Source organism: Amaranthus tricolor, chromosome 8, assembly GCF_026212465.1.
Source record: "Amaranthus tricolor cultivar Red isolate AtriRed21 chromosome 8, ASM2621246v1, whole genome shotgun sequence".
Lineage (NCBI taxonomy): Eukaryota > Viridiplantae > Streptophyta > Magnoliopsida > Caryophyllales > Amaranthaceae > Amaranthus > Amaranthus tricolor.
Genome location: NC_080054.1, coordinates 21,838,058 through 21,899,005, shown reverse-complemented (window position 1 = coordinate 21,899,005; position 60,948 = coordinate 21,838,058). Strand labels below are relative to the sequence as shown.

At 32.4% G+C, this 60,948-nt stretch overlaps 4 protein-coding genes across 4 annotated transcripts; 1 reads left to right on the top strand and 3 right to left on the bottom strand.

Annotated features, from left to right (window-relative positions):
• Positions 1 to 3,925: 3,925 nt before the first annotated feature.
• Positions 3,926 to 5,991, bottom strand: LOC130820172 (uncharacterized). The gene is made up of 4 exons (XM_057685438.1): positions 4,919 to 5,991; positions 4,782 to 4,835; positions 4,493 to 4,677; positions 3,926 to 4,328 (listed from the first exon to the last, which is right to left on the bottom strand). Exons 1-4 carry the CDS (start codon positions 5,658 to 5,660, stop codon positions 4,275 to 4,277), a joined length of 1,035 nt encoding a protein of 344 aa, XP_057541421.1. The 5' UTR covers positions 5,661 to 5,991; the 3' UTR covers positions 3,926 to 4,274.
• Positions 5,992 to 14,040: 8,049 nt separating this feature from the next.
• On the top strand, positions 14,041 to 20,470 carry LOC130820171 (acyl-coenzyme A oxidase 2, peroxisomal). The gene is made up of 7 exons (XM_057685437.1): positions 14,041 to 14,851; positions 14,950 to 15,065; positions 16,435 to 17,315; positions 18,497 to 18,676; positions 18,762 to 18,928; positions 19,023 to 19,146; positions 20,062 to 20,470. Exons 1-7 carry the CDS (start codon positions 14,388 to 14,390, stop codon positions 20,215 to 20,217), a joined length of 2,088 nt encoding a protein of 695 aa, XP_057541420.1. The 5' UTR covers positions 14,041 to 14,387; the 3' UTR covers positions 20,218 to 20,470.
• Positions 20,471 to 29,752: 9,282 nt separating this feature from the next.
• LOC130820170 (pollen-specific protein C13-like) lies at positions 29,753 to 31,718 on the bottom strand. Its single transcript, XM_057685436.1, has 2 exons — positions 31,118 to 31,718; positions 29,753 to 30,335 (listed from the first exon to the last, which is right to left on the bottom strand). The coding sequence occupies exons 1-2, from the start codon at positions 31,275 to 31,277 to the stop codon at positions 30,007 to 30,009; spliced, it is 489 nt and encodes a 162-aa protein (XP_057541419.1). The 5' UTR covers positions 31,278 to 31,718; the 3' UTR covers positions 29,753 to 30,006.
• A 4,087-nt stretch (positions 31,719 to 35,805) lies between these two features.
• On the bottom strand, positions 35,806 to 43,347 carry LOC130820169 (protein LIKE COV 2-like). The gene is made up of 7 exons (XM_057685435.1): positions 43,105 to 43,347; positions 40,753 to 40,805; positions 40,559 to 40,668; positions 39,773 to 39,940; positions 39,282 to 39,379; positions 36,762 to 36,888; positions 35,806 to 36,293 (listed from the first exon to the last, which is right to left on the bottom strand). The coding sequence occupies exons 1-7, from the start codon at positions 43,204 to 43,206 to the stop codon at positions 36,187 to 36,189; spliced, it is 765 nt and encodes a 254-aa protein (XP_057541418.1). The 5' UTR covers positions 43,207 to 43,347; the 3' UTR covers positions 35,806 to 36,186.
• Positions 43,348 to 60,948: the final 17,601 nt, after the last annotated feature.

Sequence of the window (60,948 nt, the reverse complement as noted above, 5' to 3'; positions counted from 1 at the left end):
TTCCACGTGGACGGAATTGTGGGAAATACTTTCCCACATAATGCAAAGTGGGAATTATTTTTTTTTAGCCATAATATGGGAAAAGATTCTTATTTGTATGTAAAATATAAGCCCACATTTTATAAGGGCTAAATCCACTAAAAAGGTCCATTAAGTTAAATCTAGATCATACTATACAAAAAATTTGAATCATTTAAGCAAAACAAAATAAAAAATTCTTAAAATAGATATGGGGTAAACTTATTTTTCAAAATAAGCACGAATTTCTCAGAGCTGAGGTTTGGAGTTGTTTGCTATTACTAACACGGAATAAAGAATGCTAGTCAAAAAAAGTCAAGTTCTTTATTGGTTGTTAGTAATAGCGAACAAAATAAATTGGTTAAATAAAAGTCAATTTCAAATAAAGGTGAAAAAATAAAACAAAAATAAAAAAATATAAGTTATTTCGCTGTTTTAAAGAGCGAACTAGTGTGTTCAACATTTTATCAACACTGGTTCACCTTTGTAAATATTAGGCATGTACGAAATATTAGTGCAATTATCTCCATGAATACTATGGTTCATCATTCATTGACTCATGTTGTGATTTAGAATATATAATAGTTATCGCAAATAATAAATTAATTAAATCCAATAAGTTAATTAAATAAATAATTAATTGGAATATCCCTAAATTTCTAAGTTACTAAAATTGTGAAAAGTGTTTTTCACAGATCGCGAAAAAGGCTCACGAGACGCGAGTTTTCGAAGCAAAGTTTTTGTTTTGGAAAAAACACAATTCGCAGGTCGCGAATTTTTTCGCAAGTCACGAGTTCACTGGTTGCGAAGTTTTTCACTAGTCGCGACTTTCGCGCTGGTTTTTGCAATGTTCGTTTTATTAGGTTTTATTAGTTATGCTATAACTACCTACGGTTAATATGATTATATTAACTGAATATATTGGATGAATTGATTTATGATCGACATTGATTCGTGAATCGATGTTGCAGTTTATGAAGTGACATATTACTTCATGAATGGTTGTATACTCTTCTATAAGTATAGAAGGCATGTGTAAGTTATTTCTTACATGAGATATACATGGAATATACATGCATTTTCTGAATTCTTCTCCTCTTTAGCACTTAACATAGAGAACTTGCAATCCTCGATTGTAAATTTTTATTTCTTCTTCCATTTAAGTTTTCTTATGTCATTTTAACTTTCTTGTGCTAGGAATTTAATAAAATTTTTTGTATCTCAAAACTTATTTCCGGTATATATTCCCGTGCACCGTAGTAGGGAGGAGATGATATTTTAGGAAGAGGGTTTTACCTAGAATTTATATCAAGTAACATACTTCTAGTTACTATGCTCGAAAAATGGTGATTGTTGATGATGAAGTTCACATTTGTTGTATATTAAATAAAGATTTGAACTTATCATATGTTTTTGTAATCTATTAAATTTGTCATCACCGTGAGGATTCATCATGAATATCATCTCCCATCATTGTCATCACCTTCAGCATTCATCATCACTATCGTCTCCTGATCTCCTCTCCTTTATTATGATCATCATCGTCACCATCATTTCCACGTACCATTTTCATCATTATACCATCTCTCGATCATCATCATCAAAATTCGTCACCATCGTCCCTCTATCATTAATCATCATCATTCATGATGATGATTAATTAAGAGATGTTATTAATTAAAATGGTGCAGAGATGGTGGTGATAATGAACGATGATTATGATATGTTCTTAAGTGGAAAAAACAAGGCAACAAGTGAGTTTACCAGCAGGAACCATAGTATTCATGCAATGGTCATTTATGATGAGTTCCCTTGAGTGAAATAAGGTGATCAAAACTTAGCTAGTAAACTTAGTATTCAATATATTAGACATTTTTTCTCGATCTGCTACTTCTTTTCATGGTAAAATACCACCTCTAATAGATGTGTGGTCATAATAAATCATATAAAGAGGGTCATTTACGGTTATGGGCGATAATGATAATGAACGAGAGAACGATCTATGGTGATGAACGGAGGTTTTCCCCTCTTGATCACTTTTAGCTTGATGATCAAAATATTGTAACGTTGAAATAAGTGTGGAGATGATGATGACGATGCACGATGTTGATAATGAAGGAGAAGAGAAGATACAGATTTAGAATGCTCACTCATGGTGATGACGACAATGATGTAAGTAATTAGCATTAAAGTGATGTTAACAAAGATGGAAGAAAAACTAAAAGGGGTTAGTTCAACCTAATTATATTTTTATTTTTTTTATTCTTTTACTAGTATTTGAAATTCACTTTTATTTGATCAATTTTATTTTATTCGCTGTTATTAACGTCGAATAAAGAATTTAACTTTTTTTACTAGTCTTTTTTGTTCGTTGTTATTAATAGCAAACAACCCCAAACTTCAGCTCTGTAAAATTCGTGCTTATTTTGAAAAATAAGTTTATTCCATACATATTTTAAGAATTTTTTATTTTGTTTTACTTAAATGATTCAAATTTTCTACTATATATACAGCCTCTTAATGGTAAGTAAAAAGATTGTCCTAAAAGATTATTCCATACCCAAGGCTAAATCATATAATTTATATATGGGTATTAGCTTGCGCATTAGAGGCACCGCCTTCGGGAGCCACCTCTAGGATACTTGGCATTATTATGTAGGAATTCCATGATTTTCGGCCTACCAACATACAACCACTGCAACCATTTCAAAGGTACCCTTTTTCTATGATTGTTTCATATTTTTATAGGAACAGTTTGTTTAGGAGGGAAGGGTTAAATGAGAGTTTGTTTAAGAGGGAAGGCAAAATAAGAAAAAGAAGAGAATATCATTGTGTTTCCGAATATTTCCACTTTTGTAGATATAGTTATTAACAAGAATGAGGAATTAATCCCTTCAACATTCAGACAATGAAAACTAATGTTCAAACACATGTATCAAATTCAAACATCTTCCACTTTTTGATCTAAATAAAAGTAATTTGAACACCAAAAAATACACCACAAATAAGATAGTGTTGTCATTTAGATCGTATAATGATTATCGAAAAAAATAATTAATTAAATCAAATAAATAAATTAATTAATTAATTAATTAAGTTAATTATCCCAATATTGCAAAATTGTTGTTTTGTTCAATAGTATTTTTGCTGATCGCGAGATTTCAAGACAAAGTTTCTGTTTTGGAAATTACTCAGGTCACGGCCCGCGACTTTCGCACTGGTTTTTGCAATGTTCTTTTTATTCGATTTTGTTAGTCATGCTATAACTACCTACAGTTAATATGGTTATATTAACTGAATATATTGGGATGGATTGATTTATAATCGACATTGATTCCTGAATCGAAGTTGCGGTTCATGAAGTGACATATTACTTCATGAATGGTTGTATACTCTTCTATAAATATAGAAGGCATGTATAAGTTATTTCTAACATGAGATTAACATAGAATATTCATGTGATTTCTGAATTTCTTATCCTCTCTAACACTTTATATAGAAAACTTGCAATCCTCGATTGTAAATTTTCATTTCTTCTTCCATTTTAGTTTTCTCATGTCGTTCTAATTTCCTTGTGCTAGGAATTTAGTGAAAATCTTTGTATCTCAAAACATATTTCCAGTATACCATCCCAAGCAACGTAGTAGAGAGGAAATAATGTTTTAGGAAGAGAGTCTCGCCTAGAATTTATATCAAGTCACGTACAAAATCTTCCTGTTACTATGTTCGATATATGGTGATTCCCGATGATGAAGTTTACATTTTGTGTATGTTAAGCAAAGGTTTAAACTTGTCATGTTTTGTAACCTACTAAGTTTATGTTATTTTATTTTATAAGTTAAATAATAAATTTAAAGTCACAAAATACAACAGATAGAAGTATATTGTTAAATATGGAGAAAAAAACCCCAATTCATAACACATCCAAAACATTGAGAACCTTAACAGCTGAGCATGTGGGTAACAAGATGGTTCATGAAAAATCACATTGCATCGCATTGAACTCCCCAAAACAACTTTTGCAAATGGTCACTCGCAAAAGTCTCTTTGTATAATTACATTGATACAGATACTACTGATATATTGATGATAATAGCACAAGGATGTGATTTAAGCTGTAAAACAGTCCTAAACTGAGATTTGGAGAAGGGAAAGGCCACACCTGCACAGATCAAACTTCCTAGCTTGTGATCTGATCATAATTCAGAAGCATCAGAGGAACATTGTACCACATCAAATGGCATTCCATTCAGCTCTTAATTCATCTTGTAGTCACCTCTTATTTCCTTCAAAGCAAGGAAATTGTTTTGCTGCAATAGAAAGTACCGCAAATTTTAAAACCATTTCTGTAGCAAATTTCATACAATTATAGTTGATGTAAGAAAGATTCAATTGGAACAAGCAAATGTTCGAAAGAGGAAAGTATTCTACAGCACAATTCAAGACGCAAATGTGAAAGATCGGTTGAACTTACTAGTTGGCTGCCTTCAGTTCTATATGTATCAACCATGTGAAGAAAAAGGGAACTCCACTTATGGCTGAGATCAATTTCCAACTGTGCAGCAGTACTGAAGTTCCCTGAGGAATGTCCTCCCTTTACATTTTCCACGGCATACTCCTGAGACAGATTGCTCGCTTCCTTTTGGCTCTTTGTCAATGCTGCGGACGATCACATTATCGATATCAGATATAACAATACCAAAAGCCGAAGCATAATCAGTTCAAACAATCAAATATCATGGATAAAGGACCATTGAATATACCTGCAACCCGGCCTTTCACATCCTGATAATGCAGATCAGACCAAATAAATGCAGCTGTTCCAAAAGACAAATCAACATCACAAATTTCTCACAAGTCACAACAATCTAAAGCACAAATTTTTAGTTTGCACATATACCTTTAGAACAAAACGAGCATGAACAATCTTTAATTGGGTTTGAATCGATACATTCAACATCCCTTTTCAACAACTTGCATCTCTCTAATCCGAACCCTTGCATCTCCTGAGACTCGACCAATTTCGAATTCAAATTCAAATTCATATCACATTTACTATTAGCCAAGCAATCAACACTTTGATTCCCAACACTGTCGCTCACAATTTGAGTACCCAACACATCATAACTACCCTCATTTTCAGCAACATCAGAAACTACAACTGCTTCTTCACCATCAACACATACCATTTCGATACATTTCAGCCTCTCACCGATTTTCACCCCCGAAACACCACTTTCTTTCAATTTTTCACCACCCTCATTACCAACACACAAATTTATTCTATCCAGCACAGAATTAGAATTTTCCTTCATATCTTTCCTGGCATTGTGTAAATCTTTTCGAGAATCAATTGAAGGGTTAAGTAAATGATACTTTTCACCCCCTTTTGATGGAGATAACTTAATTTCATTACTTAATTTAGGGAATTTTTGAATTTTATTTTCTTTTTCAAAAATTTCAACCGCTATAGCAACTTGCTTCAGAAAATTAGTGTCATATTCTATATCAGTACCGAGAGTAATGTTAATACTACTCTTAGAAATTGATTGAAATTTTCTTTTCCCAATTTGATTTGTCATATCTCCAAGTGCTTTACGAGTTTCCTTCTTATATAATATCCCAGAATTATTTTCACCCATTATTGGTATCTAATAAATGACTACTACTCGGTTCTGAAAATTGATTTGATTTTGAAACCCTAACTAGAAATCAATGATACAACAAATAAGATAACTGAATCAGAGTACTGACCTTTGATTTGAAAAAATGAATTTATGCCGAAAATTAGAGAAAATATGTTATGACGTATTTATATTTGCAACATGTTAAATCGATTCGAATTTTTAAGAGGGTTGAACACAGATGAAATATGGTATCTTTAGGGTTTGAAAGAGTACAGAGAAAACACCGGGACTGGGAAAAATAGGGGGAGAAATACAAAAGTTTTAAATTTGTTGGGGCGGGAAAAATTTAGGTGGGTTTCCAATTTTTGAGTTGTTCCTAAACTTGTCAAGATTTGACCTGATCTAAAAACATCGGAAAAATTTAGTTAACCCGACTTATAATCGGAATATTATCTTTTTGATTTATTATCAATTATACGTTATCATTTTTAGTGAAGATTTATTATCTTTATAAATAATTTTTATATTTTGAATTAATATTTATTTATTGTAATCTTAAGATAGGTATATTGATCATTTTAAGGTCGTAAATTGATCATTTTTTAACTTATTAGTTATCAAGTTAAAATTGTTCGCTCTAATGTTATAATTGGTAGCTTTATACTTCTATAATTGATTACTTTAAGGTCTAAAATGATCATTTTAACGTCTGTTTCGGTAATGAAACGAGGAAGTGCAAAAGACACTTAAAATACCTGGAGATAGGTGTAATCGGGTACAACCATCAATATGCAGAAAGTGTTTATGATCCTTCCGCTGATGAGACCTCAAATCCTGCAATACAACGTTAGCCTTGTCCGAGGGGTGATTTCCCGGAAAACCCCTCCGACGCTCCAGTCAGATCGGGAGACAGAAAGTAATGAATATATGATAATGAATGAATACAAGATTAACGGATTGTAGGATGAGTTCAGATCAATTGAAGGAATATTTGGTTCAGTATAGATTGTACGTAGGAGGGTGAATATTTATTGTGGTGTAACGATAGCAATATAAAAGCTTAGTCCCGTGCAAATGATGTACGCGATATGTATTTATCATGGTAGAATGGAGGTTAAATGGTGAATAAATGTGGGAATCATGGGGATGATGGGTGAGTGGTAGATTATGGTGAGTAATGGGTAGTTATTTTAAGAAGTTATTGGACCGAGTTGGGTGGTTAGGGTTTGACTAAATAAATTACGGGTTTATTTATTTGACCCCACAACATTAGCCCCACGCATGAAGAGTGATAGATGAGGGAATTTAATGTAGCGAGGGTATCAGTCTTTATGCGGAAAAAAATCATACCTGTGATGCAGATCAAATAAATATTCGGAAGAAACCATGCAATAAGGTCCGAATAAGGTAAACTTCGAATTCTTGCCTCGATGGGCCCATGATGGTGGAAGCCCCATGAATTATAAATATTTGGCCTTTGGGCCACTTTTGATGATTCGACTTTTAGAGCATGATATGATGATTCGGCATTTGAGCCTGATATGATGATTCGACATTTGAGCTTGATATGATGATATGGCCTGGCAGTCAAACACCTGTGACTTAGATAAGGAATCATATTAGATGAATCCTTCGAAAGCATTGATGAATATTCGGATCAGACATAAGTCTGCATTTAAGGAATATTTGGATCGGACGTAGGTCCGCATTGCCCAGCCGTCAATCACCCGGGACTTAGATAAGGAATCATACTAGGTGAATCCTTCGAAAACATTGATGAATATACTGATCGGACATAGGTCCGCTGAATAAGTGATCGAGTTATCAAGCTAGGTGATACTCGCTATGAATACATTGACAAATAACGCCCAAAATCACTCGTTTTGGGGCTTAATAAGAGTCCGAGTTACCAAGCTAGGTGACACTCGCAATGATTTCACTTTCAAACTAGGTGAAAGTTTGATAATTAAGATAAATACTTTGAAAATATTGCCCAAAATCAATCATTTTGGGACTTCAATAATAATATGGCTTTCAAACTAGGTGAAAGCTTAGATGATTCCATAATATGACGAATAATGCCCACATGTTGGGACTTTAATAATAATATGACTTCAAACTAGTTGAAAGCTCAGATGATTCCATAATGTGACAAATAACGCCCACGTGTTGGAACTTCAATAATAATATGACTTTCAAACTAGGTGAAAACTCAGATGACTTTATACACTCATCATTGAAAACCACATATAAGTAAGACCCAATATATTAAGAATAATAATGGTGAAGTATTGAATTCCCATGCAGAAATAATATAATATTCTTCCAATGTGTCAATATCATACTTCATCACTTTTCATGTTGACCCATGAATATAACAAATATAAAACACCCGATATATGTTGATAAATAAAAGCAAGAGTAACTGTATGATCATCATCAGATTAATATAATATATTCTTCACTTGGCAATACTAATCAAAGATTTGCATCCTTTATGTAGCATTTCATTAGAAGGCGAGGATGATGATTTTTCTCCATGCATCGAGTCACCTCAGATTGAACCACCGTCGGATCATATTCGGATTCAGCCAATACATTGAATTGGGCAATATTTGGAGTAATTTTTCAGATTGAAATCACGTAGCTGAAGCTAGTTCGGAAACATTCTACGGGTCATCTAATCCTTTAGATAGTGCATCAAACCGAACTTCAACAATGAGACTGAATTTTTTTGGTCAGTTGAAGTTGGTTTGGAAACGTTCTATGGATCTAATAACCCTTTAGAAGGTGCATCAAACCAAATTTGGGTCCGACTTTATGATAATACGTCATGACAATTACTCAACCGGGTCTTCGATGATTCGGATGTAGCATAACTCGGCTACTTTCAATACTTAGACAATTTTGCGAAATTATTGGAGGCCCTTGGGGGGGGGTCCGAGTTTTTAATATTTCGGACAAATTGATGATACGGCAAAAGACAAAACTTGTATAATAACCTTAGACAAGAGAATCCGGCTATTCGATGGTACAGAATGACTCATCGCATTCGAATCGCTTATGATATATAGCTTATTAATTAGACGGTCACGTAGCTGGAGTTGACAAAAAATGGTGAAATTAAAGAGCTGGATATAATATATCACATAATTAGACGGTCACACACGAGTGGGAACCTTCTTTTCCTCATAGCAAAATGATCTTCAAATCAAATCTTCATCATTAACAAATAATTTCCGAATCCCCAAAAATAATGGGTGCCGAGAAAAATTCAGGAAATATTCACATACGGCACAGTAAAGATAAGATGATGGTCCTTTAGACCGAAACCACTTAGTTTAAGCTAGTTTGGAAACGTTCTATGGGTCATCTAATCCTTTAGAATGTGCTTCAAACCGAACTTCAACATTAGGACTGAAATTTTTAGTCGATTGAAGTTGGTTTGGAAACTATCTACGGATCTAATAACCCTTTAGAAGGTGCATCAAACTGAATTCAACATTGAAACGGTATACATTGATGAATAAGATCAATAAGATCCAACTTTATATCCTTGAATAATGACAAACACTTGAAATTATTTGGCCCAAATATTCTCGATCAAGTTTTTCTCCCAAAAGTGAAGAGTTAATAGTATCTAAAAACAGAGAAAAAAAAATGTTTTCTTTTTTTTTGCTTGTTACATTCCTCATCATAAAATAAAAACCGTGCGAAAAAACGGTTATTAAAGCAGGACCGGACCGGGTTTCTAGAAGACCGGACCGGGTCCGTATGTTGAGAGTTTCCAGAAAGCAGAAATTGCAGGACCCGACCGGGTTTAGGCAAGACCGGACCGGGTCCGTAAGCTGAAAGGAAATCTGATGATTTGGTTTGTTGAGTGGTAATAGCCGAATGAATTTGGTGATATACAAAATATAATCATGATTGGAAAGTACATGTTAATGGGAATTAATTACTGATAGGAATTAATAATTGCATCCAATTCTCAGTATAAAAGAAGTTGGATTAAGCTTCTTCTCTATTGGATTGTTAACTTAATTGATTGAGTTGAATATGAATCCTGATCTTGCAATGAAAAATCTAATAACTTTCAGCCCTAATAATGTTATTATGAATATAAAGAATAATAGCTGAACTTTAATAAAGTTTTAATGTATATTAAAAATGTAATAATACCCCAAGACGGTTATTTCACTTCGTTAGCTTGTGATGCAAGAAGATTTCAAAGGACGATCCAAATATTAACTTGGACGTTTTTTTTTTATAAATCCAACCAGTAAAAGATATAGCAAATACTCCCAAACATTACTCCATTACAGTTCCTGACTTATACCCACCGAAGAAAAAATGATGAGATAGTTATACGCCATAAAATTCGGTATTTGCAGAGTTGTTCGGAAAAGGCGGCAGTGAGGTTTCGTGCTAGCATGTCCAGAACATGGCGAGTCACGGCTTGATTGTTAGCGTGACCCGCTGAAGTGTCTGTATCTGTGCTATGCACGGTAGCGGTTTGTGTTGGATTTCTTTAGGAAGCCATGACTTTTCGTTCAGCCCCCACAGACGGCGCCAAACTGTTTCGGTAATGAAACGAGGAAGTGCAAAAGACACTTAAAATACCTGGAGATAGGTGTAATCGGGTACAACCATCAATATGCAGAAAGTGTTTATGATCCTTCCGCTGATGAGACCTCAAATCCTGCAATACAACGTTAGCCTTGTCCGAGGGGTGATTTCCCGGAAAACCCCTCCGACGCTCCAGTCAGATCGGGAGACAGAAAGTAATGAATATATGATAATGAATGAATACAAGATTAACGGATTGTAGGATGAGTTCAGATCAATTGAAGGAATATTTGGTTCAGTATAGATTGTACGTAGGAGGGTGAATATTTATTGTGGTGTAACGATAGCAATATAAAAGCTTAGTCCCGTGCAAATGATGTACGCGATATGTATTTATCATGGTAGAATGGAGGTTAAATGGTGAATAAATGTGGGAATCATGGGGATGATGGGTGAGTGGTAGATTATGGTGAGTAATGGGTAGTTATTTTAAGAAGTTATTGGACCGAGTTGGGTGGTTAGGGTTTGACTAAATAAATTACGAGTTTATTTATTTGACCCCATAACAACGTCGAAATTGAAGACAATGATCTTTTAGTCTGACTTTATAACTTGTCGGTTCGACCTGCTTATATATATATAATAATGCCATATGAAAAACAAAAAAAAGGTGAGAATATTTTATAGCAGTCAAGTCCAATAATCTTGGTTGTAGATGACTTTTAAGTGATTGGGCAAACCTAGATTGGTATAGAGTTGTTATGTGTATAATGTGGGAATGATAGAGTAGAATCTTGTTTAAACTACATTCTTAGGAGGAGATGTAATAAGTTATATATTAGTATAGTTGCATCGAACACACGCTAGTGACGTTATGTTATTGTCATGCTTCAGGATACGATTATGCCGATGAGCCCGTCTAGTAAAATGTGGTGAACCGGTCTTGACTCCGTGAAGCGTCTTTTGGTGAGTAGTAGTAGTCCCTTAAAGGGATTGTCCAAACTATAGTTTTGAAAATTGTTTTACTAAAATTATTGTAAAATTTATATTGTTTAGACAAATTTGTTATTAATGATTATGTTGATATTGATATGATTAATGGATCAGGCATACGAGCTGGTCATTAATGGAATAGAGCAGCATTGTTTCCCTACTCCTAATTTTTGAAGCGAGTTGTCATTCAAATATCGACTAGCTTCACCCGAGAGTGACATACCCTTAGAGTTATAGGTGTTCCTCTCAACTAGGCTCCTAATGCACACAAAGATCTATGACTAATGTTACTTTAAATCCTTTATTTTGATTTATCATGTTTGTTTTAATTTGTATTGCTTCTGTTCATTCAGTTATTTGACTCCATTTTATTTTCTATCTTTTAGATTGCTCATTGATCAATATTAGTCGGGAACAATAGGATAGCAAAGGTGATTAAAGTATCCCTAGAAGATATTTGAATTTGTGTATGTATTCAAGTTGTAGTGTCCGTGTTGAGCTTTAGTAAGTGTGTAATAGATTTGGTTATGTTGACTATTTTGGACTTTTATGGTTAGTTGTATGATTATTTGGACTCTGGTTTAGATCTTTGGATTTAGATTAGTTGATACTTGATACGGTTATGTTTTAGATCTTGTGACCCCTTTTCACGAGTTTTTGTTTGAGCTTTGAGTCCTTTGGGTAAGCAAATCCTGTGATGATCTGTCTTACGTAGTCAATCAGTAATATGGGTTGTTAAAGTATACAATATGAAATATTTAATTTATTCTCATCATGGGTATATAAAGTTTTCGGCTAAGTCTTATAATTTCCAAAATTTTATTGATAGTTGCAACTTTAAATTTTACCTCCAAAGTTTACGTTAATTGTTACGATTCATAATTACGTTACGAATTAACAAGTTTCTAATCATCGTAGAAAATTTTCAAATACTACCATCACTGATTAAACTATATTAGTAATGAACAAATATAAAAAAAAAAATTAGGCGCATAAAAACATCTAATGAAATCTCATGAATAATGCGACTGTTTTATTTTTGGTCTATTACAGTTGCAATTTATTCTCTTGGGCTGTGAATTATACGAAATTAAATTGATTATTGGCATTCTTTAATGCAATAATCCTATTTCAAAACTAGTGCACACTATTTCAACTCTAGTAGCTAAGATGATAATTAAAAGAGAATGAAATGAATACAAGAACAATCAAAGTAACAATCCAACAACAATCAAGAGATAGATCGAAAATAGAGAATTACCTCAGTAAGAACAAATATATGAGTAGATATTAAAAATGAAGTTAACTACATAAGCAAATAAAAACCAAATTACTACTAAGTTGAAACCCTAAAAACTTGAATTTCATTCAAATTTTGCTTATTGAAGTTCGAAAACTACATAGCATGGAAGAATTTAAACAATTAGACCTAAAATGGAAAAAAAACTTTAAGGAGAATGGAGGAGATTTGAGAGAGAACAAAAACTAAAAAAAAGAAAGAACAAAAATGGCCCCACAAAATGGTTGTACAATCTCATACTATGAGATCGTCTCATCATGAGACAAGCTTATACACTCATTTTATTTTTTAATTAATGATTACTTTAAGATTATAATGATTATTTTAAAATTGTAAGTAATTATTCTAAACTTTAAAGTTATTAATCAACTATTTAAATTTATAAGTGATAACTTGAAAAGTTATAAATATAATTCATTACTTTCAGATTGTAACTAATTATTAAAAGTATAAGTGATAACTTTAAAGTTAAGGTGATTATTTAAAAACTGTATACAAAATACTTAGGGGTGAAAGTTGTTCGAATAAAACCGCAAACCAAATCAATCCAAATCTAATAATAAATTTGGTTTGGACTTTTTATAAATTGGTTTGGTTTTGAATTGGAATTTTCAAAACCAAAATATTTTGATTTAGATTAGGTTTAAGCATGCTACAAAATCGAAAACTAGAATTATAAACCGAATCAAAATAGAAGCTCACTTTTTACATTGAGCTAAACTACTTGTTGAGTGAATCTTATACAACTTAACGTGCAAATAGAAGATTTTAATCGGCGATACTAACTAAAAGTTGGAAGTGATCTTATAACATAGTAAATCTTGATTCAATAATTAAAATTTTATTTTGTCATTTCCATTTTTGCAACTATGATTTTAAATATTTTTGCTTTACAATTTTAGCAGTCTTTCTCAAGTTGAGGGACTTTTAGATCGCGCTCTCCTATATGGATATAAGTTGCCGTCTTTCTTCCCCCACAGACGCTGCTAATAGTTTTCTACGGGTGGGATACATTGGGTATAATGATGACAAATTTTAGTAGGCTAATTTGATTTGCAGTTTAGATTTGGTTTTAGTTAAAAATTTGGTTTGGCTTGGTCTAAGTCTAAACCGAAAAAATTTAGTTTGGTACACAGTTTGGATTGCCGCTCAATTTAGTTTGGTTTGAATTGAAAAATTATAAACGGAAATAAATTTGGTTTGATATAATTTTAAGAAAAAATCAAACCTCAAACCGAACTTTCACCTCGAACCATATTAGTTTTACTTCCTCCGTTCCACTATACTTAATACATTTGACTTTTTACGCAATCTAATATGTTATTTTGATCATTTATATATTGAATTATACACATCTACAATTATAAAAATTAATATTATAAATGTATGCGATTAGACGATTTAAAAAAAAATCCATCTGACTATATTTTTTTTTATAATATATAAGATAAGCTTAGAGGATAAATACAGTCATTATCTAGCGAGAGTTTTTGGGAACGGAGGAAGACAGAATTACTTGAGAACAAGTGATCTTGGATATTTAGATAACGGTCAACCAATATTTCCAAATTCCAAATCGCCATCCATACTCGTGTCATCAATCAAATCCCTCATTTTACTTCTTTGAGCATCCAAAAACTTACATTGAATGGCGTGCCTTAAAATAACACCTTGTTTAGAAAGAAAATTTAATGGAATAAACAAAGACATTACACCCGACCCGCCATTAACAATATCCAATAATTTATCTCCACGCCATTACCGCAACCTTTTAATAATCAAAAGTCAAGTTCATTCATTCAATTAATCTTATCCAATCTAATCGAACCCCTCTTATAGAAACCCATCTAACATTCAAATTTATTCTTGATCTCACAATCAACATGCAAGAAAAATCCCAGATGATGAATCAAATTTCAGAGAAAGATCAAACAATCAACAGAAGAATCCAGCGGTTGAGATTGCATCTTAATCCAATCACCAGCAGTAACAATGGAAGTTCTGCATTAATAGAGGTAGAAGGATGCAAAGGAGGAGAGAAAGGGAAGAAGACAGCCATTGAAGTAAATTCTGAAGCTTTAACTTTTTATATGAGAGGGAAATACAGAGATATACAAGAAAAAGTTTATGAATATTTTAAAGGAAGACCAGAACTTCAAACCCCAATTGAAATATCAAAAGATGATCATAGAGAATTGTGTTTAAAACAACTTCTGGGTTTGGTTAGAGAAGCTGGGATTAAACCATTTAGATATGTTGTTGAAGAACCTGCCAAGTATTTTGCAATTCTTGAAGCTGTTGGTGGTTTTGATATGTCTCTTGGGATTAAAATGGGTGTTCAATACAGGTTATATTCTTGGGTTTTTGTTAAATTTATAGTTTGAATCATGTGGGTTTTGTAATCTTGTTGATGTTTTTTGATTTGTTTTGTTTGATTTGATGCAGTTTATGGGGAGGTTCAGTGCTGAATCTGGGTACTAAAAAGCATAAAGATAAATTCTTTGATGGGATTGATAATCTTGATTATTTGGGTTGTTTTGCAATGACAGAACTTCATCATGGTAAATATTTTCTTTTTTCCTTGATGAGATGTAGTTTTGATGGCAAATATTGCTGGAACTTTGTGTTTTGTTAGAGAACTACTCACTTTTGATCCTACACTATAGAATGAGTGACAAACATGAAGTATAATTTAGTGGGTTATTTCACCTATTACCAGTGGTTTATAGATTAAAAATGCGGTAATGGTCGCCATCACGATAACAGACGTTTGATGTGTTTGATGCGATAATGCAAGGGATGCGGTTATTGCAACGCCTAATATCGGTCGGAACCATGGTAGATCCCTTGATATGGCCAAAAACGCCGGTGTTTTTTACACCGTTACAATGCGGTAAATATCGGTTCGTTTATTTTGGAAAACCTTTAGGACACGGCCGATGCGTTGCGACCTTCTTTTTACACTGTGGTCTAACAATAAATTTATCTTGGTATCAAAGTGAACACTTATGATTTGCAAATCAAAACAAGATATATGACTAGCAAGTTGCAAAACCTTCCACAATTTCCATTATAATCATCTATGATGTAATTAGAATACTTGTTTTGTTCACATTGTCACCCTTTACCATACTTCTATTACATTGCGCCTGAATTTGGTATTGTCACATTGTTAATTTGTTACTTGTTATAGTATTAGATGATAAAGGTGGCTTTTAATTTTGGAGAAAGGAAGCATAGAAAGTTTTGAGATATCTAGAACGTTTACTTTGAGAGTGATTGTTTCTTATAGAAACAAAATTGAGATTCCACCTTGTATGTTCATCTGTACTCTACTCAGTACACTTTTGATCGGTTATATTATGACTTAAAGGAATCCTGTCCTGTGAGTAGTCATGCTTATTTGAAAGAAATGATGTATCACAAACCCTTTGATTTAGTGGCATTGTTAGTTATGGGACAATGTAATGTTGCTAAACGTATTCTTTTAAACTATAGTGTTGGTTGTTTGAGCCAAAATAAATGTCCTTTTATTGTCCAATTTTGATGTGGAGGGTTTTCGCTCTTGCCATACTCTAATGTAATCCTTATAGGAACTGATCTGATACTCTTAGTGAGCGCATTTCTGTCGTTTTTGTGAAAAATGCTGAAGTGAAACGTATTTGGATTGCTTGGAGCATGCTATCGAGGACAAAATAAATGAGTCATATTTGCAAACTCTTGTTCCAATGCTTGTTTTAAATGTTGACTTTCGGCATTTGCAGTTCTCTTTTAGTAACTTTTATTTGAAAGGAAGCACACAAACACAATAGGATAATTGAGGAATGATTATTGGCATGTTGCATCCTCCAAGTTCTTTCTATTTCCTTTTTTATTGGCATGTTGGAATATCTTCCTTGCTAAACTTTATTGATGTCTTGTGTTTGAAAGGCTCAAATGTTCAAGGCCTTCAGACCGTTGCAACATTTGATCCCGTCACAGACGAATTCATAATAGACACTCCTAATGATGGGGCCATTAAATGGTGGATCGGAAATGCAGCTGTCCATGGAAAGTTTGCTACAGTCTTTGCAAAGCTAATGCTACCAACTCATGATGCAAAAGGAGTTACTGATATGGGTGTCCATGCCTTCATTGTCCCTATTAGGGATATGAATACCCATAAGGTTCTCCCGGGGATAGAAATACACGATTGTGGTCACAAGGTTGGCCTAAATGGAGTGGATAACGGAGCTCTGCGTTTTTGCGCTGTCAGAATCCCGAGGGATAATCTGCTGAATCGGTTTGGGGATGTTTCACGTGATGGCAAGTATACGAGCAGTTTACCAACCATCAACAAAAGGTTTGCGGCTACCCTAGGGGAACTTGTTGGCGGAAGAGTCGGCCTTGCTTATTCTTCTGTTGGCGTTCTTAAGATTGCTTCTACTATAGCTATTAGATACTCTCTTCTAAGACAACAATTTGGGCCTCCCAAACAACCGGAAATAAGTATTCTTGACTATCAGTCACAGCAGCACAAGCTGATGCCTATGCTTGCATCAACTTATGCATTCCACTTTGCTACCGTAAACCTCGTAGATAAGTACTCCGAGATGAAGAAGTCTCACGATGATGAACTTGTGGCTGATGTACATGCTCTTTCAGCTGGTTTAAAGGCATATGTAACGTCATATACGGCAAAATCCATAAGTATATGCAGGGAAGCCTGTGGAGGGCATGGTTATGCTGCTGTCAACAGATTTGGAAGTTTAAGGAATGATCATGACATATTTCAGACATTTGAAGGTGATAATACGGTGCTTCTGCAGCAGGTTTGATCAAACTCCTAGATTAAAATGTTTGCCTTCTTTATGTTTACAGTGTCATGTGAGAAGATTCAAAATAGTATGGCTGTGTCATAATGAATTAATTGGGCATATGCATGGGATAGAGGTGTATATGAATAATTGAATGAAGAAATTGATTGGTAATTGTGATGCCTAATTGTTCGGGTCATGATTTCTAAACTTGCCAATGTATTGAACTGTCGGTGACTTGGTAGGGGCTATGCCAATAATTTAAATAAGTTAACATCATACTTATAGTTGAATAACGATACACTAACAAAATAATTACTCCCTCCTATTCTGGTCAAATGTCCAATTTGTTTTTTGACACGATTCACCAATCACTCTATGTTTGTATTTTTTATCGATCTTTAAGTTAAAACATAGTTAAGTGAGATCTTGTTTGATTTGTCTCAATGTAAATTTTATTAATATTTACTTTTTATAGTTTTTTAAAAGCACAATTAAAAATATTTAAAATTAAAATAGTGTATCGGCAAGTGTGCAAATATTTAAAATTAAAATAGCGTATCGGCAAGTGTGCAAAGCCAAATGAGACATTTAATTAGAATAGGAGGGAGTATATCAAACCTTGTCAAATTTCTAATGTTTTTTAAAGGAAAAATTTTATAATATAACACAAAAGTCTTTCAAATTATAACAAAATAGGAATGTGTATTTTTTTAGCTTGTATAGAGATTCTAACCAAAAACTTAGTGTTATTTCTTCTATTATGAGCAATTTTGCTATATTTTTAATTAGCCCAAATATCATATTCTATTATAAGGGGAGCCGGGTCTCCCTGTGCCTCAAGTGTGGCTGTCATTTGGTGTGCCCCTTCCTTCTCTTATAGTTACGTTGACATGCTACTTCTTCCACTCATTTTGGTACTTTTTCTTTTCAAATGTATGCACTTTTGGATGAGAATGTTGTAAAATAGGTGGAAACGAGGGAGTAGTTGATTAACAACGGTATATTTTTTTTTTAATCCTAAAGTTGTAAAGATGTGGAGGGATACACTCATGCGTAATTCTCCTTCCGCTTCCTTCTCCTCTTTCTTATCGCTTTTTCTTCGCATTTATATAATGATAATCAATACATTGCATAAATTCTAGTATCTGTGAATATAATGATGTAAGTGAACTCACTTCCTACCAAAAACACAGGTTGCAGGGGACCTTTTGAAAAGATACCAGGAGAAGTTCCGAGGAGGTACTTTTGCAATGACTTGGAATTACTTGAAGGAGTCAATGAACACATATCTCTCTGTGCCAAACCCTGTGACTGTTCGTTGGGAAGGCGAAGAACATCTTAGAGACCCACAGTTTCAGCTCGATGCTTTCCGGGTATTTTGGTTTGGTTCCATGAACTATGTTTGCTGCTACTTTTCAAATTAACCCTCGTATTAATTCTCGAGTATTCTTGTTGCAGTATCGAACATCAAGGCTTCTTCAAAGTGCTGCAATGCGTCTCCGCAAACACTCAAGAACTCTTGGTAGTTTTGGTGCTTGGAATAGATGCTTGAATCACCTTCTTACTCTGGCAGAATCTCACATTGAAACTGTAATACTTGCTAAATTCATTGAGGCAGTTAAAAGGTTAACTCTTTATGATCATCTTTTTTAAAGTGTTTATTTTTCCCGATTAATTTGATGTTTCGCTGATGCTAATTTGTGTCCTTTTTCTTCGTAGCTGTCCTGATGAGAGCAGCCGTGCTGCTCTTAAACTCGTCTGTGACCTATACGCATTGGACCGCATATGGAATGACATAGGAACTTATCGCAACGTGGATTATGTAGCTCCCAATAAAGCTAAGGTACTATATTCAGATCTTTTTTTCATACAAATTTATTACACTCTTACGACCCGTTTTGTTAATAGTACTAATTGGTGTTAATGAAAATGATTTGTAGTGTAAATTTCCATGATACGTATCATGTCATTACTAGAGGTTTTAAACGGGCGGGTCGACCCAATGGGTCAAGGGTCGGGTCACATTTTAACGGGTCATTAGCAGGTCGGGTCATTAACGGACCTTTGTGTGAAGGGCCGGGCCGGGTCGGATAGTTATAGAAATTGGTTGTAAAAAATATTTTACCACTTTTTTTTTTATTTTTTATTTTTTATATAATATTGTTATATTCATAGTTGAATTGACTTAATGGGCCATAAAGTATAATAAAAAAAACTATTTTATAAACTTTTAAAAAAGGGTCAAAGTGGGTTGTATTTAAACGGATTTAACCCGTCTCGACCCGTTTAATATTTGATATGACCCGCCCCGCCCCGGCCCATTTTAATTTTGACCCGTCCTAACCCGGCCCATTGAGCACCTCTAATCATTACCATGGTAATGAATGTGTAGTCATAAAAAAAAATTTTTTGTTGACAGTTTTCCATTACCACCTAATACGATATGTTCATTAAAATTTGTCAAGAAATATTTTTACCAAAATTACACTAACATTTTATTACCATTTAGTACCGACTACCAAACAGGCCGTTGGTGAATTAGATTGCAAATGGTTTTTACTATTAAGGGTCAATCACAAACTACCTCTTTGTAATTATAAAAGTTAGGTTGCGTATAGAGGTGTTAATTAGGACTTGCGTACAACCGATCCCTAATCCTTGCCTAGTTAAATAGGACATAGGAGTCACGTAATTGGAGTAATGAAATATTGTTTGAGGAAATAAGTAGATCTCTTGACTGTTAAAATATTTGATGCAGGCTATTCATAAGCTGGTAGACTACCTCAGTTATCAAGTAAGGAACATAGCAAAGGAGCTAGTTGATGCTTTCGACCTTCCAGACGATGTCACTCGTGCTCCGATTGCAAGGCAGAGTCAAGCTTATTCGCAATACACACAACATGTCGGATTCTAGACGCAGGAACAGGAACAGGAACAGGAACAAGAACCGCAAAATTATCTTTTATGGAGCACGGTAGATGAAGAAAGCAATAATCGCCGTTATGGCAGAAGGCACATGTTATATGGCTTGGTGTAAAATTCTCAAAGGCAATGATGCAAAGCCTCCACATTTTCTTAGTATTTTGTGATATTGAATGTATATTGTGACATTTTTTTTAATATGACATTATTTTTTCTCCATTTATAAGAAATTGCTTCATAGTTCATTGGAGTTGGTTTTAAAAGGTTGAAAATTAGGAAAACTTTGCGGGGACCATCTTTTTAAATGACTAATGAAGCAAAAAGTGAAAAATATTCAAAAGTATAAACCAGTCAAACTACTATGATCCGTTTGACTATTGATACTAAATAATAGTAAGAAGATTGATTTGTAGTATTAATTTTTATGTAATATATTGTAACACTCCAAAATTATTAAGTATATTTAGTTACCTTAAAATGGTATTTTAAAATAAACGTAAGTTACTTTTAACTAAAAATATTATTTACAAAGTAGGTAAAATTAATATATAAGTCCCACACTCTAATTTAGTTAAGGGGCTAACTAAATTTATTATTATTAGACAATAAATAATTAATTAACTAAATTGATTTATAAATAGTTAGTGTAGTATCTAGTACATAAATTAAAAGGTCATATAAATTATTACGCATAATAACTAAAATTATTATAATTAATTTAATTATATACTAGAAACCTTTCATTTCATCTTCCCTTTAATACTCTTTATTAATTAAGCATAATGAGGTTTAGATTAATTTTATTATAAAAAAAAATAATCCTTTTTCACTCTTCGTATGCCATTAGATGTTTATAGGAGGTAAAGTGAATTAGCTAGAAACTGACGGCATTTTGAGGATTATTATTTTCTAAGACTATTATTTACAATTTTATATACCATCTTTAATTGAAATTCTTATTAAGGTAAGTGGTTTACCCTCTCTTTTCTTAATTCATATAGAGTGTTATTTTTAATTATATGAAAATTTAGAAATGCAAAGAAATTTATATAATTATGCTAGTTATAATTATTTAGGGGCTAAAATAATCTATGTTTAGTCTAATGTTATTGTTAATTGAGGATTTAATTAAGAGAATCGTATATATTTAATTATTTTGTTATGTATTTTCTTTCTACTGATTTATTTAAAATTTAGAGGTCTTTATGTCTTACTAAGTTTAGTTAGCTAATTTTATTTAATTTAATTTTTTTTATTTGTTAAATAATCATGACTTCACTTTAATAAGGTTCGAAAGGGCAGTGAGTTGGTCTTTTTTTTGTTTTTTTAAAAAAAGAAAGTGTGTTTAAGATAAAATTCTATTGAATCTTCTTAGTAGCATTTAGTTTTAATTTGTTGCATTATAATTAGTATATGCATGTGGTACTTTTAAGTATTTATATATTATTTATTTATCTAATTTACTTACTTTATTTATTTTTTTATTACTGTACGTTCAAAAGATAGGATATCAAATTAATTTGGAAGAATGGATTTAGTCTTTATTATATTCCATTTTATTTTATTTATTAATTGTTGCATTTGTCAAATTTAGTGTTGTTAGAGTTTGAACTGTTTATTCGGTAATGGAAGATTTTATTAGTTTACTAAACTTGGAAATAATTTGGGTTAATTATTGAATTTTATTAAATTAATATTTTAGACCAAAAATTGTGTACTATAGTATTTTATTTTGAGACTTGGAAATTTTCAAATATATTGTTACTTTTTAAGATGTTAAGAATGTTGTTGACACGGTTATACTTTTGAGTAGAATAACACTTTAATTAATAACTCTTTGCCAAGAGTTAGTAATAGGGTCGATTTTTGTTGACTAAGTCAAATTTATAGTTGACTTTATTTTCAAACTCAGACATTACTCATAACATTAGTTTTTATATTTATATAAACATTGGAATTTATTAGGTGAAAGTTTTATATTTTAAAAATAAATTTATTTGATAAAGTATATATTTGTGTTAAGTATTTTGATGAAGGTTTTAAGTGTAGGCCTATTTTGGCATCTCATGAACATTTGCGATAACGATTTTATTTCTAAAAGTTTAGGGTTTTATATATTTTGTGCGAGTAAGGAGCCATAGGAGTGTAAGGCCTGTTTTAGCATCTCTAAATGGTTAGAACATGCTACTAATGATATATATATATATATATATATATATATATATATATATATATATATATATATATATGCCTGGGTTAATTGTTGTCGTCCTGGTACCCAGTGGTGTAAGGCAAATGAGGCATCTACTATTAGGGGAGAATTGACCCTTCTTAGACAGGTCTATTTTTATAGACCGGGGTTCGCCCGACAAACCTTAGGAGGTGTTAGTGTAAGGTCATCTTGTGGGCATCTAACACTGGCGTTCGTTCCTTCTCCACTCGTCGATTTACTAAGTTATTTAAATAAATTTATGAAATTTATGCTGTTTGAAAGATTTAGTTGTTTTTAATTTATTTTTCACTCGTTGGCAGGTTTTAAGTTCGATTTATATATTCATATAATTAATGGATAAGTGTTTTAAACTTCTTTGTAATTGGAGATGATGTAGTTATGTGTTTTATGATTAGAAAGGACAGCTAGTTACTCTCCACTAATTGTGGTTTTATATTTTCATACAGATGGTGAATAATTACATGATCATTGTCGTGCGGGTTGGAAGTGTAAGAGTGGACTCTATGACTTTTCCTCTCATATAGACTCTTACATTTAGCATAAGACTTTCTTTTTTCTTTTAAAGGAGTTTTGCTCTATTAAAGATGTAATAAGCTTTAGAACCCTTAAGGTTTTTTTTTTAATTTTATTTTTTATTTTTTTATTTTAATTTTTTTTTTTGAAGTTTATAAGGTTCATATTTAAGTTTTAATCTTTTGAAGAGTAAGTGACAACCATCTTAAAGGTTATCTCCGCAAACCTATTCTTATTAGAATGACGGGTTGTTACTTAAGTATCATGTCATTTAATGTTTAAGCTACTATTTTATTCATCAACCACTTGATATTCAGAGTGCTAAACTTGACTTCAACTTAGTTCGAGGTTAACACATCAAGTGTACTAATTGTTTGTTGATATTTTACAAAATGAAATTTTTTGAAAGAAAATGCACGTGAAAAAATTATACACCACCTTGATGTTTATTTAGAAGCTCTTAATAATGGTATTTTTATATTTGTTTAGTGAAATTTTCACCAAAATCTTGCTACAAACATTAAATTGAACAAACAAGTTAGAAAAGATCCACATATCATGCATTATTTTGTTGACTTTTTTCTTTTCATATTATATACTACTATACATTTTATTTAATAATTTTACTATAACATGCCTATTTTTTTATACTATTTTTAGCATTTATTGCCTTTAATTTTTTTGCTTGCTTAATTGTTTTGTTTTTTTTCTTAACCCTTTTTAGTTTCTTTCACCTTTAACAACTAAATCATAATAATAAAACGAAGGGGAATATTATAAAAATGTTTTTCTAATATGGATTATTATTATTATGAAATTCTGTGATTAATTTTAAGCATAAACTCATTATTATCATATTGTCATATACTTAAGCAAAATATTTTTATATTATGCAGCACATATGACATAGGTTAGGAAAAAACTATTTAAACATACTACACTTAAGCGAACAAAAATTCTTAGAATGAAAAGAAGATGTCATTATGAATTCTAGATTCTAGAAGTTCAAGGACTTGAATATACCATAATGCAAGTAAAACAAAAAGATTCAATGCTAACGATAGAACTCAAGCTACCAAAATAAAATAGCTATAATTAAAAAAATGGCCAAAGGCTTAGTCCTTTTAAGGCATTACATACATCATAGACTAAAATTTGAATATTTATTTATAAAAGATTTTAAAACTTTGTGGGACGCTCTTGTTGTAAGGTTTTGATCACCATAAATGTAACACCTCTGCCCAACGAACCGTCGGTGACTACTCATGAGCCCCACAAACCAACACAAATCTTTCCAACGCACTTTGGTCTTACTCGTGCGCACCCAGGAAAACTTCCCAAGAGGTCATCTATCCTAAGAATGCTCCCCACCAAGCACGCTTAACTGTGGAGTTCTTAGCAAACGAGCTCCCTAGAAAAGAAGATGCACCTTGTTGATATGAGTAGTCTATCAATCCTTTTTTAAGCTAAATACGAGTTATCACTAGTGAAAAAAACCTCGTTTGCTGCGGTTTTTTTGCCATTATTTGCTGCGGTTTTGGCCCCCAGCAATAGTGATAGCAGCAAATGTCCTACTTTAAATGCTGCGGTTCAAAACCGCAGCAAATAAGGGCATTATTTGCTGCGGTCATGGGCTAAAACCGCAGCAAATAATTTGCTGCGGTCAGTGGGAAAAACCGCAGCAATAAGTGTGGCATTATTTGCTGCGGTCAGGCTTAAAACCGCAGCAATAAGTCTCTTTTTTTTTTTTTCTTTTTCCGTTTAATCCTTATAATAATGCAATAATGTTACAATGTAATAACAGTGATTAATCCAATGATAATCACAGATAATCAACATTAATCTCTTTGTAATAATAAACTCTCGCTCGTATATATATATAATATAATATGTACGTACATATATATATATATACATTAAATAAACTATAAAAAATAATCAATATATACTAATTACAATTTATCAAGGACAAATATTAGCAAGATACACGGCAATCTTGTCTTTTAATTCGCGCATCTCTTCACTTCTCAAAGCGCGTGTTTCCCTCGGAATGTCGTTTAAAACCTATATTATAATATTAAAATAAAAGCTATTAATATAGAAACATTTAGATTTTACCAATAATATATTTAATTAAGAACGTATCAAATACTTACGGCATCTATATTTTCGACTCCAAATTCCTTCACGGAGTTTATAATATCGTCCATAAACTTCAGCGCGTAGTAGCCGCAGTCAACGGAAGAAGGAGGTTGTTGAAAGCACTAAGAGAAAATAGAAGTTAGTGTCAAAAACGGTTAAAAACGCATAAAATCGCAACTTAACACATAAATTCTAGAATATGACTATGATTTTCAATTCTAACAACTTCTACACAATAATATATACCAAATAGTGTTGTGTGCCAAGTTTCGTGCAAAACAAACAAAGTTTGAGCTACTTTACGCGCGGAATTGACAAAAACACTTAAAAACGCATAAAATCGCAACTTAAAGATCACTAAAAGTACCGGCCAAGTACTATGTTGAGAACTAAGATTGCCGAACGGGTTCATTCCATCCGTACACAGTCCGAGCCTTAAATTACGAACCTCATCCCCAAAAGTCTTATGCAACCTATCAATACTCTTTCACTCCGGAGAATCAGATGGATGTGTGAGCAAATGACCTTTCTTCACCCTATCTGCATGCCACCTCAAATTTAACGCATCTTTCTTTATAGAAAACAAGCGCTTGAATCTAGGTATTATTGGAAGATACCACAATACCTTAGCCGGGGGCCCTTTAGCATCCCGAGCCCCTTTACGCTTGTAGCGCGATAACCCACACCTAGGACACTCTTCTAAGTTCTCGTTTTCATTCCGATACAACACACAATCATTCGGACACGCATGAATCTTCTGGTACTCTAAGCCGAAAGGACACATGAGCTTTTTGTCATAATATGTCGACTTTGGAAGTTCATTTCCCTCAGGAAGCAACTCACCTAACGCTTCTAATAACATTGTGAAACTAGCGTCACTCCAATTGAACTTTGACTTAATGTTGAAAATTGTCAACACTGCTGTTAGTTTGGTGAACTTTGTACATCCAGGGTACAAAGGCTTTTGAGAAGCCTCTGTCAACAAGTCAAAAACACGAGGACGTTTTCCTAACTCATCCTCGACTCCCTCCATCATCTCATCAACACGATCCACATCCTCATCGACATTCTCTTCATCTGTCTCATACCCATCAACATGATCTACTACATCCTCATTGACATCGGCCACATTATTGACGTCCTCAACAACACTTTTCTCTTTGTAAACTCCCTCCTCACCATGCCAAACCCAAACATGATATTGAGGCCTAAACCCACGTCGAAGTATGTGCTCCCTAAGGATATCAACACTATCTACCTTTGATACATTGCCACAACTGACACATGGGCAATAAAAACCAACTCCCCCCGTCCTAACTTGATGTTCAACCGCAATACTACAAAATTCTAATACGCCATCAATAAATTCCGACGATTCAATGCTTCCATACATCCAAGAACGATCGTTTGTCATCCTAATTAGTGTGATTAATTGATTCAAAACAAAATTAATACACAAATTTTAAACATATATACTTATTTCTAATTCTAATAAGTATAACAATTAACAACAAACCATATTTTTAACAAATATCACAAATATTTAACAAACTTGAATAATGTAAAACATATATATGTAAAACAGAGACCAAAACTTGTGTAAAACATATATATATATATATATATATATATATATATATATATATATATGTATATATATATATATATGTATATATATATATATATATATATATATATATATATATATATATATATATATATATATATATATGTATATATGTATATATATATATATATATATATATATATATATATATATATATATATATATATATATATATGTATGTATATATATATATATATATATATATATATGTATGTATATATATATATATATATATATATATATATATATATATATATATATATATATATATATATATATATATATATATATATATATATATATATATATATATATATATATATATATATATATATATATATATATATATATATATATGTATATATGTATATATATATATATATATATATATATATATATATATATATATATATATATATATATATGTATATATATATATATATATATATATATATATGTATATATATATATATATGTATATATATATATATATGTATATATATATATATATACATATATATATATATATATATATATATATATATATATATATATATATATATATATTTATATATATATATATATATACATACACACACATATATATTCAAATAATGTAAAACGTATATATGAAAAACTTGAATAATGCAAATTAGTAAAATAAATATAATAAATACAACGAAAACAAAGACCAAAATTAATAATTAATATTCTTAAACTAAAGAGTTTTTTTTTTCTTGCATTATTCTTCATGACTGATCTAACCTACGTACACAAATCCTATTCGAAGTCTTTCATCTTCTTCATGACGAAACTGCCCTTTTTATTTGATATTGCTTTATTGATATATTGTTTGATTGAGTTTACAACAACAAGAACAACAAGATTATATTCGATTTTTTACAATAAGAATAAGAACCAAGAACAACAACGTAACAAGATTTTAAGTTGAAGATGAACAGAAACATGGTTTATGAACAGCAACATCAACAACAAAAACAACTTCATCTTCTCAAATGACCACAAGATTTTTTACAAGAACAGCAACAACAAGAAGATGAACAGAAACATATATTCGATGAACAGCAACAAGAACAGCAACAAAATTCGTTTATGAAAATTCGAAGTTTGATGATGAAATAAAAATAAAAATAAAAACAGCAACAAGAACAGCAAAAGTTCAAAATAAAATTAAAAATAAAAACAGCAACAAGAAGCAACAAGGATTTACCTTCAAAACACAAGTTTGATGATGTACAGTAGATGAAAAGAAGCAACACGAACAGCAACAAGTTTGTGAAGATGAACAGCAACAAGTTTGTGAAGATGAAGAAGATGAACAACAACACGAACACGTACAAATGAAGATGAATAACAGCAAATGAATAAAAGAGCGTTTGTGAAAATGAAGATGAACACAAGAAACGAACACAATGAAGCGTTTTTGAAGCGTTTGTGAAGATGTTGAAGAGGAACGAATTGCAAATGAAGATGAAGCGTTTTTTCAATGAAGAACAACTGTATAACGTATTTGAGAAGATATGAGAAATAAAAAGAAATGGCGGGTTTTATTTGTGCAAAGGTCATTTGCTGCGGTTCATTAGAAAACCGGAGCAATTAATCCAATTTTGCTAGGGTATTTGCTGCGGTTGTGCATAAACCGCAGCAATAAATGCATGATGCTAGGGTATTTGCTGCGGTCCTTAGGAAAACCGCAGCAATTAGAGTATTTTTTTTTTTTCCAATACGTTTTTCTATTTTTTGCTGCTAATACACAAAAACCGCAGCAAATATTGAGCAGCAAATACATTTTTTTCCACTAGTGTATTACACACATAAAGCCAAATTACAAAATGGATATGTATTCACATATGGAGGTATCATAATATCTTGAAGATCTAAAAATAGACCTCGACTGCTACATCATTAAATCATGCATTATTGATTGCCTTTTATGTAACAAATAGAGAATGTATATGGTTAGGGTTAGGGATGGCAACGGGTCGGATCTGAATCGGGTCCAGGTGGACCCGGATCCGCGGGTCCAGTTTTGCAAGACCCAGATCTGAATCCGCGTGTGATTGTGTTATTAGTGTGAACTTGACTTTTGAGAGTCTTGAGATATTTATAGTGATAAATACCCTCAAGGTTATTGTATCCCATGATGTCACATCTACAATTTCTCTATTCTCTTGTGTATTTGACCCAAATCGGGTGGCAAAATACATACGCATACACTAATATTACATTATTATTTAAGTTACACCAAAAATGTGTAGTGTGCATCTTGAGAAGGTTGTTGGAATAAAGCTTTTTTCATTCTTTTTCGAGAAGGTTGTGATATTTTGAATTTGTTGTAATTTTGTTCCATTGATTTCGATTTTTAGTTTTACATGTTCAGATTTTAAAATTAGATTTTTCAATTTGAATTGGATTTTTGTAATGTAATATTTGGCTTCTGAAAAATTCAATTTGGATTTATTTTGAAAAGTAAAAAACCAATTTTAGTTTAATTTGAACTAATTTTGTATCAAAACCAAAGCAAAAATCGAATTTACACCCCTACCAATCCCTAATTCAAATCCTATCCTAACTAAATGAACTGGTTATGAAAATCAACATTCATCTAATGGTGTTGCTTATCAAACTTTTACGGATTTTACAATTATTATTATACTCCCTCCTATTCACCTTAGGAGTCTTATTTGACTTTTTACGGATTTTAAGGAGAGTCAAAAGTGAGACCCTAAGAGTAGGAAAGAGAGTGGTATTATGAGTTTTTTAATGTAAGGAAGGAAATTAGTATGGGTAATGGAGGTTATAATTGAAAATAGAATAAAGTTACTAAGGGTATGAAAGTCAAAAACCCATACCAAAAATAGAAATGAGACAATTAAGGTGACTTGACCATAAAAGAAAATAAGACACATAAGCTGTATAGAAGGGAGTATAATGAAACAATGGCTTAGAAGTAGCTAGTAATTGCAATAACACGAACAATAGGGACACAAATTAATGACAATATAATTAAATTAAGTAGATATAAATGAGTTTCTAGCAGTACAGAGTATAGACTACAAACTAATATATAAATATGCCAATCTAGGATCAAACCAATGAGAAAATTGGTTCACCCTTGGGAATTTTTTCTTTTCCAAAGAAATAAAATAAGAATATACTTGTATTTATTCATTAGAAAAATAAATAAAACGAACTAAGAGTAAAAAATAGTAGCAAATTTAATTATAAGTTGCAGTGCAATTCCCTTATATGTCATCAGATTGGAAGTACAATTTATAAAGTGCTGAACATTCAGGGAAAGTGTAGTCTTGGAAGACACCCAAGTTGTTGGCATGGCGAAGGTAGGAAGTGATTCCATTGAGATCAGTGACGATGACTCGAGACCGTCTTCGGACATGATCAATGACCTTACAGTGAGGCCATGGACTGGAGATTAAGACTACGTCACAGTATTGGTCACCATGATCTTCGCTGACATGGAAGGTGAACTTTCCATTTTCATCTGTTGTGGTTCTGTTACTGAACACTAATCTTGAATCTGATTTGTCATTGCATTGTAATTCTACAACCGCTCCTGTAATGTTTATTTTGCATCAACATTAGCTATAGCAGTTGTCAAGGAACTAATTCAAACAAAAGCTTAAATTGATGGTTGAGAATCTTGAATATATTATATACTCTAAATATTCTATATTGAATGAAGGGTAGTCGAGATTCGAACCTGTGACCTTTCGTCACGTTGGCTCTGATACCATGTCAATGAACCAAACCAACTAAAAACATAAGTTGATGGTTGACACTACAAAATATGTTATATATATATACTCTAATAAGCTCCCTCACACGAGAGCCTTTTGGGCTAGAAGTGCAGATACAACATAAGTCCTTTTCACACCTGACGCTGAATATTCTACATTTATTGAGGGATGGTTGAGATTCGAACTTGTAACCATCCGTCAAGTTGGCTCTGATACCATATCAAAGAACCAATTCAATTAAAAACTTAAAATGATGGTTTAGACTCTAAAATATTTATTCTCCCTCCAATTCAGAGTTAATGTCTCATTTGCTTTTTGCATATTATTTACATTTTACTTTTAATATATATTTAATTCTTAATTTATAAGTTCAATTACGGTTAAGTCGAATCTTATTTGATTCGTCTCAATATAAAGGTTAATAATATCAACTTTTTATAATATTTAATTATACACAATTAGAGATATTATGAATTAAATTAGTGCATTAACACTGAATTGGAGGGACTATACTCTAATAAACTGCTCATTAAAAAATAGGTTAGCTTAAAGTTGAAAAAACGAATATAGGACAAGGATAAGATATTAAATGGTGTACCTGAGATGTAGGTAGTGATGTTAGTCTCGAAGCCAAAGCGGCAAGTATCACAGTACACATTGCCGGAGAGTTCATAGGGGACGGCTAACTTCTTGGCAGTCGTGGTGGCTGCCAAGGTGGAGATAAGTGCAAACAACAGCAGCAAACACCGGTTAGTCATCTGATCTTCACCAAGTAGTTACTCGATCACAGTGTATGCAGGGCGTAAGGGAAAATAGTAAGACTTAACACATAATAAATGTGAAACAAAAGTAGATGAGGTGAATATATAGTACTATTAGATCATGAGGAGTTGATCGATGAATGGGTAATGGTAGTCACATGGGTTCTCATCGCCCATTGATGCTGATACTGCGGGAACTAGGAAGGTGCTTCCTCATTAATGCCCGTGTGAATCAAAGGACGTAGTAATTTGATCTGACTTTCAGTATTTGAACCGCATTGTTCGGCGCTTCCTACTCGCCTGCTCCACGCACCTTCCCAGTTCCCACCCACGAAGCAAAAATACACTATCATGTTTTAATTAATGAGCCTGTTCGTAACATTTAGAAACGCTATTTAGTTTAAGCTGATGGTTGATACTTCATGATAAGTTTCTTATTTTAAAACGTCCTTCACATGAGAGCCATTTAGATTATAATTCTAGATACAGTGTAGATCATCTTTGGGCCCTAGGCGAAACATAAAAGGGCCCTTATTTAATTGATTCTATTTTGGTTTGTCTCACTTAATTTGCATCATGCGTATTTTTGGACAATGTTTCACCATTTCCTTTTAATCTCATCCATGCATTATAACTCTCTTTTAATTTCATCTACACAATTCATTTTCTCTTTTTATTTATTATGATTTTCTTAAAAGTATCTCAATTTCTCTGATGCAAATCAAAGGGAACAATTAAGTTTTATCTTCTAGTTTCTCCCAAACAAAAAATTAAAAAAAATGAAAAAATTGAGGTGCAAATTTGAAGAAAAAATTTCATGATCTACAACAATAAAATGGGTTACACTAATTAAGAAGCAATGGGGGAATCTAATCTTAGACCAAAAAAGTTCCAAAAATATGTTGAAATCATGTGCTTCTGCTTTGTTGAATTAATTGGTAAACTGAAGTAATGTTTAAGGATGTCTATGTTAAATTTCTATTCTTTTTACGAGTTTTGAAAGGCCAAATTGCTTTAATATATCTAAGCGTGGATCTCAAGTTATCTCAATTGTTCGCCGTTGACTTTGGATCAATAATATATATTAATAATTATTATTGTTTTGTATATTTTTACGAGTATATTTTTCAGACTTGGACAAAAGAAAGAGGATGCTCTTGCTCTTGTTGACACTTAAAATCTTGATCATATCGATGAATGACAATTCATGTGTGCTAACATCGCCTTCTCATTGAATTTTTAAGGGTGTTTGACAACTATTTTAAATTATTGTCTCGTTGGTTTAATTGGTTTGTTTCACCATTAATACTATTTGGAAATGCATGAACTTGTGCTCTCTATTGCTGATTTCAAGTATAAGATGATCGCAAACAACACATTCGAAATTGATGAAAGAGTTCGACATTTATCACTTATTACAAAGCTATAACTGACAAAAGGTAAAGAAGGGCTTTCCTTAGTTTTACAATTGGAACAATTCCAATCTTTGTTAGTGTTCATCGATTTGAAACGATCTATAAACAGGTTAAATTCATATGTCTATGATAAAATATTCAAAAGATTTCTTAAGTTAAGAGCAATAAGATTGTCTTTTATGGGGATACAGAATGTGCCAAGCTCTTTGGGTGAGCTCATTACCTTACGTTATCTTGACTTATCGCATGATCCCATAACCCGTCTACGAAATTCAATCACATGCCTGGTGGAATTGTTGTCACTAAACGTATCATATTGTGAGGATCTTCATGAGTTCCCCAAGGGCATATGGAAGTTAGTGAAGGTACCTCATATTTCTAACATATGTTGCCCTGCTCCTATGCCCAAGGGAGTGGCAAGCTTGACAGATCTTCAAACGTTATTTCCGACTCGAATTCTCTAAGAGGTTTCCAAGAGAGGGTGATTGTTGGATCGTCAATCGCCTAACAGAAGGAATAACAATAACAATAATCAGAGATGCAAGTTGTAGAGATCATTTCAAAGCCATTGAAGAACAAGCATTGAAGAAGAGTGAAGGAAATCTAGTAAGCTTAAGTTTAAATTTCAAAGAAGGCAGCACAAAAGGTAATGAAATAGTGATTCATGGATTGCAGCCCAATACTAATTTGAAATATCTTGTCATAGAAGGATGAAAGATTACCCAGATGGATGAAAGATAGTGTCTACTATTTCGCGAATCTAATTGGAATCAAGTTAGACAATATTGAAGGTTGCACAAGCCTAGGGTCATTCGGAAGGATGGTTGCGTTGTTATGAGTTACCAAAATTGAAATACATAGAGAAAGATTACCCCGAAAGCACAACTTGTAACGCTCCCTTATTCCCGTCTCTCGTGGAACTTACTTTCCAAGTAATAATGCCCGAGTTGAAAACATGATACAAGGTACAAGAATGTGATCAAACTAATTCAGACGACACAATTGTCCATAATTTTCTCCTTGCACCCAAACTCGCCTTTCCTAAATTGGAAAGTTTGCGTATTGATGATATGGAGTTTGTGATTTCGATGAGTAGAGAGTTTAGAGGATTTTCTTCCCTAGGGCATGTACAGATTACCAATGTGGAGATTTTAAGGTCATACCTAATGACGTTCCAAACCTATCCAATTTAAGAAGGCTTTGGCTATTTAACTGCTCTAGGGAGCTTAAAGAGAGGAAGATTGGCCTAAGATCAAACATATACAAGATTTAATCATAAAAGAGTAGTAATTCTCCATTTATATCTCTCCCTTCATTGATTTTCCACCATATGTGAACAATTGAAGACTTGAGAGATTTATGAGATGTTTGTTTATGCAGGAGAATAAATTTAATTAGCTTTCATTTTAAGTTGGAGACTCTTACATGTATGTGCCATTTTTATAGTTTACTAATTTTAGTCTAGTTTGGTGTAATAATCAAGAATTTGAAGCAAGAGTAAATTCATTAGCTTTGTCCTCAAATAGTCATTCAGCTTTGTTATATGAGCACAATCATTTTGAGAGCTAATGCAATATATAACTCACTAATAATCTTCTAAAACTCGAATTGAAAATTTCAAATCATAGTTCGTATTGTGCTACGTTTGCTATATTTTGGATAAATTACGAATTTACATAGCGAAATTAAGCAACACCAATAATGACAAGATAAAACTCAAACTCAAATCTAAAATTGCTGTTAAATAATGCCATTGTCCTACATTTTACATATAGCTTTTGATACTGATTCCTGTTTCTTTTTGATGTCTTTACTTAAATTAAAAACATAAATTAAAGTTCAATCATCAAAAAGAAACAGATGAAGAATATATATATATATATATATATATATATATATATATATATATATATATATATAAAATTAGAAATATATTATGGAGATGATAATTGCAATACTTTGATAATTAGTATTTATATATACTAGACGATAAACATAATAATTGGGCGATTGAACAATGACTAAAGAACTCAATTTCTAAGTGGACATGTCACATACATATATACAATGAATTGGACAAATAAAACTACTAGTGGATTAGGCTATAGTTAGCTTCTTTTATTTCATACCCTAGTTTCTCCTCTATATGGAGGGGCAGAGAAATGATGAGGTAGAGAAGAAAAATATACAAATCTACTATTTTGCGCTAAGTAAAATATTGAATTGTTCAGATATTCAGTCCTCGCACATGTAAGAGTAAATTCGGTGGTGCTCTTGAACTAATTTAAAAGACTACGATTCAAGTCCTAATTGATACCTGAAAAGATTGCCACACTTAGCCCTCCTATTCAATAAGCAGCCAATATGGAGTATAATTTTGCCAAATATTTCCTACAATTGACTTATCCAGCTACATTATAAACCAACAAAAATAACACTACCAACAGAACAAATCAACTATCAAAATTTATTCTTCTTAAAAAAAACAGCTGATCTTGTATATGACCGTCTCACAGTGAAACGGACCCATACAAACGGTCCATTAGTAAAAACATCAAGAGAAATGAAAACTGAATTTTCCAGAATTCGTTTTTTTTCTAAAAGAATAAAAATAATTGCTTTTTTTAAATAGCTTGGGCTAGTCCAATTGAAGTCATCTCACGGTCATGATAAGACGACCATAAAACAAGAAGCCTATAAACTAAAAATTTCTACACAAATTCTTGTGAGGAACGATCTCTTTGAGAGACTATTCCTAATTAGACCGTCTTAATATATATTTTTTAAAATATTGTAAGTAGGCATTAAGAATGATGTAAACATTTAAAATATTAAAAGTAGACATTAAGAATACGATAAGTAAGCATTAAGGATAATGTAAGTAGGCATTAATAATATGGTAAGTAAGATTAATCTTTAATGAGCTGAGCTTGAGATACATCTCCCAAAGAGACGGTCTCTCAAAAGACTAGCTGAAGTTTCTATTATTGGCCTATTTAACTCACGTATGAGGCATGTCTCACGGTAAGACCTTCTAACACAAGAATTTATTTATAAGAGTACAGTTTTAAGAAAAAGAAATATAGAAAAACTTCAAAAGACAAACGTAAGAGGGAAAAACTTCAAAAGATATTCTATCGAGGTACTAAAAGCCATTCAAATTATTCACAGTTTTAGCATAAAAGATAGCGTGCAATAAATTATAACTCACTGTTATAAGAATATAATGTTGGAGGATAAGGAAAAGGAGGGGTGCTTGAACAAAATCACTAGCTATTACATATTTTCTATACACTACGGTTACAGAGGTTAATACAAACAGTATACACACCACACAAGGATAGAAAACCCGCAAAGAATCTCGAAATGTCCACAATGAATTTACTCATGGGTTCGCAGTCACGTAACATTATATCTTCTAATATTATCTGCAAACCAGCTCTATGTTTGAGCTGCATGAGTTGTAAAATAAACATTCTTGTTACCTGATGTTATGCTGAAGACATTCGATTCAACGGGATTCTGTCACTTTGACGAACTATTCTTTCCACAGGTGTTATGAGTTGTGGCATCGTCATGCCCCCAGAAACAATTATCTCTGGAAGAAGGAAAAACGTGAATGAATAAAAAATTAAAATGGTGTACGATAAAAATGATCGACAAGTAGAGGCTGCTTGTTACATAAGAACGACTGCCGGAGTTACCTAATTTCTTTTATGTCCCTATATTTCAGATTATCTACCTCAAAACAAATTGTATCCGAGTGAGTAGCTTTTTCGACCCTTGTATCTCACAGCGCAAAAACAAATTCTCTGCTATTTGCAAATTTCAAAATATGGCCTAGTTGTTGAAGATTTTCTCTTTCACTGATGTGACAAGGTTGATTCCTACCACCCACCTACAGGAAGAATTAACTTCTTCCCGTTGCTTATACAAGATTCTCTAACCATACCCCCGAATCAAAAAAGATAATGGTTTTTCTCGGGTTCTTCCGTCTCTTGTTCTCAACCATAGAGAAGTAAAAAATTGGAAATACGTAGCAAATAGTCAAAAGTAGATTACACACCAATGCCTTCACGAATGGAGAGATTTGGTCGGATGACATCCTTGGAATCGACCAAAAAGATGTCTCCAATATAAAGATGGTTGGTTGGAACATATACACTACACAGCTCTTCATCACCATCATCCCTCTGCAATTTACAAAATTTAATCAGGACATACAAAATTTAAGAGATCACAAGCAGTTATAGATAGAGGTCAACAGAACAAGGAAAGAAGGTACAACAATCCAAAAATAGTCAGTTGACAATCTGCATCAAAAAATCTCCTAAATAAACCTGACACAGTAAGTTCTAGCTCCCAAGTGTCCATACCAATCTCTTCCTCAAAAAAAGGTTATTTGCAGAGAAAAGAACCAATCAAATATATTAAGAAAAGCTAATGTTTGAGTTGAAGCATATTCCCAAAATCTAAAACCTCTATTACAATTTTTTTCTTCAAAGCCACAACGAAAGTGGAAATCCAGGCTCTAGCTCTTCTATTTTTGGATCAATTAAGCATACACAGACCAAAATTATCAAAGAAAATTGAAAATCATGAAGTTGATCCACCACAGAACAAAAACTGAGCCTAGATCAGTTGGAGCTTTAAACAAGTGCTGGAAGAACTGTTACCTGTCTACCATCTTCTGGAAGTAGCCAGCAGGATTACACTTACGGCCCGTTTGGTAGTGGTATTAAATGGTAGTAATGAGAATGATATCTAGTGTAATTTTGGTTAAAAAATCTCTTGCTATCTTATTGGCCATGCTTGACCAACTTTTAATCATCTCATTTTTCTTCATATATTTCATTCCAATGCATTACCATTGAGAGGTGGTATTACGTGGTGATGGAAATTTGTAAACAAAATTTTTTATGATCAAAGTTTCATTACCATGGGAATGACATGGAACTTTTGATGAAATTTTACATTATAAATCATTCCCATTACAACCATTAGTACCACTACCCAAACGGGCCGTTGGGGTAACAATTTAGGAGGAAAAGGAAATGGAGGGAAATGGAGAAAATAATAGGAAAGTCTACCTTGTATGTTTTAGAGGAAAAGTAAGGATAACAGAAAAGGAACAAAAAACATAAGGACTTAATTCTGTCAAAACCCTTCCTTCCATATCTTTCTCTTCCAAATTAGTATCCAGAAAATGGAATTTATATCCTCCAAATCTCTTCCCTTAGTTTTCCTTCAATTCCCTTCAATTTATATCCAACAAATACATTTGAAAACTTTTTTGTTTCAGAACGTCTATAATTCTCTTGGACAAGCAGCGTGCTCTGGGAAACTTGCAGAGTTCAGAGTTCAGATCAGGCACCTAGAACCAAAGATGTCAGAATAGAGATTCTACTTTAATAGTTCAGAGTTGGATAGTAGGATCGTACGATCCTACTTAAATTAGATAGTATATTTAGTATCCAATTACAGTTATTATTGTCAAAGGTTTAAATTAGTATATCAAAATTTCAGTGACTTTTTTTAAGATTTAAATGGAAAATTATTCAATAATTAGTTTACACTGCTTTGCTTTGTTGAAGGGTGTTGATGGCCGCCTATGAAGATTGAAAAAATTGAAGCTAGTGTGCTGGAGTTCAGAGAAGATGATGATGAAAATGTACAATCATTTAATTAATATATAAAGAGGATGAGAATATGTTGGAAGAGGGATTGAAGAGGGGTTGCTTGAAGAACATAAAGCTACGGCGTTAAGAAAGACATTTCTGTCTACGGCCCAAACTCTAAATGTCCCAAATCACATAAAACATGTTTTCAGGGATTAAAATTCCTTTTCCCCTCTCAAACACCACATTAGATAATTGTTAATGCTCATAACTTTTATTTCTTTTTCATGGCTGAAAACTAAATGAGCCATTGATATCTTCATCAGGTTTTCCCTTTCACAACCCTTTTCCTTTCTATGGCTGAAAACCAAATGGTCCATTGATATCTTCTTCATAAGAAAAAAGAAAAGAAAAATCATGTACAACCAGAAAAGTAACAAGCTAGGCAAGAAAAGCACAAACAATTTACGTAAGGTAAAAATCAAAAGAATCAAACCATCACGATAGCGCAGCCAGCATGTGCAAATTTGACAACATTTTTTTACACTGAGCAATCAGCTTTTAAACCCACATTGTGCATCTCCAAACCAGGGCTCAAGCATTCAGTGTAGACGTGAATCCACAAACAATAAGTCCCGACACATAAATCAACAGATGTGTGAATAATAATAGTCACACAATCAGATTGACATCGCTTTTGCCTCTGTGAAGATGCACATCCTCACATGCTGGTATGCATGTAGACAAAAATGCACTGGTGTGCAAAATCATTAGATTTATCAAATATCTAAATTGACTTCAACAACAAAATCAAAGCCTTAATCCTAGCAAGTGGGGACGGCTACATTAACCAAAACAAATCAACGTGAGATATCACCGTTACCAAAAATATACTTTATCCGGCATTGTATACATTTAACTAATTGAGAAGGGAAAGAAAACAGCATGACTTCGTCTGCTTCGCATACCTGCAGAGTGACTGTAGATGTGATAAAGCCAAATGCATATTCACCAACACGAGGGTGACGAATAATTGCTACCTCTTTGAAAGCAGTGGTATTCTGATCTGTTAAAAAAGATTTCAGCAACATTCAATACATTGAAAATGAAACATATATCAATGAAAAAAATATATCACCCTCAACCAAACCTATACAGCAAAATGCAGCATAAAAAAGAACAAAAAAAAAAAACTGAACATTCAGTTCACAACTCACCAAGGGACTATGTACAGTACATGTAAAAGCCATTAGCAGTCGAACACTACAGTTTTACTTTTGAGTTCTAACATATTTTTATTAGTACACCAGGTGACAGTACTTGAGGAACAAACAACAAAGTTACAATTAAATCAATATCTATCAGCAGCACACCAGTAAGTTATGAATATTGAGAGAAATTAGGATAAGCGCAAAATTTTAATACAAGGAAAAATGTAAAAGTGTCTATCAAGATATACCTGGAGAAACAGCTGAGCTAATTTGTTTAGAAGCAGAATATATATGCCTGACAAAAGGCATCCTTTTAATCAGCCATTCCCCAAGCCAGAAAACTGTTGCACCCATCCATGAGGACACAAAAACCCCAACAAAAAATACAAACACTAATGAAGTGATAAAACCTAGTCCTGCAGACAAGAAAAAAGCAAAATATAAGGATCATTTAAGTAGTACAAATAATCCTTCTGGGGAAAAAAGTGAGAAGTGTATTATGTTTCAATTTTTGTCAAAGTGAAAATTTGCGTAGCTCCGAGCTAAGATCTATTCTCTGTAGGAAACACAGCAATAAATTTAACCCCAATCTGGACAAAAGGCCAGAGCCATAAAATTCAGGAAAATTGACTCACTTATTTATTCACATTACATATTAACACATTTATGATTCTTATTCTTCACAAAGCAGTGGATTCTGCTTCTTATTCAATAGACATAAATGAAGCAACAAAGAGAGATGCCACTCTTCTGAGTGTCTGAAATGTAGGCGTATGAACCTGTGACACGTATCTCTAACGTTATCTTTATACAAATGATTTTCCAACATACTGCTGGTAACCTTTTAATTATCTCAAGCTCAGTAATCAACTCTCAAGCAAAATTTTACATAAGAAACATAAGTAACTCCTCTAACTTTAGTCATCTCCCAATTCAAGTATCTTTTTCTCTCCCAGCTTCTCTCTCCCCCAGCCATAAAAAGGTCACGAAAAGATGCACCATAACACAAGATAGCAATTAAAACCAAAAATTACCAAATATGTCAATCCCAAGGCTCTCGTATAGAGGACTGAAGAAACCATCAACAAACTGAATAAACCACCAAGTAATGAAGAAGGTGACAGCAACAGGGAAAAGTACTACACTGCAATTAGAGTCCAAAGCGTAAATGTCAGAAACACACTTCAAATTCAAGAGCTAAAATCTTCAAGACAGACAGAGCAACTACCATCCAGTCATAAACTTTTTAGATACCCAACTCTGAAGGACATAACAGCAAGCCTGTAATAAAAAATTACGTCAAATAGAGGGAAGATACAGAACATTTTATGTAAGATTTTACCATACATTGTAAGTTGAATGTATTGCCGCACCACCAGCATTCAAAGAAACAAAATGAATTGAAGAAAATACTTCTGCTTCACAAACGAAATAGGATCTAACCTTAGAATACCAATACAGAGGGGATGACAAGCAAGTTTCAAAAAGCATATAAAATTTCTGTAGGCTATGATGTTACTTGGACTCTTCATTTACCTCAAATACCCGTGTCGCATCCTCAACACTCTGACATGAGTAATACGTTTGGAAATTTATTTTAGACGAAATACATATTGTAGCCGAATGTGACTAGACAGGTAACCGTGTCAAATATAGGTTCTCGAGCCCAGGTAACACAAAATGCAAGCGTACAATTATGAGATGAAAATTGAGAAAAAAAAAATGGCACCTGGCAAACATGAGAGCTAACGGAAGCCACATCGACTCAAGCCTAGTCTGTAACTCTATACAAGAGTATATAAAGGTCCATGTAATTAATGTTTTCCCATGAGCGAGATATGTAAATGAATAATAAATTGATTCAGGTTTTATAAAATGGTTAAATTGAAGGAAAAATAGAACTTTGCATGGGGTGCTAGTCTTGGAGAATGAAATTCCAATCTCCAGCAATTCGAATACAAACAGCCCATTATGGCCCAAGGGACAAACTAGTAGTCTAGTACAGTATTTCTAAAACTCTGACTGACAATTGGTCTAAGGAGAACAAAGACCAAACTGCAGCAGACTGAAATCAACAATTGCAGCCATCTCTCCTCTCCATCAATTTTACAGAAATTCACCAAGCTCATCCTACCCCCTGACCATCTCCAACAACTTTATTTGTTCCTTTGTTCCTTTTTGACATCACCACATAAATGTCAACAGTTCAACATATTATCTAGAGCATAACATCATCATTACACATCTCTCTACTTTATTCAGCCCACAGGAGTAGTCCGCAGCTCAGAGACAGAAGTAAACTGGTGTTACGATCACTATATTCCTTCCTATTGCTTCTTTTAGGATTTGAATGGTAAAACATCATGCACGTAATTTAGCTCTTATTCTAAACCGACAGAAAGTCCTTTTAGTATTACAAGTATATATACACACCTCCTAATAACCCTAGGACCTCCTATAACAAACAAGTTGAGCTTTTATCAATCAACTAATTTGATTCAACATTTATCGAAAAAAAGATATTTCTTACTTGTCTTCTATTTCTATATACCCAATTATTACGGAACAGGGAATTAGAGAAGAGCACGCATCTCAATCTCCTAAAAAGTTTTCGAAACTCTTTTGCAACACCTCAGGTATATATTTTTTGCTATGTCTCAATTTTTGGCTATAATCTTTGTCATATACAAGATCAACTTTGGTTGCTAGTTTTCTTGGAATTAAGGCTTTGGCCTTGTTGTCATGTTGTTGCTCAATTGTTGGTTTTGGATTTCCTCTAATATGTAAGTGCATTTTGTTAGCCCTCATAATTCACATTACTTTGTCAAAGACAACATGGCACTATTATAATAATAAACTCGTCCAAACGCAATGAACCTCATTAGTCATTCCATTATCATATAATTTGTATTTCTTTATTTCTTTATCTGAATCTTAGGTAGCAAATATTGAATAGTTCACAATGTCACCAATCCGCCGAACAGAATATCACGAATCCAGACTCACAGCTCACAATTGATTCGCATCACATAATCACAATCAGAATATCACAAACAAACCTTCGCATTCTCTAACAGGATCGAGAAATTGAACATAATTAGTTCTTTCTTGATAGAAACATTTTAAAATATAACAACTAACATCCTTCTCCATCAACGCACTCGCACATTTTGACATTCAGAACAGTTAAACATAATTTACAAAATACAAAAAAAAAGAAAAAAAAAGAAAAAAAACTATAAAATATAGTTATAGAATTCAACAAACAACAAAAGTTAACAGCCATTTCCACTGCCGAATCTCATTATTAACTGATTTTCTTCTAAATTTTCAAAAACCTTGAAATCCATCCGAAATACAATTAACATCCATCATTACACAATGACACCAAAAAGACGGTAAAATGTAGTAATAATCACAAAAATCAATATGAACTGATTTTCCTCCAGAATTTTGAGAAACGCACACAAAACAAATCCGAAATGCAATTAACATCAATCATTGCATTATGACGTATAAAAAAGGGGTAAAAGGTAGTGAAAATCAACATTACTCAGTATTAAATTGAAAAAATCCGAACCTCGCGAGGAGAAGGATTGGAAGCATTAAGAGGAGCTTTAGCAGGATCTTCAGGATCAACTTGACTCAAAGGAACAGACGTTGACTCTTTCTCTTCCGCCATTGAAATCGCAAGAGAAGAAAATCGCTGCTAAAAAGCTGCAGTTGTTTGCAACTGTAACAGTGTATGAGATGGAAAAGAAGGAGAGAGAAAAAAAATGGGGAAATGAGTTGTTGAGTGAGTCGGTGGTGAACTCGGTGATTAGGAGTTTTTTTTTTCTATATATTTTGATTTTAATTTTGATTTACTTAAACCATGTTTAAATTGGGTGTAAATATTTGAGAAATATAAAAAAAAAATAATTTTTCTTACATTATCCATCCTCCTCTAAAATAAATATTCACTCTACAAAATTAAGAACTCCCTTTATTTATTATTACTTTACAATCACTATTTTACCTTTACAACTATTAAATTTTACTAATTTCTTATTTATCAACATTATTTTTTTATTTTGATTTTTTTTTTTCTAAATATTTAGGAATGAAGTAAGATAATAACTTTTGATAATTTTTAATATTATCGTATTAGAATTTGACAGCTGTGGTCCGTGGTTGAGGAGTGCCAGAGAGAAGGTTGGCATTTTACTTTGGCAATGGTGTCGTTAAAAACAAGGTTTACCACGTGATTCTCAGTCTTGTATAATCTCAAATTCCAATAAATTGTGTTTTCATGTCCTTATTTATTATCCTCACTTTTATTGAAATTGCAATGGAAAAAATGGAATAAATTAAATATTAAAAATATTTAAATTGTGTGAATAATATTTAAAATAAATAATAAAATAAATGATAAAAAATGGTACCAATATTTTCAAAAACAAAATATTATAAAGTTAAAAAATTTAAAAGTGTTTTCTAAATCAAATATAATTCATATGTTTTCTTGAGAGTCGTCTTTATTGAGAGACGGTCTTTTGTAAAGACGACTCTCAAAAGCCAGCAAAAATTTAATTTATATTAATTAAAAAAAAACTGCTACTGAAATCAAAGCACGCGTGCAAGTGAAATGTGAAAAATCACATGATGTATTTGAGATTATAACAACATTTGTTTTGGTTTATAACATAATATATTTGGTGTTATTCCAACATATATTTGTGGTTATAACATAATATACTTAGGGTTACAACATAATATATTTAGAGTTGTAACAATATATATTTAAGGTTATAATATATATATATATATATATATATATATATATATATATATATATATATATATATATATATATATATATATTTAGAGTTGTAACAATATATATTTAAGGTTATAACAATATAACCACAACGTTTGTTACCCGACTTCATCCTAAGTAAACCTGCGACAAAATCCATTGAAATGCAGTCCCACTTCCACATTGGGTCTTTAAAGGTTAAAGTAAGTCACCTGGTCATATATGTTCACTTTTGAACTTCTAACAGGACAAACATCGAGAAACAAATTCAGGAATGTACTTCTTCATTCCCCACTACCAAAACATTAATGTGAGATCCTGATCCATCTTATCTCCCCTAGGATGGACGGAGTATTATGAACTGTAAACTTCTTCTACTAATACGTTCTTTCATGGTCAAGCCTATAGTTAGTAAACACCATCGACCCTTAAATCTCAAACTTCCATCCTTATGAATGGAAAATCCTTTAGCTTTTCCCTCTCGTGCTTGTTCATATAGCTTAACTAACTTAGGATCTTAATCTTAAGAGCTTACGATTTCCTCAAAAAACGAAAGTTGACTCGATAAAGAGTTCAACTTATGTTGAAGTTCTCTAAATTTAGCTTATCAAATTCCCGAGTTAAATCATCAGAATTTCCCAAAGCGGCTACAAAATGATTGGATTTTTGGCTTAATGCATCAACTGCCAAATTTACTTTACCATCGTGATAGTTGAATTCTAAATCATGATCATTCAGCAACTCTAAGTATACAAGTACTTCAAATTTTGGTGATTAGTGTAAATCTTAAACTTACACTTAACCCCATACAAATAGTGTCGCCAAATCTTAAGGGAAGACATTATTACAAACAACTCAAGGTCATGAGTAGGGTAATTGAGCTTATGTGTCTTCAACTGTCCGCGAAGCGTATGCTATAACCTTCCGATCCTACATAAACACGCATCCCAATCCTTTTTCGATGCATAACTTTAAATAGAGTAATCTAAGTTGGGATTGGATAAATTGCGAACAAGTTTTGTGGTTAAGCGTTCCATCAAAGTTGTAAAAGGCCTACTCACACTATTTTATCCACTGAAATTTCTTATCCTTCTTCATTAACGAAGTCATAGAACGTGCTATCCGAGATACATCCTTAACAAATCGTCGATAATGCCCGATTTCCTCTAAGGGTTTGCAAAATTGTTCATAAATGCTCTTCGTGTTCACTTGGTCTTTAGAGTATACCAATATATCGTTGATAAAGACCACCGTGACCTTATCCAAGTATGCCCTAAAGTACTTGATTCATCAAACTCTTAAACAGAGGCATTTGTCAACCCCAAACGACATTACTGTGAACTCAAAGTGTTCGTACTGCAATCTGAAAGTTGTTTTTATGAATATCCTCGTCGGTGATTCTTAGCTGATGATACTCTGATTTGAGATCGATTTTTGAGAACACCCCTGCTCCCCACCACTATTGAACATGTCATCAATTTGAGGTAATGGGTAGTTATTTTAGACAGTAAACATATTCGATTTTCTATAATCGATATACAATTTCGAACTACTGTTCTCTTTCCTCACAAGCAAAACTGGTGCTCCCCATAGGTTACACTTGGACGAATGTACTCTTTCTCCAACAAATCCTCCACTTATGATTTCAACTCTTGCTTGATGATTCTTGAACACAGTTCTATCATGTTTGATAGAATCAACCTTACCCTTCTTGCAAACAATGAATAAGCAAAAGATGGATCTTTTGATCTTTGGTAAGAAACAAACTCAACTTCACTCTTAATGGCGCTTCTTCCTTACTCTCTCTCTCAAAGTTTCACCCTCTTGATGTAGTGGAATAGGACTGTGATTTGCACTCAGTTTCTGTAATAGTCCGGGTTAAAGTGAACCGCATAAATTCACACAAATATGAATTCCGGTCCACACATCGGACATTAAATTAAACCACTTCTAGGACCGATAACGTTCTAGTGATAAAGAAATAAAATAGTTATGCTGAAATAACAAGATAGCGGAAGTCTAAAATTACAATTTGAGAACCTACTGGCCTCTTCAAACCAAACACAATCCAATTCAAAATGTACTTACTGAAATAAAAATAATAAAGTTTGGATGGATAAAATTCTATTAGTAATTTCGGCACGATAGTCAGCTCGACTACAGGTTCTATTAGAAGAGTCCTCACACACTAATCTCCACCTGCAAGTGAACTTACTAGTCGTCGAATGACAACATCATAGCAAGTTCCAGAGCACATAACAATACACGTCAGAGACAACATACAATGTATTATATGAGTTACACACAAGTAATGAGTTCATCCTAGCATGCGAATACTCTATTAGTTAAATGTCACCTTTGACTTTCCAAACCCCAACTCATGTCGTTATCCGTCCAGTTCGGGTCGACAGAGTATTCTCAAAATTTTGGAGGAATACACAAGGGAGAGCTAATCCCAAGGCAACCTCCGACCTATGATGTTGCCCGTCTTGTTCGGGTCGTTAAAGGCAAAAGTATGCATACCCCCATGGTGACCGTAATAATCCAAACTGCCATGGGAACAATAACAATGATATTCCAATTCCAATTAAATAGCTCCATTTGGGTAACTACACAACCATCCTCAAATTCCAATTTAAAACTCTTTACAAATTATTTTGGGCGTCTATATCTTACGTGATAAACCACATTACAATATAAAATGAATACAACATCACTTTACATAACTGATTACAATTGTATGGTCTAAGCGTATACCTTAGTAGCACGATTAAAGTAACTCAAGCGCTTTGCGATTTGAATCTCAACCTCTTATGAATTGAGGTCCTAAACACAACACACATACAAAAATCACGTATTAGAACGTGTTTACACATTTAATCCACTCCATACCATTAAGGCACTACTAAAACTTTATAATTTTAAATGATTTCACCCAAATTTCAAAAATTAAAAAATCTAACCAGTAGCTTAAAAGTTCCAAAAAGTTCCATAATTTCTAACATCCATTTACCATTTTTTTTATTAATTTTAGCGTTTAACGAGTTTTGAATACAACGGATAAGTGAAACGACAACAAAACACACTCGACATATCGGATCGAGGCGCGACTGCCGAGACAATAGCTGCTGTCTCGTTTATATATATATATATATATATATATATATATATATATATATATATATATATATATATATATATATATATATATATATATATATATATATATATATATATATATATATATATATATATATATATATATATATATATATATATATAATTTAAATCATTAAATCCCTTTAATCTAATTCTTATAATTACATGACTAAACCACAATATATACAAACCCACAATCACTACTACTAATTGAATCTCAATAGTTAACCAACCAAAACTCTTAACACTTACACAACTCAATATATATATACACCTACTCTTGTACAACACTTCATTATAATCAAGACATGAGTGATAATTAAATAAAATAAATCCACAACACTTAATTATCTTAACAAATTAAGATTTTATTAGAGAATCATAATCCTTCAAATAAATTAAATTTTGCTAAAAGGATTATGAACTCATGAGTGACTATATAAATTGACCCATATATTTTTATTCCTTCTAACAAATTAAAATTTTGTTAAAGAAATATAAATCATAAGAACTTATTTATAATCAACATGGATATAATTCTTATAACAAATTTAAATTTTGTTAAAGAATTACTTATCATGGAAAACTATAAAAAAAATCATGACTTAATCCTTTTAACAAATTAAATTTTGTTAAGAATTTATAAATCATAGAAACTATATAAATTAACTCATGAATTAATTCTTCTAACAAAGTCAAGATCTTTGTTAAAGAATTATAAATCATGGAACTATATAAAAACATCATGAGAAAAAAAAATAATTCCTCTAACAAATTAAATTTTGTTAAAGAATTGTAAATCATAGGAAAAGAATTATATAAAGTAATTCATGACATAATTCTTCTAACAAATTAAATTTTTGTTAAAGAATTATAAATCATGAAACTAAAAAAAAAAAATTAAAGACATACACATAAACACAATTCCTTCTAACAAATTAAATTTTTGTTAAAGAAATGTGTAATGTATGAAAATGACCAAAATAAAAACTAAGAACAATAATTTTTTTAATACAAATAAAAAACAAAACTTTGATTAAAGAATTAAAATTTAAAAACTTACAATTTCAAGGATTGAAGATTGAATAATACAATTGAACACCCAAAAACTCAACTTAAGAATTTTCCTCACTTTTCCTCTTAATACTACACTTTGGCCAAAGATTTTGAAGCAAACGTGATGAAAAATTTCTAATTTTTTTGTGAGTCAAAAGTCCAAGGTCATTAGCTTAATTAACCTCCTTAATTCCATTCCTAAATGCCTAAAATAATTACCCCCTTAATTAGTATTAAGGAAGGAGTTACAAACTCCCCAAAAGCCACTCCACAAACGACTCCCTCTTCCAAACTTTTTTTTATTTGTTTTAATTAATTAATTAATTTTTCGGTTTTAATTGTTAGACGAAAAGCCGTTACGCGATAACACGCGCGAACCACTTAGATGATTAAACAATCAAATAACTAATTAAATTAAATAATCAAATAATTAATTAAATTAAATAATTATATTTTTTTTGATATTTTAACGGGGTGTTACAGTTTCACTCACCAAGAACAGAACAATATGAGAGCAACTCAAAGTTGACAAAAGAAAGCTAAAAATACAACTAGCTAGTCTAAAGTGATGACTAATAACTACTCATTACAATGATTGGTTTATAAGGTTGATTGGCAAGTCTTGGCCTTCTCTAAATGTTGATATAAAATAGTAAGTAGTGTTTTGCTTCCTGAGTAGCTTGGCCCATGTAACTTTGTCGCTAATACAACTGCCTCAGATCTTGGTGTTAAAGGTTCCAAATTGTCCTCATGATCTAATGTAACATCATTATGGACCAATGCATCATTAGTTGTTGTATTTGTGATCTGCAATGGTGTACTTGTGTTTGTACTTGGATCATTCCCTCCTTCTTTAAGAAGAATTGTCCCTAATTTTGAATTGGGATGACAAGGTGTTAAGTCTCCACTGTTGAATGTGTTTGAAACACCATACTCAAGTAGAGATCTACGTTATATGCATTGTCATTAACCTTGCAAATGACTCTGAATGGACCATCAGCTCTTGGCAATAGCTTGTATTTCCTCTTAGTTGGAAATCTGCCATTTCTTAGATGTATCCAGACTATATCTCCATCTGAAAAAAAAATTTTCTCCTTGAATCCTTTTGTTTGCCTTGAGTCTGTATTTTTCATTAGCTTTGTTGATATTGTCATAGATTTCCTAATGCAATTTCACTAGTTTAGCAGCTTGCACTTGAGCATCAGTGTTTAACTTGTCAGAACAAGGTAAATCAATTAGTGTTATTGGCAAGAGAGGGTTTATCCCATAAACACACTCAAAAGGTGAAATATTTTGTAGTGTAACTAAGACTTCTGTTGTAGGCAAACTTTGCATGACACAACTCGAGGTCCCAGTCCTTAGCACTGTTGTTAACAAGGGTCCTAAGAGTAGTACCTAAAGTCATGTTAGTAATTTCTATTTGTCCATCTGTTTCAGGATGGTGTGAAATACTAAATAGTAGCTTAGTATCTAATAGTCTTCATAGGGTGTTCCAAAAGGAACTTAGAAATTTACTGTCCCTGTCAGACACTATTGTCTTAGGTATCCCATGCAACCTTACAACTTTTGCAAAGTATAACCTAGCTACTTGATTTGCATCATCCACCTTATGACATGTAATAAAATGAGTCGTGTTTGAAAACATGTCAAAAACAACCATAATTGCATCTTTTTCTCTTTGGGTTTTAGGAAAAGCTACAATAAAATCCACATTAATATGTTCCCAAGGTCTATGTGTTGCAGTTTAAGGCTTATACTCGTCTTTATGAAAGGTTGGTTTGGCTTTGATGCAACTTGTACACCTTAAAATGTATTTACCTACTGTTTCCAACATTTTTAACCAGTCAAATTTTTGAGCTAACATATCAAGAGTCTTTTGTATGTCAAAATTTCCTCCCAAAGTACCCTCATGGACTTCTTTTACCAAAAGTTGTCTTAATGGTATTTTAGGGATACACAGTCTATTAACTTTGAAGAGGAAACTCCGATCTAAGTGAAACTGCTTTGTACCATCTTTCAAACATGTTGCATATATGTCTTTCAAATACGAATCTTAAGCATATAATGGTTTTATCATTTCAAACCCTATGATTTTTGATTCAAGCAAGTGGAGAAGGTGATATTTCCTACTTATTAGAGCATCTACTATAACATTAGTTTTTCTAAATTTGTACTTAGCTACAAAGTTAAATGTTTGCAAAAATTCAACCCATTTGGCATGTCTACTCTAAAGCTTTTGTTGTACATTGATGTATTTAAATGACTCATGGTCTAAATGTAGCACAAAAGGTTGAATTTTCAAATAATGAGACCAATGTTCTAACGCCCTTATTATAGCATAAAATTCTCTATGATAAGTTGAGTAATTCAACCTATTATGACTGAGTTTTTCACTAAAATATGCAATAGGCCGTTTGAATTATGTTAACACTGCTCCAATTCCCTTTCCACTTGCATCACATTCTATCTCAAATGGTTGGTCAAAATCTAGTAGCTTAAGCACAAGAGCTTTACACATAGCTTCCTTGATCTATTCAAAGGCTTGTTGTGCACCTAGAGTCCACGCAAAACTCCCTTGCTTTGTACATTCAGCTATAGGAGCCATAATTGTGCTGAAATTGTCTATAAACCTCCTATAAAAAGATGCCAGTCCATGAATGGATCTAATTTGGGTTGTGGTGGTAAGTATGGGCCAATCTTTTATTGCTGCAACCTTGCTGGGATCTGCTTTTACTCTTTCTGTGTTAATGATAAAGCCTAAAAAACTCACCTCTTGTTTTAAGAAATAACATTTTTCCATCTTGCCATACAACTTTTGTTTCCTTAGGACTTCAAAGACTTGTCTAAGTTAGGTCAAATGTGTTTGTAGATCTTTACTGTAAATCAATATATCATTTGAGTACTTGGGGCTCCAGCTAACCCAAATGGCATGACAAGCCATTCATATAACCCATATTTGGTCTTAAAAGCTTTCTTCAACTCATCCCCCTCTTTCATTCTAAATGGTGATATTATTTACACTCCTGCTATAACTATATTCCTCCAAGTCCCATCTTCCTTTGGAACCAAAAGTGTTGGAACAAGACATGGACTTAAGCTCTCTCTGACATATCCTTTGGCTAATAGTTCATTCACTTGTCTTTGTAGCTCTAAAGCTTCTTAGGATTATTCTTATAAGTAGGTTTGTTAGGAATCTGCGCCCCTGGAATTAAATCTATTTGGTGTTCAATTCCTCTCAATGAAGGTAGTCCGTTAGGTAGATCCTTAGGAAAAACATCTTGAAATTCTTGTAGCAGTTGATCTATCTTAGGCTATGTTGAGGTCATATGTTGGTGTACTTCCTTAGAAAACAGTATCAAAACCGCACCTTCTTTTTCTATTTCTCTTCTATACTCCTTTCTAGCTATTGGTTGAACTACCTTCTTCTGTTTAGGAGGTGGTATAGCTCTATGCGGAGGCAATGGTAACAAATCTTTCAGTTTTCCTTCATGATTAATTGTGCAGACATTTGTAAAGCCATTGTGAATAATTTTTCTGTCATGTTGCCAAGGCCTTCCCAAGAGTATATGGCATGCAGTCATATTGTAACACCCCGAGATTTTCTGATGTCATTAATTAATATTTTAATAACTTTTGGAGATTGTATAATTATGTTAAATTAATTTAGAAGTAGTTTTAATAAACTCCTTTCATATACGAATTTAAATATCAACATATATTTATATTAAAAATACAATTACAATTTCTAAATAAAGAGGTTCGAATCAAAATTATTATTTTATTAAAATGTGTGAGCATATGGAGGTGAGTTCTTAGTTGGGCCTCGCAAGAAGATGTATATAAATAAGTAAGTAAACAAAATAAAAAGGATGGGATAGGGTTTTAAGTGAGATAACCCTTCCCTCACCTTGCAAAACCCGGCTGCCATCCCTTTCTCTTCTCTCTTTCTCTCATCCCTCACTGTGAGCAAGAGCAGCCAGTAGCCACCCCATGAGCAGCCACCAGCACAGCTACGCCTCTTCTCCTCCTCCACAAGCAACAACCAACTCTTCCCCGTCCTCCACAGGTAGCAGGCGACAGCAACCGACCTTGCTCCACCACCTGGCAGCAGCACCTGCTGCTTTGTGTGTCCTAAACAGCAGCAAGCTGCTGTGATGCAGCCCCCCGAGCCCACGTAGCTTTCTCCACCACCTTTGTGCTCCACACCACCACAACCACCACCTATATCCTCACCCATTTCTAGTTCCCCTTTGTGAGCCAAACAATGGAATTTCAAAAATTAAAAAAAAAACAATTACGAGTTGCACAAAAAGTGCGACTGTTCCTAGGTTCAGTCGCACTTTTTGTACAGTTGCACTTTTTGTGCGACTCCACCTAGGTTCAGTCGCACTTTTTGTGCGACTCGTCCTATGGTTCAGTCGCACTTTTTGTGCGACTCGTGATTTTTTTTTAAATTTTGAATTACATTAAAATAGAAATTACCTCGAGTTTTTGTTTAATGACTCCTCCTAGGTTCAATCGCACTTTAGCTTCGATTAATTTTATGTGTAAGTTTTGTGTTTTTTGAAGTGATAAAAGTGTTATTGAGTGAGTTTGCAGTGTTTTATAGAAATTTTAAAATTTTTAAGTCCAAGGGCATTTTTATAATTTTATTAAATTAACTTAAAATAATAAGGGTGATAAAATAAAAAGAGTGACGAAAAATAAAATCGAGAGTCAAACAATTCAACAAACAATTTTAAAACATTGTAAAAGTAAAATTAAACTAAAAAGTCAATTGAAAAGCCAAGATCTTTAATATCCACCAAGTAGTAGTAATAAATAATTATGAGAAACTTCAATTAACGATGACCATTCAATTTTTTATTGTTTTGATTGAAACATGAAAAGAAAGTAGTACACAAACAATTGAAGGAAATAACACCTTAAAGGATTAGGACAGTAGACCTAATAATAATAATAATTTATTGTTAAAAAATCATTTCAAGATGAAGTAGAAGAGATATCTTCTTGAACATGACGGTAAGAGGGATATCATGAGTAATACCCAAAAGTTCATCTAGCTTAAAAAACCCATTATATTATACACATTATTTCTTGACTCTCCGTCAGCTTTCTCAATTGAAAACTGCCAGTCAAAGCTACTACCACCGGTAGCCACGTAAAGTTTATCGATTAAATCATCGATTGGATACAAACAATCATCATTTCTATGTTTGTTTTATTCGTCTTGTTGTAAATTTTATTAATATTAATTTTTTATAATTTTTACTTAAACATAATTAGACTTATTTAAGATTAAAAATATTTATTGACAAATGTGTAAAAATTAAATGAGACAAGTAAAGAGAATAAATGAGAATATAAGTAATTTTTTTGGGAATCGATTAGAGATTGTTAACCAATTAGTTTGTAATGGAAAAGTATAAATAACATGTGCCTCTATTGTAAATTAAATATATTATAGTCTACACAGTGGGTAGTGGGTACTCATAAGCGTACCTTGATGGCTAGTAGCGTTTCATCACGGTAGCATTCTTTTAAAGTAGATTTAGAGTGGCAAATAAACAACTTAATTGACATCATTTTGAAAATATTATCGGATATTCAAAAGTCTAATTTAAGTGACATTAATTTTGGTGTATTCTTCTCCCTCTACGTATGTTATGGCCTTCTAAAATAAATATATGTCATCCAAATATAAACCACTTTGTGCATTTACAAATATATACATGTAACAAGCGCAAGGTAATCTATGAATGCACTGAATTTCACAACCGGATTTGTCAAATACAAAATCTTCAAAATCTAGCATACAATTAAATGGTTGTAGGATTTGCAATTAATCACCGAGTCAACTGACCATCAATACGCATATTCGTTTAAGCCACATAATTGTGCTCTCTAGACAAATACAAACAGTTTTGTATAGGAGACCTACCATCCATTTCTTCACATCTAATTGCTTGTCGTACTTGAGGCTATGTATTTGATTAATACTAGCATAAACCCCTTCATTATTTTGTCTTATCGAAGTTATTATAAAAGCAGGTTGCATACGGTAATACTAAGCTATCTTACATGTTCTCGAATACCAACTCCACCTACTTGCTTTTACATGACCATATTTGTAAACTATAAATGATTGGTTGTGTATGGTCGTTGATCTCCAAGTTATCGAGTATATATATTATTATCATAAACTGACAACCATATGCCCTGCTTTTAGAACCTAGTCAAGGGGGGTTATCTAAACATAACAATGAGAGCGTAGATATAAACTAAGAGTAGAACGACTCTCCTTTTGCTTTTACGTCGCACGAGTAAATTGAAAACTCCGCCAAGGTGAAGTAAATTGAAAACCCCTAAACTTACTAAAACTAGTTCAAATGCATGCTATATATACATTTGTAAAGTGAAGGAAATTAAAAGTGAAGAAAACGCCATGGCAGAAGCTCCAATACTTAAGGCTAGTCTCAATCTTAAATATATTTAACCTAATCTCAATTTTAATTGAATCATAATTCTAAATTTCTTTATGAATTCAATGGTGAAAATTAAATTGGAGAACATGGCCGGAGGGTAACCATAAATAATTGATGGAGAAGAAGGAGAAAAGTTATGAATAAGAATGATAGCCATGAAAATAGAAATTGTCGTAGCCCTTCTCTTTATTTGTAGTTTTATTTATTTATTTATTTATTTAAAATTAGGCCATTCCAATTTGAGACATCTCATAAAGAGATTGTCTCTCAAAAATTTATGAATTGTTTTGCAATTTTTTTTTTTTTTTTTTTTTTTTTTTATAAGTGAGCCTTATACTTATATTATGTTCCACAAGCGACGTGGAAAACAATTTGTTTTGCTCTTTTCTCTTCTTCATTTTATTTTATAAGGAAGCTTTAGGGCAAATATAAATGTTGGCTTACAAACTTGTGAGACAATTAAGATATAAAATGGCATTTTTAACATTATGAAAGAGATTACCACCCCTTTTTCATCAATGTGGGACGAAGTTATCAAAGCACTAAAAATTAGTAATTCTTGACTTTAAATAAATTCTCACAATGAAATATTTTATTTAACTTTTTATTTATAAAATATACATTAATATCATTTTGCAAAAATATAAATAATGGCTTATAAATATGATGGACAATATAGGTGTATATGATTATGCTTTTATAATTCTACAAAGAGTTACTAGTCATCATTTACTAATGTGGAACAAAGTTATTAAACCTATAAATGAAGAATTGTACTTCTTGATTTCTTGTAAAGTCTGGCATTGAATTTTTTTTACTAACTTCATTTATTATAAAAACATATTCTAATAGATTGAGTTTTAATTATTAATTTTAAAGTATTATTGATTTATATATTATTTTATTATTTTATAGTTGGTCTAATAAAGTAAAATCTATTATCAAAAATAAACTTTAATAAATATAGAATTTCAAATATTTGTTATTAACTATCTTTAGTAAGTATTAATTAGACTATTTTTCACCAAATTTGATGGACACCATAAAACTTGAGTAACAATTTAGAAACAAACAAGTGAATGATTCAATGGTCATATACATCGCAAATGTTTGCAAAGCAAACTCTATAATACTTTTGAACTACCTAGAATAAATAATCTCAAAATTCAACTTTGTTATAAAACTGATTTAAAAAGTAATTGTTAATTAACAGATAAATACGTCCCCAATTGAAACAATTAAAACATAATGATCTGATGCATCTGATAAAACAACTAATAATTATTTTTCATAGGTAAATAAGCGTACATTAATTAAAAAAGTGTTTGTCAACTTAATCTGATATTGACATGTTCGATTAAAGTCCGTAACCAATTTCTATTTGAAAAATAAAGGCCGAACTCAATTTTTTGGCTAAAAATATCAAACCAATTATATATTGATGACAACCCGAGCCTAATTGACACTTGTCTCGAACTTCAACTGGCTACAAACCAGTGCAAACATGACAACGCGAATAACCGTTGTTTGATCAACCCATATCTAACCGATTGGACTCGAGTATGACCTAGGCGGCATGAAATCCGGAACTAATTGATTAGCTAAAAATCCAATAGAACAGAAAGACATCCGTTCGAAATCAATTTGATGAATCGAATCAATGAACACCTTCGTTAGAGAACTCACCCTCCGATCCCTACATCAACTTATTCCTCTCTCTTCTTTTTCCATTCCATTCTTTTTTTTTCCCTAAATAATAATTATCCCAACACCTTAATGGTGTAAATTAAAGATGCAAGCATGGAGATTAAGGACACTGGACTCATATCTATCTTTATTTTTCATTTGAAACCGGCACGCACGAATCTCATGATCTTGGATTAAGCAGGCACTCAAACATGAGCCTGCATGTTAGTTAGATAATACATTGAAATGTGCGAATTTAGAGATATAATTAAGAATTACACGCTCTGATTGTTGGGTTTACGCGCAAAACTCACCTCACCTGCTCCACTTTCTATTTGTCCATTATGTTTAAACTTTCAATTAAGTAATTAAATAGGTGATAAGAACAAATCACATTGTATGCCAGGATTCCAGGATCGGACCAATTATAATACTCCCTCGATTTAATTAAATAATTGTAATCAAATAGGTAGTACTAAAACGATAAATAGTATAGAAGATTAATATAGTAAGTGTAAAATATACATAGTTTATTTCACTCGTTTTTATCACCACAAAAATTGAAATTTCAACTTATTCAAATTATAGATAAATGTTTTTTCAATTAGTATGGTGATCTGATTTTGAGCTTTTAACTTTTTTATACGGTAGGTAATATGTTAAGTTTTTTGTTAGATTATGTAAAAACGTTTAGAGATAACAAGAGGATCGAAGGGTAAGTTGTTATTTGATAAGTTTAAACGTTTTTGCCATAGTTTTGCGGAATTAGAAAGCTTAAACTTAAATACGTAAACTTAAAAAGAGACAACACAATTTTTATCTGAAAACCTTCTAAGCCTAAATAGAAGGAAAAACCACGACCCTCGAGATTTCAAATTCTCTACTATGTTTTATCCATTAGTTACAATTAAATAAAACAAATAAACAAAACTAGGTCAACTTCACTTTCTCCTTCTTTTTCTCTTTCTCTTTCTTTTTCTCTTTCTCCTTCTCTTGGATCTCACGAAGCTTCTCTCTCCTCCCCTAAACTTTTCCAAGTTTAGTTACAACAATTCTCTCAAAAACCCTTTTACAAAAGCTAAATACCTAAGGATAAAATTAATGAATTGCACATGAAATATCATTAAGTTTATTGGCAATTTTAAGCAAAAAATATTTTTAAATATTTTTCTTAATACTCACACATCAAAACAACCGGTTAAAACAACTCCCTTTTATATAGGAGTTCACGTAGCTTTGTGGGAAAAAATAACTACCCACTACATCCTTAATCCTAAAATTAAGTAAGAGTAAGTGGAACTTGTGTTGCAAGAAATAAAGGTACTGTTTTAATTTCTAACTTAGGAAGTTAGTTTTTCTTATTTAAAACCAATAATTCAAGCCTATTTATGAGGAGAAAAATTAGGAGAAGTTATCTCCACCTTTTTGATAAAGTGCCGGTTATTTAAAAGAAGTTATAAAATCCTTATGCCAACTAGCTTATCAAATTAATGACGCAACAAATTATTCTCACCCATACATCAATTAAAAAATCTAGAAAAATATTTTTTAAAGAATTTTCAGCTGACGTTAATTCTTCCAGACTTGAGTCTTAGAAACAAGGCACTGTCTCGACTCATCGACAAGTATCGTCAGATTATCAACTTAGGAATAGTATACCTCTTGTGTACGTTTGACTTCCTACAACGATCTTCCTTCTCTAACTTCCTTGGATACTTTTGACATGTGCAAAGTTCATAGACTAAGTCGTAGGCACTATCAACGATCTTTATCAAGACCGAATATCGACCTACACACAATCTCTAAAATACAGTCATTTCTATTAAGTGTGGTCATCATCAAAAACTAAAAGGGCGAACAAATTCCCCTTTTTGATGATGACAAACTTATCAACAAACTTAACCAAAATAGAGTAAATATAATGTCATAGAGTAAGCCAAAGATTAATGTTACTCTATATATAGCTTAGCAAATTAAATCATCACAATAGAATTTACTAAGACCTTGTAATAAAATAGATTACTCAAATAATTATAATCATAAAAACATAAGCAGTAAACATGCGACTTAATATTCATAAATAAATCTAAAAATAATCTAAAATAAAAAACATAAATTACTAAGTTACTAAGTGCTAACAAAATAGGAGCGAACAAAATGGAAACAATAACTAACACTACTTTACTAAACCAAAGCATAATCTTATCAGAGCATCCAAACCAAACCAACTAGATCATCTAACTGACATTACCTTTATCTAGATAAAACAATCAAGAAGAATAGGAACAATGTCATACACCAAGCCTACCTCTTAAGTTTGAACAATTATTCCCCCTTTTGACATCATTCAAAGAGGAGGGGAGCATTCAAACCACAGCACTAACTATATATGTATAGCAAAAGAAGGTAAGCAAGGAACAGTTGTTAAGTAAAGCTAATACTAATAGATGCAATCACAATCATGCAATGGTTAAACATTACAGACCAAAAGTTGATGAGAGCAGTATTGTTCAGAAACCAACAAAATACAGTACAGTACCCATCATGGTACAGTAGACAACCAAAAAATGATTGTTTGTTAGACTTAGCACAAGAAAAAGATAATAGTTAAGTGGATCAAGCAGTAGGATGGTCTTCTTCGTCCACATATTCGGTCTGGACCTTAACTGTATCCAGCTTTACACCTAGATGTGCTTCCATTTGAGTGAGCTGGTCAGTAATAGACGTAAAAGTGACACGAACTTCATCCTGGAAGGAGTAAAATTGGACTGAAGATCCTAGGGTTTGTTGAGGACAGGGTCTAAGGTAGGTACAAGAACTGAGGAAGGATTAGAGAAAGCTGCAAAACCAAGGCTTGGTGAAGTGTGTGGATGTGGTGAAGCAGGTATAGCAGTTGTTGGTGGAGGTGTAGAAGGAATAGGTGAAGGTGGAGGTGATGGAATGTGATGTGTAGGTGGCGTGGCCGGTTTTGGAGACGGAGGTGCAGTAGTTTGTGGCTCTAGGGTTGTGTGTGAGGAAGAGTCATCATCTAAACCAACCACTAGACGTTTACCCTTAGAAGCTAGCCTACTACTACCAACTTCTTCTTCATAGACATCCTGACCTCCTCATCACTGGATGTATCATCATCCAGCTCCTCACCCTTTTCTTCCTTAGAAGCTTCCCCCTCACTCAAAGCATCCTCCTGTTCCCGTTGTGAACCAACTTCTGCCTTTAATAAAACTTAATACCAAAGTCTCTTACCTGTTGTTTGATCCAAAGCATTTGGGAACAAGCTACTGGCCACATATTCTGCTTCAACGGTGGATAATGCAACGGTGTTTTGTTTCTTGGAACACCAAGACATTAAACAAGAGCCAAGTAATTATACCATACCTGAAGTGCTTTATCTGTTTATAAGATCTCCAGCATAGTCTGCATCACTATAACCTTTCAAATCATAGACATCACTTTTTGGATAAAATAGGGACAAGTCATATGTTCCCTTCAAATATCTCAGAATGCTTTAGACTACTATGTGATGTGATTCTTTGGGATTTGATTGAAATTTAGCACACAAACCAACATTAAACGCAATATCGAGTCTACTAGTGGTTAGATATAATAAAGAGTAAATCATGCCTCTATACATGGTTTGATCAACATTAATATCATTTGTATTTTCATCTAATCTAACATTTGTAGCCATTGGAGTATGATTTGTTTTAGCTTTATCTAAATAATATTTCTTAAGAAGTTCTTTTATATATTTTTGTTGACGAATAAAAATTTCATTAGCCATTTGTTTAATTTGTAAACTAAGGAAGAAATTTAATTCTCCCATTATACTCATTTCAAATTCAGCACTTATAAGATTAGCAAATTCTTTACACAGCAATTCATTGGTGGCACCAAAAATAATATCATTAATATAAATTTGCACAACCAAAATATCAGAACCTCTATTTTTGAAAAACAAGGTTTTATCAATTTTACCTCTAACAAAATCATTTTCGATCAAAAACTTTGATAATCTTTCATACCATTGCCTAGGAGCTTGTTGTAGCCTATAAAGAGCTTTATCAAGCTTATAAACATGATCAGAAAAAGAAGGATTTTCAAAGCTAGGGGTTGTTCCTCAAAGACTTCTTCATTAAGAAAACCATTCAAGAAAGCACATTTAACATCCATTTGATATAACTTGAAATTCATAAAAGCAGTAAATGAAATTAGAATTCTGATAGCCTCTAACTTGGCTACC

Bases quoted from the DNA above. Each gene is read 5' to 3' on its own strand.
- LOC130820171 (XM_057685437.1), top strand. From the start codon at position 14,388: ATGCAAGAAAAATCCCAGATGATGAATCAAATTTCAGAGAAAGATCAA. The intron at 17,316-18,496 runs GTTTGATCAAAC...CCAAAAACACAG, and splicing joins ATACGGTGCTTCTGCAGCAG to GTTGCAGGGGACCTTTTGAA. The intron at 19,147-20,061 runs GTACTATATTCA...TATTTGATGCAG, and splicing joins TAGCTCCCAATAAAGCTAAG to GCTATTCATAAGCTGGTAGA.
- LOC130820172 (XM_057685438.1), bottom strand. From the start codon at position 5,660: ATGGGTGAAAATAATTCTGGGATATTATATAAGAAGGAAACTCGTAAA. The intron at 4,836-4,918 runs GTATATGTGCAA...CTTTTGGAACAG, and splicing joins ATGCTCGTTTTGTTCTAAAG to CTGCATTTATTTGGTCTGAT. The intron at 4,329-4,492 runs GTAAGTTCAACC...TTTCTATTGCAG, and splicing joins GAACTGAAGGCAGCCAACTA to CAAAACAATTTCCTTGCTTT.
- LOC130820169 (XM_057685435.1), bottom strand. From the start codon at position 43,206: ATGGCGGAAGAGAAAGAGTCAACGTCTGTTCCTTTGAGTCAAGTTGAT. The intron at 40,669-40,752 runs GTAGTTGCTCTG...CTCTAATTGCAG, and splicing joins AAAAAGTTTATGACTGGATG to TGTAGTACTTTTCCCTGTTG. The intron at 36,294-36,761 runs GTGTGTAATCTA...TCCTTCTTCCAG, and splicing joins CTCCATTCGTGAAGGCATTG to AGATAATTGTTTCTGGGGGC.
- LOC130820170 (XM_057685436.1), bottom strand. From the start codon at position 31,277: ATGACTAACCGGTGTTTGCTGCTGTTGTTTGCACTTATCTCCACCTTG. The intron at 30,336-31,117 runs GTACACCATTTA...TAAACATTACAG, and splicing joins CATCACTACCTACATCTCAG to GAGCGGTTGTAGAATTACAA.